Source organism: Lissotriton helveticus, chromosome 6, assembly GCF_964261635.1.
Source record: "Lissotriton helveticus chromosome 6, aLisHel1.1, whole genome shotgun sequence".
NCBI classification, from domain to species: Eukaryota; Metazoa; Chordata; class Amphibia; order Caudata; family Salamandridae; genus Lissotriton; species Lissotriton helveticus.
The window spans coordinates 812414322-812486410 of record NC_136067.1 but is presented as its reverse complement, the minus strand read 5'-3'; positions in this window follow the sequence as shown (position 1 = coordinate 812486410).

Genomic DNA, 72089 nt, shown 5'->3' with positions numbered 1-72089 from the left:
ATAACTGAAGATTTTTAAGTACTGTATTGTAGATTTTGTTTTATCATTTTTGGTCTTGTCTTAAGTAGATACAAATATTTGATATTTTTCTAAACTGGTGTGGTGTCCTTTTGTAGTGCTTACACTGTATTACTGTTGGCTATGTGCAAATGCTTTACACACTGCCTCTAAGATAAGCCTGACTGCTCGTGCCAAGCTATCAAGGGGCTGAGCAGGGGTTATTTTAGGAGTGTAACTCCCTTATCTTGACTAGAGTGGTGGTTTCTGCCTGGCTTTGGCACATGCCCTAGCCTATTAAAAATCCCATTTCTAACAATGTTGTTATAGTATTCTTAGGTTCATATGAAATTCTCTATTGCATTGATCTTAAATAATGCTCTTTGGTCTCTTACACTATCCACTCAACTCATGTACCTTAAATGAGATGTTATTGTGAATTACTATATTTGTGTTCTGCTTGAAATGGGGGTCTCTAGTTGGCAAAGGTAGGTACCTTTGTCCAAATAGGGACCCTTGCTTCTGGTCAGGCTACAGGGGATACACACTTTAGATTACCCCTGCTCACCCCCTTGGTAGCTTGGCACAAGCAGAGAGGCTTATCCCAAAGGCAATGTGTAAAGTATTTGTACCAACACTCACAGTAACACAGTGATAACGCCACAAATGGACACCACACCGGTTTCGAAAAATAAAGTATCTTTATCTAAACTTTAACAAGACCAAAACAACAAAAATCCAACATACAAGTATTAAGAAAAATGACTTTCAAAAGGTTTTAGCAACTGAGTCCATAGAAAACTATGGATGCCTGATTTCTTGCCAAGTACCTGTCGTTGTGACAAAATTCACCAAGCTAAACAGCTGCAGCGTTGGGAAGCATCAAAAAACAGAGTTGCATCAATTCCTGAGACCTTCGTGGATGCAAAGCAACAGTTCTGCTGGAAACAGGGGAGTGGTGCACGGGTCCGGTCTGTAGGGGAAAGCAATGTGTTGATACTGAGATGACTCCAATCTGCGGGTTATTCATCAGGGAAAACTTGCCGCACAGGGATGATGTGGAAATCTGGGATGCATCGGCAAACAATGCAGCGGCAGGGAGCGGCGCTGCATCGATTTCTTCAGCTGCAATCCCTCAATGCATTGATTCTTCTCGCACCACGGCGTTGCATCAGAAAAACGGTCGCAAGAAGAGCGATGCATCGATTTTCTTGTTGTTGCGTTGCTTTCCAGCTCCCAGTAGCAGAAACAACCTCCAGAGGCCACACACAGCCAGAGGCACTTCTGGCAGGTCAGAACTCCCAGCAAGCAAGTTCAGGGGAGCTGGGGGTGAAATCTTTGTGTTCCTGAGACTTAAAAATTGGAGGCAAGCTCTACTCAAGCCCATGGTGACTTTCCTCAAGCAGGGGACACAGCACATAGCAAAGTCCTTTTCCTTTCCTTGGCAGAAACAGCAACTGTAGGCCAACCCCAGACACACAGCAAGGGCAGTACTTCTCCCCACTTTCTCCAGCTCTTCGCCTAGGCAAAGGTTCCTCTTGATTCCAGAAGTAGTCTAAAGTTCAGGGGTTTTAGATCTAATACTTATACCCCAAAATGTCTTTGTTCTCTTTGCGCGAGTGTCTCTGAGCCCAGCCCAAACCAGTTCTGCCCTTTCTGGTGCAGCAGCCTGGCAGGAGGTGGAGGCAGCATTGAGTAAGGCAGACAGGCCCTATTCAGGTGCAAGGGTAATCTCCTCCTATCCCTCTAAATGCAGACCGGGCCTCTTCAGGTGCCAGTGAGAACTCCTCCCCCTACTCTGAATTCAGACCAGATCTATTCAGCCCAGCCCTGACTCATTCAGGAAAGGTAGAACACACATCAACAGCACCCCGGTGGCTGTCTGAGAGAATGCACCTCCTCAGTGGCAAAGTGCCCAAAGCATCTAAGCCAGCAAAAAAACGAAACCAGCGCAGCATCAAAAATACAGGAGGTAGAGGCAAAAAGTCTGGGGAAACCACACCAAAGATGCCAAGGCTAACATGTTCTTTGTGTGATGATTCTGAACATACTTGTGTTTGACCATTTCATATACTTTACAAAAAGAAAATAGATAAAAGCAAAGTAAATAGAAAAACTGAGTTTGTCATTATTCAATATTGCAAATAATAAGATATATATAGATGTATATAGTGTGGTTTGTTGAAATATATTCCCTTTGTTCTAGTTCCTCATGAGGGGAATACTCAGCTAGATTTTTTGTTAAATCCCTGTCAATTCTCTGATCTGTCGGAGGGCCTGATGTTGATGTGGGCCAAAAGTCAGTCTTATGTAACAGAGATTTATAGACTGATACATCGCGTGGTGTAAAATTACACACTCTACCTTAGTTAGCCAAAAACCCTCTTTCCGCTGTGCCACACGCTATCAGTTTTTGGTAGAAGGTTTACAATGGTTTAGTGTAGATTGATTATATTGGCAATTGATTAAGATGAGAATTATTGTTTGGTATTAATTTTTCGTACTTTTTTTAATATGTAGTGGTCGTACCAGTTTGACCTCAAAGGAATTTGCTAGCAGGTCCAAAGAGGCCTAAGATCCCCGGATAAGCTCAAGGGCTTGTCTAAGTGTGGCATACAATAAGTAGTACTGCTTTGTCTGCTGTTGATGCAAGTATTGAGCAATAGCCGTATTATCAATATTGCACAGGGAACTTTGAAGTTAGTATAGTAGAGATTTATTTGGGAACCTTTAGAACGTGCATCTAGAGAAGTCCTGAAAGTCTTCACTTGAATGTGAGTAGAATCACACTGATCGGAAATTTTGCTAGTAGCGAGAGAATTCTTGGAGAGTTAGTATCTATCTTCTTTTAGTGGAGCAGACAAGCAGGAATGTCTTTGTGTTATAACATTGTTTGTCTACAACGATTTTGTAATAGTTGCTGATACTTATTTGTAAAGGGAAGGTCAGTTGCAGGAGTTATATTGACCTCACAGAAAGCCACGTTGCAATTGAATAGCCAGTGAGAGTCATCACAAAGGACCGTGCTGCTATTGTTTAGTTAGTTAGTTGTTTAACTAGTGTGAGTTGTCATAAAGAGAAATACGCTGTTATTGGTTTGCTTGGTGTGAGTTGCGCTGGTATTAGACAACGAGAACCAATTGGATTTGTTAGAAGTATGGAAGAAAAAAAGAGTTTAGCCATCGATCAAAACAAAAATGAAGTTACTGTTGAATACCTTGTTTAGAAAGGATGAACCTATACCTATTAAATAGGGAATTTCTGTAGCTCCTGAGGTGATGCCTGCTTCTTTTATGTCACTAGAAAGGGGTTATCATATGTTTGAGCGGTTGGAAAATAGGGTATAGTATACAGAGAGAGATGGTAATATGGCATTTCCAGAGCATGGTACATTTAACCCTAGGATTTTAGAAAATATGAGATATCAGATGAATTAGTTGAGACCAAGTCCGAGACCTATGCAGTATGAAGCACTTAAAGAGTGGGAACATGAGGCATACAAAAGAGACAAGGATAGAACTGAGAATAGATACTGAATCACTGTGAGTAGATATTCAGAGGCAAAATGGGATGCACAGAGGAACAAATGGAGAAGAGATGTAGTGGCAATGGTCAAAGGAATGTATCCAGTTGTACTAGTGGAGAATAATGAAGGAGAATAATGCAAAAAAAAGAAAAAGAACTAATCAGATCCAAATGAGGTAGATGATGAGTTGTTGGATGAGTTATTAATGAATAGACCTCCACCGTATCAGGAAGAACATGAGAGACCTTCATCGAGTGCTCCACTGGTTCAAATAGATGATTCTCAAAGGGAAAATAATAGCGTAGTGAACCAGGTAAAAAGAGATTTAACCAAAAGAATAAATCAGTTGAATTTGAATGTAGATGCTTTATCAGTTCCAGTGACCATTGGTCCTGTAGTTCCAATATATAACAATAAACAGACCATTTACCAAGTGCATGCTGTAACAGTTCCTGCAGCTTTAGAGAAGACTTTATTTCCTGTAGCATATGACAGAACTAGTAGTGGAGCAAGTGAATCAGAATCATTGATTGATATTTCTGAAAGATCAGTAGAAACTCCAAAACATGGTGTACAGATTGATCCAAGGAGATTATATTAGAATACGAAGGGAATGTCAACTATACCCACATCAGGAGGGTCTTTAGGGCCTTCACCGGAGGAATTGGATGAGTGGATTAGAGGGATGATATCTAACAAAATGAGCATGGATGTGGGTAGATTAAAAGCAGATTTAGAAGAAATGATATTAGGTATGATTTGTCCAGAGAGATTGAGTATGTATCAGGAAGAAGAGTTGTTATTTTTGTGTAAAATTATCACAATGAGAGTGAGAAATCTTCATGAGAAATTTGATGAAGTTACATAGATATAGAAAAATCAAAGACTTTACAGAAAACATACAGATTCGATTTCAGTGACAAAGATCTGGAAGGTTTGAATACTTCAGGGAAGCGATCACATATTAAGGAGTTGATTAACAGATTGAGACTATGGTGTGAATTAGATCGTTGGTAAGGAAGATGGGCGAAAAAGAAGGACGAGACAGTTGTAAATACAGGTGCTTTACCAATGTTTCAAGTGAGAGTAAGAAGTACAGTAGCAGCAAAAATGATATCTCATATGAGAGAGGTACCTGGAGGTGGATATGTACATGGCCCGTGGTCAAGGCAGGATATATTATCTTTTACAAATGAATTTCCCAGATTTAGAGAAAAACCAGTAGAATGGGACGAAGAAGTAGAGAGGTTTCTGAAAGTTTCAAAGGTTTTGTGGAAAGACTTAGATGGTTTGTTTGACATTGTGGTTCCAGCTGATTTGTGGATTGAATGAGAGGCCAAAAGAAGAATATCCAAGACATGCAAAAATGGGTGCACCATCTGATGAAGTGATGAAAACATATAATCAGGTCATTACCTATTTGAAGGGAAAGACTTAGCCAAAAGAGACAGATTGGGTTAAAATAGACAGAACTACACAAGAAACAAAAAAGACAGTGCATGCGTACCACTAAAGGCTTCTCCAAGTGTTTAAACAGTATAGTGGCATAGAGAATATTACTGACAAGCACATGGGTTATTTTGTATATAGGTTTGTGTTTGGATTGAGACCAGAGATTAGCATGATGATCCAACAGCATTTAATCTGTTGGGAAAGCAAGTCTATTGACGAGATATTGCGTTATGCAAAATATTGTAGCGATGATATGGAAACGAGACATAAGAAGCTGAGAGAGAAATTAATGTGGGCTCAGATGAAATCAGCACGGAAAGGCGGATTTGTGGATTTTTCTCAATCCGGTTTTCAAGGAAAAGATTAGGTTATTCAAGATACTCAGAACACTACTGCTACAAAGGGTGGTGGTACGAGAAGTAAAAATAATAAAGAGGATATGAAGAAGAAATATCCGTGTCATGCTTGTGGTAAATTTGGACATTGGAAACGCGAGTGTGGGCGTCTGTTGACGAATACAGGTGGTAATACAGGTGCTAATGACATGAATCAGAACCAGTTAAATGCAAAATCAAATGCAAAATCAAATGCAAAATCAGATGCAAAATCAGGACTTGATATTAGATGGAAGAGGATGAGGTTTACAAATACCTCAAATACCTCAAGCCCCTATGCCAAATTAAAATATGAATGGTCAAATACAGAGGTACAGTGCAAATTTGGCTTTTCATACAAATGAATCAACAAAACAAAATGTACAAGTGGCTTCACAATATTGGTTGCAGTCCCAAGGGGATGATTCAGATACATCTCAATGACGCTGCCTGAGGGTGGAGGAGGAGTGCGTGCTTGGTGCATCTCTAGAGGTAGATCAATGTGGTCCTTTTGTGGATGGAGAAGTAGAAGGTAATGTGATTACTGTCCTTGCAGACACTGGTGCTACCCGTTCTACTGTGAGAACTGTGGAAATTTCTAACCTACCCCTCTCTGGAGAAAATATCCAAGTTGTAGGTGTTTTTAAATCAATTGATCAAAACTCGAATAACAAAACCAATGAGAGTGCAGATTGGAGACTTCAGAGACTTGCATTGTTTTGTGGTGTGTGATACAAGTCCAGTTAACCTTTTGGGTAGAGACTTGTTATGTAAGATGAATTGCACCATCTATTGTGCGCCAGATGGACTAGCATTTCATACAAAGGACGAGGATGTTGTTTTTAAGATGGCCAGGCAAGGGACAGAGGTGAATTATTTGTATCCTTTATTTACAATGAAGGATTTGCCTGTTGAATTGAGAGAAACGGTGTTGACTGTATGGGATTTCACAGGGATAGACATTGGATCGATGAAGGGAGATGATCATGTTCAAATTTCTGTCAAAGAGGGTGCCGAATTCCCCAAAACACCATCTTATAAAATAAAAATGAATCCTGAGACAGTTGCAGGAGTAGCGCCTGTGATTGAGATGATGATTAAACAAGGTATTTTAAAAGAAATACTAAGCAGTCCTTGTAATTCACCTATTATGGGAATTAAGAAACCAAGCAAAAATATAGGATTGTGCAAGATTTAAGGAAAATAAATTAGATAGTAGTACCTTGTTGTCCAATAGTGCCAAACCCAGCAGTAATTCTTCATCAAATTCCATGTGATGCAGAATGGTTCACAGTGATCATCTTGTGTCAAACATTTTTCTCGATACCCTTAAATCCGGATAGCTAATTTGCATTTGCGTTCCGGTTCGGGGACCGTGCCTTGGCATGGTGCCTGGTTCCTCAAGGGTATACCGAGAGCCCATCAATCTTCAATTAAATCTTGAAGAGGTGATTAGAATCATTGGTAATGCCAAATAACTCAGCGCTAGAGCAGTAAATCGATGATTTGCTTGTTGCATCAAAAACAATAGAAACTTGTGTGCCAGACACAATAGTGTCTGTCACACAAGTTTCTCTCATTGGCAGTAGGTGGGCATTAAGTGTCAGCAGCAAAATTTTAATTTTGTCAAAAGAGGTACTTTATTTGGGACACAACATTGAAAAAGGAGTCAGAAAGGTATCTCAAGATCGAATAAATGTGATCTTGCAAATGAAACCTCCCAAGATGCAGAGATATATTCAAATGTTTTTGGGTATGGTTGGATACTGCATACAGTGGATCAGTGGATTCTGAAAGCCAAGCCATTACAGAAACTGACTCATAAATATGTGTCAGATTCGATTCAATTGGATGAGGAAAGTTTGAGGGCATTTGTTGAGTTGAGAGACAGCCTTTGTTGTGCACCAGCCAGACTTCAATAAGGATTTTGCACTATTCTATTACGAGAGAGATGGTTGTGCACTTTCAGTTCTAATGCATATGCATGGAACAGCACGTCGTCCTGTGGCATATTTTTCAGCAACACATGATTGTGTAGCTGCAGCTTTATCAGGTTGTCTGAAAGCAGTTGCTGCTACTTGTGTGAGTTTGGAACAAAGTGAAGCAATTGTTATGGGACATCCATTAAAGGTGTATGTACCACATTCTGTTGAGATTTTGTTGACACAAACTCAAACATAGCATCTTAAGAGCAGTGAGTTGACAAAATATGAAAGAGTGATACTGAGAGCTGAGAATGTGACAGTGACAAGATGTACAAATCTTAATCCAGCTACTTTGCTGCCAAATCCAGAGTATGAAATGGTGGTGGATGAAGCAGATCATGATTGTCTGGATGTGACTGAATTGAGTACAAAACCAAGACCTGATATAAAAGATACTCCATTATCTGAATCAGATTGTGTGATGTTTGTGGATGGATCATGTGTGAGAGATGAAATGCGTACTTTGCGAGCTTCCTATGCAGTTTGTACAGTGGCTAATGTAATTGAAGCTTCATGCTTGAAAGGAATAATATTGGCCTAAATTGTGGAGCTAGTGACTTTCACGAAAGCATGCTATTTTGGAAAGAATTAGAGAATAACAATATTTACTGATCAGTATGGCTTTGGGGTTGTCCATGACTTTGTACAATTGTTGTCTCAACGTGGTTTTTTGACCTCATCAGGTTCACCAATTCAAAATGGAAAATATCTAAAAGAACTTTTGGTGGCACTACAGTTGCCCAAAGAAATTGGGGTTAGGAAATGTTCAGCACACAGATCTGGCAGTGATTATATCACAGTCGGAAATAAATACGCCAATGAAGTTGCTCATTTCTGTGTACTTAGGGGCTGATTAGGATCGCGGTTTCCCGCATCCTCCGGGCCGGCGGAAGCCACCACCGGCCCGGAGGATGCGGGAAAACCACTGGGGAGGCACAAAAGACCCACCGCCAAATTAGGATGGCGGTGGCTTGACACCCTGTGCTTCTTGGCCAACAAGAGAGAGACTTTTCCTGATTTTGAAACAAGAAACGGGCTGGACTCTTTAATTCTATGGTACAACTATTATTGATAGAATCCATGTTTTAGGTTTGAGAAGAGAACGCGGATAGGGAGACCGAAGAGACATTCTCGTGAGCTGTTTATATGAGATCTTTTAGCTTATGCTATCTCTAAGCTGACACCTTATCTTTGCTCCTCATACCTTGTGATGTTTACCCCTGCTTTCCTTTCCGGCCGGAGGGTTAGCCTTTCAGCAATTAGAATGCTGTGCTATAGTAGTGCTATAGTATTCTTAGGTTCCTAGGAAATTCTCTATTGCATTGATCTTATATAATGCTCTTTTGTCTCTTACACTATCCACTCAACTCATGTACCTTAAATGAGATGTTCTTGTGAATTACTGTATTTGTATTCTTTGTGTGATGATTCTGATTCAATACTGTACCTGTGTTTGACCATTTCATATATTTTACAAAATGAAAATAGATAAAAGCAAAGTAAATAGAAAAACTGAGTCTGTCATTATTCAATATTGTAAATAATGATATATATATATATATATAAAGATCAGACGTATTATATGTACCGAATGGCCGATTATACTAACGGATGTTATCCTTGGACCAGTGTTGTCAAGCACACCAACAATAACATTTAGAAGAGCGCCTTTCATGCGTGATGCATTGGATAGGCCGGCGCCTGAAAATCCACCCAAAAAAATCTTTGTTAACAAAACAGGGTTCTTCAAATGCACCTCTTGTCGTGCTTGTACCTTCGCCAAAAACAGCACCCACTATGTTACAGCATTTAGTGAGACGCCGATACCTATTCGTGAATATCTAACTTGCAGGTCCGAATTCGTTGTATACAAACTGAGATGCACTTGCAATCTCGAGTATATTGGGAGCACCAAGCTCCCGGTACATCAGCGCATTCTCCAGCATATTCGCGCAATCATTAACAGTGATAACAACTATCCTGTAGCGAGGCATTTTCGGGCGGTGCATGATAAGAAACTAAAAGACTTTGAATACACTGTCTTGTGTTCGGTACCTCAGCCCGGCCGGGGTGGGGACCGCATGAAGCTACTTAGACAGAAAGAATCACATTTCATACTGTCTTTAGATACTAAGGCTCCAAATGGCCTTAATTTGACAGAAGATCTAAGTAATTTTCTATGAACCTGTTTTTCAAATTTTATTTAGTCCTTAATCCTCCTGAGGGTATTTTGTCCTGCTGACATCTTCTTTATTTTTCATTTCTTAGCTTGCTGCTTTGGTACAATCATTTACATTTAGTCACCGGCTGTTTTCTATTGTAATTTTTGATTAATGTAGAAAGATTATTGGAATACACTGTTTTGTTTTGCCATTTCTACATTCTATTTGGATATATCTAGTATGGCTGTCATTATCGTGTTATCGAGTTTGCTGTGTGCTTTTTTTTAAATTTCCCAAAAAATATATATAATTTTTGTTTTGGGTCACAGCCTGAACAACTTTGGCCTTCTTTTCATATTATTTATCTTTGCACTCTTTTCTTGGTCACTGTTCGTTTTGACAGCACACTCTTTTATTTAACGCAAGCATACACAAATTTTGAAATTATTGATCCATTTGGTTACTTTCCAACTTATCTGATGTTGTTTATTTCAGTGATAGTCTATTTGATATGCAATGCACAGTCTATGAATTGGATTTCAATATATATTTGGCATTTTGTCTTTTGACGTGTGTTTTTCTATCTATGTACCATCCACTGAATACCTAGGCACTATGTCGTAACATTCTGAACATGTTTTTCAATCAATTTTCATGGAAATTCTTGAAGCTTTCTATTGTCTGACACTATGTCGTTACTTTTTGAAAGTCTCTGTTTTTCTACATGTTATTTATCTTACATGCATGTTGATGATTTAAGATCTAATTGGATTGTCACACTTGTTGATCAATTGCAAGCCTGTTTTGTAAATACCAGTCTGTTTGCGTGTTTATGCATCTATATAAGAGTTAGTCTGTCTATCATGTTTATCAGCAATGCAGAGAGGGCGTGCACTTTTTTGAATTGTCCCACTTTTATTTTTATTATAAATTGTCCCTGTGTTTTTGAGTGCGTTATATGAACAAGCTCCCGAGTGGAGTGAAACGCGTCGTCTTTTCAGTGAATAAATACGTCATCCTGCAACTCACTTGTGGAGTGATTTTTCTTTTCTCTGTGATTACTACTCGCTACATTTGAAGAGGACAGTTGGAGGTCCATACCTGTTTGGTTCCGCCGAACATTGACGGAACAGGAGTGTTTCTTCATATATATATATATATATAGATATATACATATATATTCACTGAAAAAAAACATAGGTTTCAGTCACGTTATAGTTAGGAATTAGCATTTAAAAAACCTTAGAAATCCACTGAAAAAACCATGGGTTTCACACATGTTAAAGTTAGCTGGACATTTAACTCATACAAAACCACTGAAATTCACCCGTTATAGTTAGTTCAGCTAACTATAACTCGCGCGCCCGCAATGCACTGCTGATGACGTCACATATTACATCAATTATGACATGGTCATTGACATCACTCATGACATCACTGATGACATCTCAAATGACATCACTGATGACATCACTGCCCCCTTTTCTTGTTTTTCGCGTTTCTTTTTCTGTTTTCTTGTGCCTCGGTTCTACCAAGGCACAAGATGGCTGCCAACACTTCCCGGTTTGGAGTGTTGACAGCCAATTAGCATAAAGCTCGTGCTCGGGAGGATATGCGTACGGTACTTCGTCTATAGATATATCTATGATTTTACTTTTGATTTTCTCAATAATTACTGCACGGATTTACACCATTTAACCAAAAGCGTAAACTGCGAACCAAACTCTACATTTTTGCCAAATTTGGTGTAATTCCGTTCAGCAGTTCGGGCTGTAGCCTCACTTAAAGGTCCCTATAGAAAATTGCATGGAAAAACATGTTTAGGGACCCCCCTTTTTTCTTGGCCCCACCTTCACAAATCACCCCAAAACTTTCAGGGACGGAGCGGAGCACAACGCCCTATCTTCTTTGAGAATCTCGCGAAGATTTGTCAACCAGCGCCAAAGTTATTCCAAATAGAATGTCGCAGATTTCCTATGGAAACTAGGTCCTAACTATAACTACCTACTGGCGAGCCGCTTGCTCTAGTGAGCAAGCGGCTACTGGCTGCGAAACGCATCTTGACATAAAGGCAATAAAAACATCCTAAACCACAAACTTACGGGTCTGTGTCCAGTTTGCAGCAAGCGGGCGCGAGGTATCCTGCTGGCGTGCGGCATAGTCTGGATTTTGTTCATATATGTCATTTGAGATGTCATCAGTGATGTCATCAGTGATGTCACTGACCATGTCATGAATTATGTAATATGTGACATGATCAGCAGTGGATTGCGGGTGCGCGATATATAGTTAGTGCAACTAACTATATATGGAATTTCAATGGTTTTGTGTGAGTAAAATAAGGTTTTGTAAATGCTAATTCCGAACTATATATGGTCTATAACCCATGGTTTTTTCAGTGAATTTTCAAGGTTTTGTAAATGCTAATTCCTAACTATATATGGTCTATAACCTATGGTTTTTTAGGTGAATTTCAATGGTTTTTTATTAGCAAATATCAAAAGCTTTAAAATGTCAAGTACGTGGTAGGTAAAAACATTTTCGTGTTTATGCACGCTGATGTGCTTTCAACGCTGCCCCCCCCTCTTTTCTTTTAGGAGTATTCTCTCTTTGCAGATAGTGAAGGGTAGGTAACGCAGGCCTTTGCCCCCGTTGTAATCCGTCGTGCCTGCTTCCCTCTCCATTTGATTGATTGTTATCCAAGCATTTACTGTTTTGGAATTGGTTCTCTTTGGTTCATTCTCTATTTACAAACAAGCACAGAGTCGCAATACTCTGTTTAGTCTTTGCAGATAGTGAAAAATCGTTAGAAAAAACAAAAGGAATCAAGCAAAATCAGTAGGCCACTAATGGGATCTCTTTTTGACCTCGCTAAAATAGAAACATTAGGAACAACCCCTCATGAGAAATATGAAACTAGTGAGAGGAACCGAGCTCGACGCCATGATGGCTGCAAGACAGCTCGGCTCCGCCGCCCACCCCGCCCAAAATAACGACAAACCCTATGCAAATATTAAAAATATATACAACACACCAGCAAAGTAACAGGGTAAAACGTTTTATTAAATAACTATTTACATGGCAGCCTGCTGCAACATCGATCCAAATGCATGCCGCCGTTCCCGGCCGCAACCACAGCGCCAACGATCGCTGCTGACGGAGGGGAGCCTTGCCGGTGAGACCACTGATCTGAAGAAACGCTGCCTGCGGTGCCTCCATGAGCCGCTTGACGGAGGCCCCCGAGGGGCGGTGTGGTGGCGCGGACTCGGAGGGGGCGCTTGGATCCTGCCCCCTCCCCAAGTCTTGTTGCCCTGGTGTGGCCTGAGATCACCCCCGACATAGGCGGCCGGCTCCCGGGGTCCGGGGGAACTTTTAGCCTTTTGGTAACTCTTCCATTCTGGACCTTGTCCCACAATCCGTTTGACCTGAAGACACGTCCTGCGGTGCCCTGGTCCGACCATCACATATACCTGCGCCAGGAGACGGCGTGGGGTGCACTGGAAGGGAGAGGTGGCGCGAACGAGCCTCCCCCACCTCCCCAGGTGGAGGTTTCTCAGCTGCACCCCAGCGCTTCACTCGGCAGCTGAGTTACGCCCACTCTTGCGGCACAGTGCCTCGCTCGGCCAGCTGAGTTGCGCCTGCTCTTGCTATTACAGCGTCTCACCCGCCATCCGGCTGAATTGCACCCACTCTTGCGGTACAGCGACAGGCGGCTGCCACGGAGCTCACGAAATGGCGGTCGGCTCCACAGACTTGGGCCTGGCCTGCAAGGATGGCTCTGGGCAACCCTGGAACTCGGACGCTTGACTGCTAGGGCATGGGCCCCATTCCCGAAAGCGTCCCCTCAGCCTTGAAGATTCTACAAGAGTCACCGGGGCCCCCGACTCCCGCAGGCTTCCGGTGGGGAGCGACTGCCATGATTGCTCACGGAATAGCCACGACGTAGCCACGGAATGGTGGTGCTCTCATGCTGACGCCAGCTTCAGTCTGAAACATCCAGAAACACTGTAGACTACCAATTCAATCAGTTCCCGTGGAGCCCCAACGTGACCCGGTAGGGAAGAACTTGCCCTCCCCTCTTTGACTGATGGTTCGTGTTGCCTGTCCCTTCTGTTGTCATTTAACGGAACTTTTTGGACTACTCAAAGGGGTTCTGGTCCGACCGCTGCTTGGTGGAGACATTTTGACTATATTCTAGCGTGTTAAAATTACCAGGACTACTGTGATTCCTCTAAACCTTTTTAACTTTAATCGTAATTTACGCTATCTGCTTTTCTCTCCCCCTTCTCTCTTCCTTTATCCCTACAGGCGGTTATCTAAATGTTGTAATGTAATCTGACAGGCAAATGCTTTTAAAATGTCAGTCCTGATGATGGTCCCATATAATTGAGCATAAGGGATCGAAACGTCGACGATGTATAGTGCCTTCGCAACCTAACTATTATGTTGTATCTTGTTGTGTCTGGCACTTTTTTGGCATAACTTTAATTTGACACTGATTGAAAAGTGGCCATTCATTTGCTCATTCTTTTTGCCTGCTCTCATTTTTCTGTAACTTTTCCTCAACCTTTTATTTGTTCTTCTCAATCTTGGTACAGGATTGTGCCTTGTTATAAATTCTAGCATTCAAAATTTACATTGCTGAAAATAAATGTCCTGTCCGGCTGGGCAGTGATGCATATAGTGTTCTATCATGGCCTATATTGTATTTTTTCATGAGATCTTGTAAAGCTAAGGACCTCTGTCTTTAATAGTGTACTGGTTGCTCAGCCTTGATATCACGAGATATGTATGCAGTTTTGGAGCACATGGCGGGCGGGGACGGGTACTGATTGAACATTTGGACATCCATATTGATATTAAGTTCTGATGTATTATTGATTACTGTACTATTAAAAATTCGAATTAACGTTACTCATGGTACTTGCCCGGAAATGTATATCTAGATAATTTCATTGTAACTGGTCCTGTCGTACTTTGATTATAAAATTAACGTCCACCGATTCCGCAACTGTTAGACACCTTAATTCCTGCAACCTAATGGCCCGCCCGTTACGTTTTTCTACAGTGTAAATGTCCCCTCATCATATACGATTCCAGTTTCCTCCGTGGCCCGCCCACGTGGTTGTAGGCCCGTATTTGTATACTGACATTTTTGCAATAAACAGTTTTCGAAGGAAGTATGGAATCAGCGTCATAACAATCGTCTAGGTTGGTTGGGTTTTTGAATAATGGCTGTTATTCCCAAACAATAGAAAACAGATAATGCAGACCCTTTGCCTGAATTTTGGATTGATTGAAATTTGTATCCGTCACACCTGCCCTTTTTCCAGAATTGTTAGAAAATGGTCGACCGTAGCTTAAGGTATCTGCCGAATGTAAGGTGTGGTATTTTGTCCCATAAAATACGACTAATTGAGAAACAAATACACGAAGAGGGAACTCGAATTTAGAGACAAACAAAATGAAAAAAATGTTTGCATCATAAGAAGGGGAGGATATGTTACACAGAAAAATAATGCGAAAGGGATAGCCAAGATCTGTTGTATCACACGTTCCTGCAGCTAGTCTGATACATGATAAGTAGAAGCTTTTTCGTGTTTGCGCGCGCTGACATGCTCTGAATGCTGTATCCCCTCCCCTTTCTTTTCTCCTCTGTAGGTTACATCGGAGTTCCGACTGAAGAATGGAGTGGACATGGACCGCACCGTGCTCCATGTAGGGAAAGACATAGACAAGCGCTGTGAGATATTGCATGGAGTGCAGACCATCACTGGGAGCGTGAAAGATTGTATGGTATGAATGTGCGCATGGGCCCTGATTTGTACGGTTTGAATGAGTATGTGTGGCGCACGACTGGGTCAATAAAAGAATGCTTTTTGTATGACTGAGGCGGTGATCGAACGGTTAATGGAATGAGAAAAATAAGCCCGAACATGGTATCCGCATGTGAAGGACGAAAAACAATATAGCACTTTCCTTACTTAGGAACGACTCTCTCTGGAGCTAGTGAATGGGAGAGTAGCCTACACCAGAAACTTGAAGGGTTATTTCAGTACGACGAACCCGACCCCAACCGATATCCCAAATGTACACCCAAAATAATGCGCACCAGTAAGTCAATTTATGTGCTGACTAAATAAGAGAAGTTAGCTCGGCTCCGCCGCCCACCCCGCCCAAAATAACGACAAACCCTATGCAAATATATTAAATATATACACAACACACCAGCAAAGTAACACGGTAAAACTTTTTATTAAATAACTATTTACATGGCAGCCTGCTGCAACATCGAACCAAATGCATGACGCTGTTCCTGTCGAGGTAGCATAGGTGGCGGCCTAGGGGTGGAGGACCGTTGTGCAAATAGCCCGGGGGCGACACCACGCGCAAAGGCCCGTCCCCGCGGTCAGCTGCAGCAGGGCGAGCCTTAGCGTTTCACTCCCCGGTCAGCTGCACCATGACTGCCATTGGCGTTCCACTCGGTTGGATGGCCGGGGACCCGCTCCGGTGGCCGGGGTGAAGAGCGGCTGTTGCTGCGGAACGCTCAAAATGGCGGCCGACTCCCCGGATTTGGGCCTGTCCACTAGAACGACTCTGGTCTACCCTGGAACTCGAATGGACTGTGGCAGAGCGTCCAAAATCCACAAAAAACACCACTGCCAACTCTTCAATAACTTCCATCACCCAGCACCGCATTTCCAAAGGAACAGCATAGCAAGCTTTCGTGGCCTTTAGAGTTTTCGGAAGCAGTTTCCCAAGACCATCACTGCAGCCATTGCAATCCAACAGAGGAACTTTTCCCAAGATCGGCATATTAACAGGGCTGCTGGTGTAATCGGGGCTCTTGCAGCCATTCAACTTATTTGAAGCTTTCACAATGACAAACCGCCCACTGAACTTCGTGCCATGACATTTACTTATAACATTCTGCTGGGTCTTCGCCGAACTGAAGTCTACAAATGCAAAGTATTTCATTCTGCTTGCCTGCTCGGACATGAGCCCCACTCTTGAAGACGTCCTCTCAGTTTTAAAGGTTCTACGAGAGTCGTTGGCCCTCGACTCCCGCGGGCTTCCGATGGGGGCAACCGCCACTGTTGCTCGACTATCCCCCATGGATATACCACTGCCACGGGTGTCCGCCGCCTTATCCACATCTGGTGCCGTGAGGGAGGCTGATTCAGTGCATCGGCGGAGGGATACGCCTGCTGTCCCGCTCTCCGGAAGTGACCACAACATTGTCACAGGATGGTAGTGCTCTCATGCTGACGCCAGTTTTTGTCCGAATTACTAAGAGACACTGTAGACTGCCAACTTGATCAGCTCCGGTGGGATCTCAGCGTGACCCGGTAGGGAAGATTTTGCCTCCCTCGCCTTTGAGTCATGGTTCATGCTGCCTGTTCTTTCTGTTGGCGCTAACGAACTTTTTGAACTGCCGAAAGGGATTCTGGTCCTGCCGCTACTTATTGGAGACATTGAACTATACTCTGGACCTGCCTGGCCTTGACCAAAATGGCGCCAGTATGGGAGCGACTTGCAACTCCTTATGACGTTCTAGTTACTTAGCCTTGACGTTATGGGGGATGTATGCGGTCTTTGTGCACATGGCGTGCGGGGAAGGGTACTGACTGGGCATACGGACAACCCTATTGATGTCGATTTTTCATTATTGATTATTGTATTATTAAAGCTTCGAAGTAATGTTACCCATGATACTCGCCCATGGTGTGCGTATAGACGATTTTATTGTAACTGATCCTGTTATACTTTCAATTATAAAATCAACCTTCACTGATCCTGCAACCGTTTGTCACGTTTAGTTTTTTCAATTAAATGGCTCGCTTGTTACATACTCCTATACCCCTGGCTTTTGACCCTTTCCTACCGCCCTCGAGCGATCTATGTAATGAACAGACTACCATTGCCGAGACACAAGGGAATGCATCTCAGAGAGATAAGTCAAGTACGTGGTAGATAAAAACATTTTCGTGTTTATGCACGCTGATGTGCTTTGAACACTGCCCCCCCCCCCTCATCATTTAGATTACCACCGCCCATTGCACAAAAGAGTACCGGGCGCTCCCCATGCAAAAAAAAACGATTTTTTTTTTTTTTTGCCCCGCGGGGCCCTTTTAAAGCCTCCACATCGAACCTAGAGGGTGAGGGAGGATCTACTATGCCCCCTTATGGTCATTTCCCCCTTTGTTTTGGCCTCCTCTTGTCTCTCGATCCTACCGAGAGACAAGATGGCGGCCGCTCCGGACTGTTTAGAATGTTGACAGACACCGGAGAGCCAATCAGCTTCGCTTCGCGAAGTTCCGTTACGCGTCAAGTACGCGAACCGGAGCGCTACCCGGAGCGCTGTTACAGAGATATATATTTTTTTGAACGTTAATTTATCAAAATCCACTGGAGCACATATATTGAGACCTAGCAAAGGCACATCGGGCTACCAGTCCCTACAATTTTGCCAAGTTTCGTGCAAATCCATTCAGCCGTTCGGGCTAAAAGTGAGGCCAACCGCCCTATGGAAAAATGAAAGGGAAAAACGTGTTTTGGGACCCCCCTTTTTTCTCAGCCCCCCCTTGACGAAACCCCCCCAAATTTTCAGGGGCTGCTCAGAAACAAAATGTTCCATTTTCCTGAAAATTTCAGCCAATTCCGTCCACAAACGCCAAAGTTATTAGACATAGAATTTTCAAAAATCCCATAGAGAAAAAATCCTAACTATATATACCTACTGGCGACCGCCAGTAGGTAATGTATGTTTCTATATATGTATATAGTGTGGTTTGTTAAAACATTCTCTTTGTTCTAGGTCGTCATGAGGGGAATATTCATCTAGGTATTTTGCCAAATCCCTGGCAATTCTCCGATCTGTCAGAGGACCTGATGTTGATATGGGCCAAAATCCAGTCTTATGTAATAGAGATGTATAGACTGATCCAGCGTGTGGTGTAAAATTACACACTCTGCCTTAGTTAGCCAAAACCCCTTTTTTTCCGCTGTGCCAAGCGCTATCATTGGTGTCACGATTCGGGTGCAAGTGTTTGTTTTTATATGACTGAGGTTTTACAGGGGCTCAGACTGAGGCTTAGAGCACCAAAATCTCTTATGCACCCGTTTTCTAACATTGATTGATAAAACATTGTTTTTCAGCTAATTTCCAAAAGAAACATTATACGGGAAATATACACAATATATTAGGCATGAGCTCAGTTATCTAGAACAGTGTGGATTTACCTAGAGATAAATGGGACAACACAACAAGCATTAGGTGCAATAAACATAATTTCTTTAATGTTAAACATATTTAAATTTTCAGGCACAGTGAGATGAAGGCATTCTTTAATAATCACTCTGTGGTCGGTCAAGTGAAGTGGCATCATGAAAATTGAGGGTCCACCCCTGCAGAGTTCGTTGAGGGGTATCCCATGCTTCAGACCCATTCAGGAGCCAGAGGGGGCCCACTGGTCAAGTGTCAAAGTAAAGATGAGAGCAATGGCTTGCAGGATTCAGGGATTGTAACATGGCCACTAGACCATGCCTCCTGACTTTGACAAAGTCTTCAGGAAAAGAATAACCATCTCCGAATAGGATAAATTGAATTGATTAAGATATTCCATAACTAAACGAAAACAAATTGGATTTCAACAAATTGTACAAAATAGTAACCCAAATCAATAGAGACGCCATGCCACGCCATGCCAGTGCCTCCTTTGGCTCCATGGAAGTATGGGTGAGTCTCAACTTCTGCTCCACCAGGCACATATGTTCAGTGCATGACTATCCCTTTCAACTTGATTCTAATTTTACAGATCCGGAAACAAATCAGACAAGATGGCTAATAATACCAATGAGAATCATGATATCAAACTAATATATCCGTATGAACTCTCAGAAATTGGCTGTAGGAAATTGGGTTACTGGTTCAGGGGTGATACCCTACTCAAGCAGCAATCACAGTACTTGTCAGGATGATGTCACAAGCAAACCAAAAATTAACCTGTGCTCCCCACACTTGTAGATTAGCACACGAACAGTCAGGCTTAATTTAGAGGCAATGTGCAAAGTATTTATGTAGCACTTGAAATAATAATAAAGTGAAAACAAAGCACAAGTAAAAATCCCACATCAATTTACAAAAACAGAGTAAAATTCCTTAAATCATATGAGACCAAAATAACAAAGATCCAATTAGCAGAACTGGAAATATGCAATTTAAAAGTAGTGCTTAAAAGCATTAAGGCACACTGTGGTTATCTGGTCACGCCACACCAGGGCAAAGTCACTAGTTCAGCCCGACCACAATGGAGCATGCCCAGGTATAGGGACCAGGTTAGGGCCCTTGATCAAAGTACCTCAAATCTTGATTGAGGAGCGTTGCGCCGCACAGTGGCGTTTCCATGCACGATGTGAAATCCTGTCTCAAGGATGCTTTGTACAACAGCAGCTTCAAGGGGCTGTAGGCTGCAATGTGAAGACCTGCATCAGAGATGGGTTGTGTAGTGACAGTTCCAATGGCCTCCTGGCTGTGCTGTGTAGTCCTGCTTCGGGGATGCATTGCTCAGTGACAGTTCTGATGCGGGTCTGTGAAGAGTTGTGTCGCACTGTGTTAGTTCTGGCAGAGACCACAGCTGGGGTTGCTAGGCACTTTTAGACCCATTCCCAGAGGTCCTGGACTGTGATGGCACCTCTTTGGGGGCAAGACTCAGAGCAGGGAGAGTCCAGTCAAGATGGATGGAGCCTTTTCTGTCCCTAAGGATTTGATAAGGAGTCCAGCCAATGAGCCCTTGGATACACTCTGGTGATCCTTGGTTGAAGATACAAGCCTAGAGCAGCAGAGTAGCAGTCCTTCTTGCAGTAGAGCAGCACAACAGTCCTTCTGAGTCTTCCACGGGATCAGAGGTGTACTGAAGAGTTGTATTTGAGGGTCCACTATTTATCTTTGGTGCCAGCTTTGAAGTAGGAAACGTTTCTAGAGGGTTTCACCCCAGAGTTGTTTTGAATTTTCTTCATTCCTACCCTGGACCCAGCTTGTCTGGGAGCACAACAGACCAGTGTGGAACTCTTTGTGAGTGTGCTGAGGCAGAGACTTTTTGATGTGCAATTGTGGTAAGTAACAGCTCCTCCCCCTCATCAAGTCAGAGATGGCCCATCCTGCCAACATCTATTTTTCCTTTGTTTCACTATCTTGGATCAATACACAAAGACCAACTGCCAGCTGCACCTAGCCACGTGACCTGCGGGTCAAGTCCAACAGGTCAAATACATGTTAAAAACAGAATATGTGTTTGGAGTTTGTTTACGTTTTGGTCACTTTGCATTGGGTTTGTTTTTTACATGTACCTGACTAGCACGGAGTATATCTTCAGTCACAGTATTACTAGAAATTCATTGTGACTCCCATTTTTATTGCACGTTTTCATATCAAGCATGAGTTTATTGACTTTGTTGATCACAGCATGGATTGGTGAAGGTTTGTGTGCGTTAGTATTTATATGTTGTATCTTATACATTTGGTATCATCACAATTAGGTGTCTAACTGTTTATTTACATTTGAAGAAATTTGGCTACCGGTGGATATTGATGAGACTTCTTCTTCATAATAGTTACCCCTGATGTGGGGTTTATGGCCAAATGCTTTGGGTATTTATCACCATAGTTAAGTCAAGTCAAGTCAGAGAACCTTATATAGCGCACATATCACTGGTAGGTCTCATGGCGCTTGCGGAGGTTCCAGAGACTGGAGGTCATATCCAACGTATGTTATTTCTGGTCAAACAGCCACGTTTTCAATTCTTTGCGGAAGCGCTGTTTATCCACAATAGAAAGAAGATGAAACAGCAGCTTGTTCCAGAGATGGGGGGCGAGAAAGGAAAAAGATCGACCCCATTACGTATGGTGCGGACGCGCAATGGGGTAAGAAGAGATTTTGAACTGGATCTTAATGTTCTTTCTGGTTGATATCTTTTAAGTTTTTTCGCTAAATATCCAGGCCTGGTGTCATAGATACTTTTATGAGTTAGGCATAGGATTTTAAAGTGACCTCTTTTCCTAACTGGAAGCCAGTGGAGGGATCTCAAACTTGGGACTGATGGAGATCTTGGAAGTAAATTTAAGATCAGTCTGGCCACAGTATTCTGCAGAATTTGTAGTTTAGAAAAGAGGTCTTCATTTAGGGAGGCTAGGAAGGCATTCCCATAGTCCATGCGGCTTTCAATTAAGCCCTGGACCAGAGACTTCCTGGCTTCGATAGGTAGACATTTAAAGATTTTGCGTAGCCTCCGCAAAATCCTGTTACAAGTACCTAGCACTTGATTGACATGGTTTTTCATGGATAGCTTGTTGTCAATCGTTATTCCAAGGTTACAAACTACTTGTTTAGGGGACGGGCATTGGCCCAATGCCTGAGGCCACCAGCTGCTAGACCAATGCTCGTCGGCCCTGCCGAACAGAATGAACTTGGTTTTACTGCCATTGAGCTGTAATTTGTTATTGTCCATCCAGTTGTTGATGTGGGGCAGACAGTTATTAAACCAGATCATTGTGTCTGTAGGGCCAGGACCAAAACTGATCAGCAGCTGGGTGTCATCAGCATATGACACGACCTCAAAACTGTAAGACCTGATTATCCTGGCCAAATGTGTTACATAAAGATTGAAAAGCATAGGGCTCAGGATTGACCCCTGGCGAACTCCAATGCTTACTGGTCTGCTGCATGAGGCAGGGTATCCATATGTACAGTAGTAGAGCGATCCTTAAGTTTTTTAATCAGTCCAGAGCTTTCCCTCGGACCCCCATCTCCCAGAGCTGTTGTTCTAAAATGTCATGGGAGATGGTGTTGAGGGTGGCAGACAGGTCCAAAAGAACCAGCGTAGCTGATTCTCTTTTATCCAAAGCCAGTCTGATGTTATCAACCATCACTACTACTGCCGTTTTGGTGCTATGCGCTGACCGGAATCCTGATTGCGATGGGTCAAGAAGTGCATGACTTTCCACCACCCTGGTCACCTAAGTTGAATTGTTGATTTCCTTATGTGGCTGAAATGGACCTGGATGGGAATTTTACATACATTTGAATATTGAAATCCCAATGCCTTTGAATGATTTTTGAGAACATTGAAAATGAAGAATAAAAAACTAACATCTAAGAACAAGATGGATTAGTTTGGGCTGATGCTGTTTGCTTGTATTCACGCTCGATGTTTGTGCGTCTTGGATCTGGTGCGTTCCTGTGTGCCAGTCAGTTATGAATATTTTGCATGCCTGGAACAGAGCACACACCACGTTCGCACACCTAAACCCTGTCCGTGAGCATCTATAATTAAGTTGACCATGTTACAATTGGTGTGCATTCTACCACTCATTCATAAAAAGACGCGTTTTTATCTCATGGCTCTGTTGTATCAACATGAATATACTCCCATGACTGCTTTACTTATTTCAGCCAGTGCCAACACCTATCACTATTAGTCAACTGTTGGCTCTCCAACAAGGCATCCTTTAACCCTGAGATCCCCCCACTGGCAGAAGACAAGTTTGCAACATTGTGCAAGGGAGACATTGAGCATGCTGCAGAGCTTGTTTGAGAACTGCTACACCCAGTGAAAAAGGAAGCAGTGAGCATTCCTCTTCTCTCTTTTGAGCAATCCTTAAGGTCAGTGGAAGGATCCATCAGCCTGATTCATGAAGCGAAATTGCGCCCGCAATGGCTGCGAAAATGCAATTGCGGGTGCAAAACACGGAATCGGCATTCAAGTACAAAATAGCGATTTCGCAAACACAGAATAGCGATTAAAATAGCGATTACGCTATAATAGTCGCAGAGTCCCGGTAGTCGCGCATTAGCGATACGGAAATAGCGACCAACCACGGAATCTGCGAAATGAATAGCGAAACGCAATTTATTCTCAATCGGCATTCATGAAAAATAAACAATAGCGGAAAACCCCAAAATCGCATTTTTGCGCGGCGCAAATTAAGGACAACTCAAAGCAGGTGGTAACCATAAAAGCCATGATTAAGTAAAATTTGAAAAACAGTTGGCCAATCACCAACAGGTCCAGGCCTGACCAATCACACATAAGGACATTCAGCTGCAGCATTAGGCGTTCCACAATGCCAGGAATGTACATGGTGGTGAGGCGGCGAAGGCTACAGTGAGCAGCACGGAGGAGACGCATGAGGCAGGAAAGGATTTACCGGCAGCGGGTCACCTTGCTGGGCCAAACCAGAGAACAGATTTATGCCAAATACAGGCTGAATGGGGAAATGATCACCTGGCTGATACAAGAACTTGACCCCCTCATGCAGCACCCAACAAGGCGAAACAATTCTGTGCCTACACATGTGCAGGTATTGTGCAGCCTGCACCTCCTGGCCTCCGGCAGTTTCCAGGGCATAGTAGCGGCTGCTGGGGGGATATCCCAGCCCACCATGTCACGCTGCCTCCACACTTTTGTTGACGCCATGCTCACCCAGCTCCACCGCCACATCACATTTCCCACGAGCCAACAGGAATTGGACCTGACAAAACTACAATTTTACAATGTAGCCCATTTTCCCCATGTCCTCGGCTGCATCGACTGTACCCACGTCGCCATCTGCCCACCAGCTGCCACGGAGTATATGTACCGCAACCGGAAGTCCTACCACTCCCTCAACATACAGATGGTCTGCAATGCCAAGACCATCATCACTGACATTGTCGCACAGTACCCAGGGAGTACCCATGATTCCTTTATCTTCAGGCACAGTGGGCTCCACACACGACTGCTCAGAGGAGAGTTTGGGGAAGGACACCTACTTGGTAAGTACACTTTGTCGACAATGTCACATTGCAATGAAGTCACTGCGCTGCACAGGCAATCAACATCTGCTCCTCTCATTCAGGTGACAGTGGCTACGCCCTACGGGAATACCTCCTGACCCCTTACCTCAACCCTGCCACACCTCAGCAACGGCGCTACAATGTTGCGCACATCCGGACAAGGAACAGTATAGAAAGGACATTTGGCCTGCTCAAGAGCAGGTTCCGTATACTGCACAAGACAGGTGGGGCCATGTATTACAGTCCTGCTGCGTGCTGCCGCATTGTGGCTGTCTGTGCAATGCTCCATAACATTGCAACCAAGCGCCGGATACCTGTTGACATCTCAGGCAGTGAATCTGAAGGGGACGACCGGCCACCAGCACATGTGCACCATGCACGCGGGGAGAACCCAGCTGAAGGCCACAGACGTCGCAACCACATCACAGTGAACAATTTCTAGCCCACCCTCTTCCCCCACCCCACATATCACAATTGCATGCAAAATGTAATGATTACACAAGGCTAATGTGTGCAGTAAAATAAATATATTTGTTTCATTCACAACAAAAAGGTAATCAGTCCAACTATTTACAAATACCAGTATTGCGTCATACTGCAGTGTGCATGTACTTGGCAGGCTTAGCGTCAGCCTGTGCCAGTGTTATGCAGACAGTGTCAATGGCGCCTCCTGCGCGTAATGCCCAAGCGCCTCTGAGGCTCTTCCTCTTCCTGGGCACCTGTACCAGGCGTTGCCCTGGTGCTGCGCCTAGGTGGCGGGACCAGTGTGGCCGATTGGCTGCTCACGCTGGAGGCACCCTCACTGGCATCGTCGCCCCCTACAGTGGCCGGTAGCGCAGGTGTGTGTAGTGCCGTTACCGCGGTGGTTAGGTGCTCCAGGACCCTGGTGATGTCCTCACAGCAATGCACTAGTTGGTGCTGCTGGGTGAGAGAGCGCCGCGACAACTGGGTGGTGGCATTTGCTGCCACATAATTCGACCTGCTATAGGCCGACAGCCGGCTCATCAGCTGGTGGTGGCGCCGGCTCGCTACACTGCGGTGCTTGAGCAGCGCAGCAGTGTTCTCCTCCATGGCTGCAGTCATGCGGCCCATGGCCGCCGTCATGCGGTCCATGCGCTCTCCAACTCCCGCCACATTGCGCCCAATTTTGTGCAGCTGGAGCTGGATGGCACCTTGCTGCTGTGACTGGCGCTGGTGGATACGGAGCATGCGTCTCTCAACGCTCATGCAGGCATAGCGATGTCCATTGCCCCTCCTGCTGATTGCCCGCGGTGTTGCCGCTGTCGCAGGCCCAGATCTATTGGCACCAGCTGCAGGTGGTGCTGCAACAGGCGTTGCTGGTGCGGCAGGGACTGGGGGCACATTAGTGGGGTGCCTGGCTCTGGCTGCGGGTGGGGCGGCAGATCCAGATGCAGCTACGGTGGGGGGCCTGGCCTTGGCTGCGGGTGGGGCGGCAGATCCAGATGCAGCTACGGTGGGGGGCCTGGCCTTGGCTGCGGGTGGGGCGGCAGATCCAGATGCAGCAACTGTGGGGGGTCTGGCCTTGGCTGCGGGTGGGATGCTAGATGCAGGGGCCACAACGGTGGGGGGCCGGGCTGCTGGTGTTGTTGCAGGGGCTGGTGCCTGGGTTTCTGGTTGTGATTCCTCCTCCTGGGCCTCCTCATCTATCAGCAGCCTCTCGCTGTCACTGCTGTCTGCGCCACCTGTGAGGGTAAGTGGATACTCATTAGTTGCATGTGACTGTCAGACGTGCAGATGTTACATGCATGCTGGGTGACATTCCCTGGATGGCTGTGGATTTGCGTACTTTGGGACCTGTCTGGCTGCATTGGGGTACTACTACATTGTGGACATACTACATCTCCCACAATGCTTCAGGGCATTCCCTGATGCGCAACAAAGGCATGACTAAGGGCCAATAAGTGAGCCTATTTGGTCAGGGACGGTCATAGGGGACAGGGTCGCAGTCGCATGCCACTTACCTTGGGTGTCTTGGGTGGGGCGGGAGGAGTCCAGAGGGGTCACGCCAACGCATGCCTCCCTCTCAAGGGTGTCCTCGACCTGGTCCTCCAAGGGTGTGTTGGGTGGGACTGTCGGTCCGCCACCTCCAGTGCCCGATGCCTCTCCAAGGCGCTCCGCCACCCTCTCCTTGGCACGACCTCGGAGGTCATACCAGCGCTTCTTTAGCTCCTCCAATGACCTATCGGCCACACCCACCGAGTTCACGCTGGCGGCTATACCCAGCCAGATCCTCCGCTTGTCTTGCTCTGGGACCTTTCTGGAGTTGGTCCCGAAGAGCCGGTCATGGTTGGCCACCACCCCTTCAATGAGGTTCTCGAGCTCCTGCTCTGAGAACTTGAGCTTTCGCTTTCGTCCTGCGCTGTTGCTGGGGCCAGGGCCAGGTTCCTCAGCCATGGCAGCAGATTAGTCGCTATTTCAGTCGGTAGAGAAGTCGCTATCGCTGGTTTGGCGTCTGCTTTCCGACTTGCTCCTTCGGAGGTTTGCCTCGCTGTGGTGTTTGGGGGTGGGAACTGCCTGCTTCCTGGTTGTGATGTCATCACTGTGCTCGGAAAGCGACTTCCCGTTTTCCCGATCGCGCGAGAATGCGAGTCGCATTCCCGATCGCACGGGATTGCGAGTCGCATTCCCGATCGCACGGGATTGCGAGTCGCATTCCCGATCGCACGGGATTGCGAGTCGCTATCCCGACGCAGGTAGCCGGGAATAGCGATTTTTCTGCGTTTTTTGTTGGTCGCTAACGGATTTAGCGCCCGCGTGCGAGTCGCTATTTTTTCCACGAAAAGTACATGAATGCCGTTTTGCGTTTCCTCAATAGCGAGTCGCTATTACTCGCTATTAGGGACACGCAAAACGGCCCGTACATGAATCAGGCTGCATGTGTTTTATTTTGCATCTATATTCCATATGTGGTGAAGTGTGTCATCAATGTATTTGATCAATATCAAGAGACGTGTGTGCAGGAAACTACCATGGACATCTGAGTTAATGACTCGAAGGACCTTTGGAGGAATATACTCAAATGCTATACAAATATCATAATCAAGGAAGTATCAAATGTACTTACGTACCCCCAGCAACAAACTCATGCAAATAGACCATGAAGTAGATGAGAAGTGCTGGAGATGATGTACAGAGGTCGGAAAACCCCCTGGTGGGATCAAATCTACATGCAAACTATATTGTGGGACTGGATGGCGCCTTTTCTGTTGCAGACCCGGGTATGACCTTAATGAATTTGGGCGCTAGGCTGTTGGAGCATAGGAGTACATTTTCGAGAGTTGTTTTGATCCATCTGCTAGGGGCAGCTTGGTAATTTATTGCAACCTTCTGGAAAGGATCATACATACCATCACTGACAATCGATAAATAAACTATGGTAGATCCTGGCCCTCGAGAAAATCACACACAGTCTGCACAGCAAAGTAAGCAGTTTGTCAATATATGACAATCCATGCTCTTACATTTGGGAATACAGGTCCCACACACTGGCTTCCCAAAAAAAGCAGTGCTTAATTTGTGCCGGTGTTTGGCGATGCTTGGCACCAGCACTTACTTTGTAACACCGGTACATATTTATGGCAGTCTGCTACATGGTGGCGTTGTCAGTCTATTTTTTAATTAAAGCACATGAGCAAAGTGTTTAACGACTAAATATATGATTAGAAATAATAATACCAGGGTGCTGAGTTTATTCATATGACTTTGAGTCACCCAGTACATCATAAATCGTAACATTTATAGGACTAATGGTAAGTAGGTGTTGTTGGTACTGGTATTTGGCAGTGCTGGCAAACATGAGGTGGCACAAGCAGCACTGGCCTTCTGAGAAATATCTTGGGCACTGGCCAAAAAGAGTGAGAGCAAACCCGTTATCTGATCTGCAAGAAATGGGAATTGGTGTTTCAGTGACAAAGGGATGAAAGAGGTAAGAGTTATTGTAACTAATATGATGCAAATAGTGTATTTTGGGAATTAGAGGGAAACTTTTTTAAACTGTTAAACTGTTTACTGACATTACACCTTGGCCATAAGTGTGGGGGACACTTTCTTGTCACATAGGACTGGTCGATGGCATGGAGGAGAAGTCCTTACCCCTCATGGGACATGCAGCATTAATGTCTAGGGAATTCCAATAAATCGTCACCATAAAAATGTCCATGTGTACATTCTTCATCAGGTTGATGAAAACAGTACCTTGATTGAAAAAGACATTCGGCCAGATTCATGAACCGAAAATCGGCTCGCAAAGGGCCAGATTCTGAGAATCTGGCCCTTTGCGAGCGCAATTATTGCATTTGGGATTCATCATCCCAAATGCAATAATCACTATTATAGAATTCGCTATTGTGCGAGGAATTGCATTTAAGGAATCTCTATTAGAGATTCCTTAAATGCAATTCATCAACCAATTTTAAATTGCAAATTCGCTATATTTGGCCGCTATTTACCACGAAGTCTGACTTCGTGGTAAATAGCGAAAAAATAGATTAAAGCACTTTAGTGCATTTTTTTCTTTTGCATGTTACACACACACATGTCCTTTGGACATGTGTGTGCGCAACACCTGTGTAATGTTGCATTTCAGGGGTGCTACAGGGTGTCCTTTAGACACCCCTGCACCCTTGAAATCGCATCCTTATTTGCGATTAGCTAATTGCTAATCGCAAATAAGGAATAACTCCCCATTCATTCCTATGGGCCTGTAGGGCCATAGGAATGCATGGGGAGTTATTCCTTATTTGCGATTAGCAATTTGCTAATCGCAAATAAGGAACATGTAGGAATCGCAATATTTTTTGCAATTCCTACATGAATCCCGTTTTGCAAGTCCTTATTAGCGATTCCTTATGAATCGCTATTAAAGAATCACAAAATGGGTCTTTGATGAATCTGGCAGATTATGTGTTGCTAATGTAGTACATGCGCACAGACTGCTTAGTTTTTTTAAGCAAGACAAAAGGATAAGAATGGGCAAGTGGAATTCCTTATATCACCTCCCGGCTTGGCGCCACTCTGCCACCCACCTTATTACAAGATAGCATTATATCCTATGGCACTTCTAATAAGATGTACAGCATATCCATAGCTTTTTTGACAGAGCTCTCATCAGCTGAACTCTCAATCAGGTTGTTTTAGTACTCATCGCAGCCTTTTGCATCATGACGCTGCATGATGCGCACTCGCTGCAATAAGGCTTTAGATGAGATGTAATGCTCTCTCCTTACCCCTCTGGAAAGAAAGACTTTTTCAGTGTGCTGGTCACATCACAGTTTCTTCTCTTTAAAACTGGCTTTTGTCAGAAATAGGCTCTTTAGTTGGCAGTGGTTTGCACCCTGTCCAAGTAGGGACCCTCACTTTAGTCAGGGTAAGGGAGTCACACAGCGAAGATAACCCTTGCACACCCGCTTGGGAGCTTGGCATGAGCAGTCAGGCTTATCTCAGAGGCAATGTGTAAAGCATTTGTACATACATACACAGTAACACAGTGAAAACACTACAAAGGACACCATGCCAGTTTAGAAAAATGGCCAATATTTATCTGAATAAAACAAAACCAAAACGACAAAATCCAACCAACATACATAAATCAAGATATCACTTTTAGAAAGATTACTGTAATAATATAGCTTCTAGAAAACAATATATTCAACAAAGGCTATCTCGACGTTGTGGCAGGTACTAATCCACAGTTTGACGCCGCCTGCTAGAAGCATGGGCTGGGTACAGAGTCACACGGACCCTCAGTAACATTACCTTGAAACCGATGAAAACAAAGAAGTTGCACGGCATCTGGGAGGTGAGGCATCACTGGTGATAGTGCGACTTCTGCGCAAGGGAGGTGGTGCGGCGTTGGTGTGGAGGCATGCGTTCCTTACGACTGTGCGGTATTGATGAGTTCGGTAGGTCACCCACATTGGTTATCGACTCTGCACTGATGCGATTGATGTGCTGGCATCAAAAGGTTTCACGGCTGCGTTGTAAGTTGGGCGGTGTGTCATGCTCTTCACGAGTGGTGCCCTCAGCTCTGGTGCAAGCAGCAGCACGGCATTGGTGCAAAGCGCTGTAGGCGGAAAGGTCCAGCTGTGGTGCAAGTCGGGACGGTGCACTCTGCACTTCACAAGCAGTGCCCCCTGGCTACAGTGCAGGCAGCGGCATCGCTGTCAGTGTGGATGTTGCTTTTCTGGATTTGCAGCACCAGACACATGATTACAAGGGCCCAGGAACTGGAGTTGGCACCACGTGGCAATTAGGACTCCCAGTAAAGAAGTCCGGTTGCTGTTAGCAAGATGCAGGTTAAGTCTTTAATGGGCCTGAGACATCTTAACAGGAGGCAAGCATGAGCAGGCCGTTGGAGAACCTTGGAAGCAGTTTACAGATAGAAAAGTACACTCATTTCCCTCCCAGGACAGGAGCATCAAGTAGCAGGCCAGTCCAACAAAGCAACAGGCAGAGTGGCAGTCCCTCCTATGGCATCCAGCTCTTCTTCCTGGCAGAACTTCCTTAGTCTAAAAGTGTTCTGATTTTGGGGTGTCAGAGGTCCAATACTTATACTCCTTTTTGACTTTAAAGTAGGCACACTTCAAAGGAAATTCTTTGTAGTGCACAAGGCCCTGACTTTGCCTGACCTAGCTCAAGACACATTACTGGGGGCGGAGACAGCTTTGTATGAGGACAGCCACAGCCCTATTCAGGAATCAGTGACAACTCCTCCCACCACTCTAGCTCAAGAAGGCGCATCAGCCTGGTGACCGCCCATCTGGATATACAAGGCACACCTCAGCTCCCTTTGTGTGACTGTCTAGAGTGAATGCACTAGAGCCCAACGGTCAGCCAACCCAGTCGGGGATTCCACAGACAGGCAGAGGCACACAATGGTTAAGCAAGAAAATTTCCATTTTCTAAAAGTGGCATTTTTCAACATACTATTTAGAGTCAATCATTTTTATTATGTGGAAAGTAATATGGTACACAGCCCAGCTGCCTACATCAACTTGCCGGCAGGGTGTAAACACAATGCATCAACACAGCGTCTGGGCCTACATCCCGGAGGTCGGCCCTGCGAAATGCTATGAACCGAAGTAACCGCCCCGCCTGTGCTGTGGCTACCGCTGTTTCAGGAAATGAACAACTGGAAAAGTAAACACCCTCCCACCTGACCCCCACACATACACACACACCGGCCCCCCTCCCTGTCCCACCCCACTCTGCATCAGCTTTAACTATACAATTACTACAAAAATCTAGCAATTCTCCAAGGGAAGGTTCAACTCACTGGGTTAGCCCTGTCTGAGTCTAAGGGAATGAGTTGTAGGATCTGCAGGTATTTTGGGCAAGTTACCTCTCGTAGGTCTTTGGACAGGAGATGCAGGAACGGGCCCCACAATTTAGCATATCCGAGCCTTTCCCATCCATCCCCATTGAGAGCCTTTCCATTGCTAAAATATGCCAGAGCCTTTGGAACCAGTCTTGGGGATCAGGTACTGTTGGGGAACCCCAATTCACCAGCAGCACCTGCCTCACAGCCAACAACGCCAGCGCGATCTTTCTACCTTTCAGCGAGCGCAGAGGGAAGAACTTAGAATGGGGAAGCTCCAGCAGAGTATGCTCCGGAAGCCGGGGGAATGTAATCTGAAACGCCTCATCCAGCTCGTCCAAGATCCTGGGCCAGTACCTCCCCAGCTTTGGGCAATGCCATAACAAGTGCGCCAATGTTCCTGTTAGCCCACACCCCCTCCAACAGAGACCTGATTTAGTGACATCCCAAGCTCTAACACGCGCTGGGTTGTAGTACCAGTAGGCCGCCACCTTAAACGCTGATTCGGCAACTGCAGAATTGGAGGCCATGTGCTGCGCGCGGTAAAACACATGCTCCCACTCTTTTTTCGACAGAGGGCGTCCCAGTTCCGTCTCCCATCGGACCTGCGCAGGGGAGCGTTGTCTCTTGGGGTGACTTAGAATCATAGCATACAACTCCGAGATGAGCCTCCGGTCATCTTTCTTACAGACCAGCCACTTTTCAAACGTCGTCAGCGGCCGAGACATGTCAGCTACATTAGCGGGTTGGGTAACCCAAAGCGCCACTTGCGAGTAAGAAAAGGCATCCGCCAGCGACAACGGGGAAACGGAACCAAACCGTCCAAGTCGAAGAGGGAACCCACCTTCTTACAACCTTTCTCTCGCCAGCAATGGAAGACCGGGGACACGCGGCCCGGTGGGCAGTCCGGATTGTCAACAATAGGGGTCATCGGTGAGGGGAACGAAGTCCACCCCTTTTGTTGCGCCAACTGGTCCCACGCCTTAAGAGTCGGCGCCGTCACCGGGGAAGAGTAGAGGCCCCAGGCCCTATGCCTGCAGGGCAACCACAGCTCTCGCCAAATATTGCAACCCGCCACCGTCTGGTCCATAAAGTTCCAGTGTTTAATGGACATGGGTCTGTTCCATTCAACTGTGTATCACAGGGTGGACGCTTGGAAGTAGGCAGACAGTAGGGGAAAACCCAGTCCCCCAGCCTCCCTCGGAGCAATCACCCTGGCCAGTGCCTGTTGCGGGCGCTTGTTTAACAGAGGAATCTATTAAGGAGCCCCTGCAGTTTCTGCAGGATGCCCTGCGGCGGGGTCAGCGGCAGCATTTGAAACAAGTACAGTATGCGGGGGATAACAGTCATTTTTAGAGCTGCCAGTCTCCCATACCAGGCCAGCTTGAGCCGGGACCAGTCCGAGAGAGCCTTGGTGACCTGCTCAACCAACATCTTATAGTTCAGGGACACTGTTTAGGAATCGAAGGTGCCAGGCGGACACCCAGATACTGAAAATCGGATTGGGCCCACTGGAACTCAAAGTCCTGCTTCAGATCCAGGACGTCCGCCTCAGGTATGGACAGGTTAAGGATATGCGATTTGGTGAAATTGACCTTGAAATCTGCCACTTTCTGGAACTCTGCCAGTTCTTTCGAAAGGTTCCGCAAGGAGGAGTGAGGGTGCGTAAGTGAGAGGATGACATCGTCCGCATACAGACTAATCTTGTGCGTATCCGCCCCAAACTTGATCCCGGAGATGTCCACATTGGACCGAACACCCTGAGCCAAGGGCTCCATATAGAGCGCAAAGAGCAACGGGGACAGGGGTTACCCCTGTCACGTTCCTCTTGCAATAGGGAATAGAGCAGACCTGCAGTCATTGACCTGTACCACCGCCTTGGGGGCTGCGTAAAGACACCGGATCCATTGTATGTAATTATCCCCAACCCAAACGCTTTTAACACGGCAAACAAGTAGTCCCAGTCCATACGGTCAAAGGCTTTCTCCGCATCTATGGCGAGCAGGAAAGCCTGTGTCTGAGAACGATGGACTAAGTCCATGAGGTGGAGCAATCTTTTAGTGTTGTCTCCTCCCTGCCGTGTAGGAATGAATCCCGCTTGATCGGGCTCGATGAGTCCATCCATCAAGGGGCTAAGCCTGGCTACTAGCACCCCGCAAACAGCTTCGCATCAATGTTGAGCAGCAAGATCGGCCTATACGATCCGCACTCTTTGGGATCCTTCCCGGGTTTGGGAATGACAGTGATGACCGCATCCGCCATGGACGGCGCTACGACTCTTGTGTCCAGAAAAGAGTTAAAAAGGCGGCTCAGAAGTAGGGCCATCTCCCTGCAGAAAGTTTTATAAAAAGTTGCAGAAAAGCCATCTGGCCCCAGTGATTTTGCCACCTCCAGTTTTGCAATGGCCGAGACGACTTCCTCTATGCGGATTGGCGTGTCTAGGGCCTCCGAGGAGCCCCGTAGGAGGGGCGTAACATTACATGACTCCAAATAGTCTGCTATTCCGGTGGGCGTGGCACCCTCTTTGTGATACAGGGCCTGATAGAACTGCCTAAAGGTGTCTACAATGGCGGCGGCCGTGGTATGCTCTTTCGCACACCGATCCCGAAAGGAGTGGATAGTGGTCAACTGGGAACGCACCCGCAGCCTGTGAGCCAACATCCGCCCTGCCTTATCTCCGCAGAGATAGAACTTGTGCCGCAGGCGCAGTAAGGTATGCATAGCTCTATCCATATCTAAGTGTTTCAACATGCGCCTCTTCATCTCCAATTCCCACCAAATCCTTGGCGCCCCAGTCCTCTTATGGATCGCCTCTAGGCCACCAATTTCCCCCTCTAACTCCGCTCTTTTCTCCTTGCGCAAGCGGGAGTACGTCGCTGCAAGCGCAATAAATTCGCCCGCGTCACTAATTTCAGGGCCTCCCAGACTGCCACCAGGGGTGTGTCTCCCACCTCGTACTCGGCCAGGTAATGGACTATCGTCTCTCGAATATTCGTCAATACCGACTCGGAGTGGAGTAGGGAGTCACGAAGGCGCCATCCCGCCGACGGCGGCCTAGCACCACTAGAATTGAAGGTTACTGAGATAAATGCGTGGTCCGACAGGGAACGCGGCGTAATGTCCGCCACTGACAAGTGAGACAAAAGGGAGGTCGTGGCCAAAAAGTAGTCTAAGCGCACATAGGTCTTATGAGCTGCCAAATAGTAGGTATAATCGCGCTGCTGGGGATGTTGAACACGCCACACATCATGCAACCCTCCCTCCAACAACCACTGTTTCCCTCCCCGTGATAATGCCCCCGTCTGGTACACCCGCTGCCCCGACCTGTCAACCTCTGCCTCCATCACCATGTTCAAATCACCACCCACCAGGATCTGGGCATCCGGGGAAGATAAAACCTGTGATAGCGCCGACTTCAAGAAGGACTCTTGATTAGTGTTCGGCGCATAAATGGACCCCACAGTGAACTGCGTGTCCCCCCACTGCACTCTCACCGCTAAAAATCTTCCTTTAATATCTACAACGTGGGAGATATTTTTGCACTGCGCACGCGCGCTAAAGAGAATCGCCACCCCGTTCTTTTTAGTAGGCCCGAGGATCAAAGCTGTAGCGTGAAGCGTCCATCTGCCATGTGCCGTGTATCTTTGGAGAGGAGGTGGGTCTCCTGTAGCAGGCACACAGTACCCTCCAAACTCTATAGCAAGGATAAAATGAACGCCCGCTTTATCGGGCTATTGAGGCCTCGGACATTCAGGCTCACTATCTTCAGCTCCCTACTCTGCATACCTATAAGCAGGGTAGACCTGCTGTACACCTCCCGGTGCTGTAACTCCTAAAGGGCCACCCTGCCCCAACCACCCCCCGGACCCCTGCCCATTTCTCCCCCCCAGCTGATGCGGAGTCCCCAAATCACCCCCACGCCCCCCAACTCCCATCTCCCACCCCCACCCCCCACACACACAAGCCCCAACAAGACAAAAGTGAACAGTGAAGAAAAAAGAGAAGCAAACGACAGAGTGTCAGACAGGCCCCAAGAGCTGGGGAACATGGCACCAACAGTCCACATAACCAGTTCCTAATACAGGACTCTTCTCCCTTCAAGGACATAAGGAAATCAACAGTCAGCTACCATTAGGCGGCCTCCTCCAGCGCCAGCCACTGGCTCATTCAGTGCCACGCGTATGTCTCCCTCCTCAGGTGCCCCCATCTGTCACCAGGGCCCCCAAAGCGACCGCTGCTCGTCTCTCAAGCCGGCTTGTTGACAAGTCAGGTTTTGCGGTAGGTGCTGGTTTACCAACCCGTTGCCATTCCGCCGATCACCTGCGTCGTCTGGTGACAGACTTTACTTCTCCCGGTGAGGGAATGGTCCGTTCTTGGCCCAAGAGGTCGAGGGCCGACGTCAGGGAGCGAACCTGGATCAGCTTTCCATTAAGCTTGAAGATTAGCCTGAACGGGTGCCCCCACGAGTAGGGGATACCTTGCTCCCTCAGATAGTTAGTGACAGGCTTGAACTCCCTACTTTTGACCAACGTTGGTGCCGCAAGATCCTGAAAAAGCATCGGGTGGTGCTCACAGAATTGGAGGGGGTTGAGGTCTCGAGCTTTCCGTAGAATCCGCTCCTTAATCTGAAAGTCATGCACGCACACCAAGATGTCAGGAGGGGGAGCCTTGGGTCCCCTCTGCAGGCCCACCTGGTGTACTCTGTCCAGTTGGATATCCTGTAGGTCCTCCTCATCCAAAATCTGACAGAAAAGGGCTCCCACATATTCACGAAGATCAGTCCCCTCACCTTTCCAAGGAACAGCCCGAATCCGGATGTTGTTTCGGCAAGATCTGTTCTCCAAGTCCTCAGCCTGTGCCTGGAGGTCCAAGTTCAATCAATCAATCAATCAAGGCATTTGTAGAGCGCGCTACTCACCCGGGAGGGTTTCAAGGCGCTGGGGGAGAGGGGTACGTCACTGTTTGAACAGCCACGTCTTGAGCTGCTTCCTGAAGGAGAGGTGGTCCTGGGTCAGCCGAAAGTGGATGGGGAGGGAGTTCCAAGTCTTGGCTGCCAGGTAGGAGAAGGATCTTCCTCCGGCGGTGGCTCGGCGGAATCGTGGTACGGAGGCGAGGGCGTGGCTGGTCAATCGTAGCTGGCGGGTGGGCGTGTAGAAGGTCAGGCGGTTGTTGAGGTACTTTGGGCCCAGGTCGTGGAGAGCCTTGTGTGCATGGGTGAGGAGCCTGAACACGATTCTCTTGCTGATGGGGAGCCAGTGCAGGTCTTTCAGGTGGCCGGAGATGTGGTTGTGTCGTGGGATGTCCAGGATGAGTCGTGCGGAGGCGTTCTGGATGCATTGGAGTCTTTTTTTAAGTTTGGCTGTGGTTCCGGCATAGAGGGTGTTCCCGTAGTCCAGTCGGCTGGTGACGAGTGCCTGGGTGACGGTCTTCCTGGTTTCAGTGGGGATCCATCGGAAGATCTTGCGGAGCATGCGCAGGGTGTTGAAGCATGATGAGGAGACGGCGTTGACTTGTCTGGTCATCGAGAGGGAGGAGTCCAGGATGAAGCCAAGGTTGCGTGCATGGTCCGTTGGTTTGGGAGCGGTGCCCAGGGCAGGGGGCCACCAGGAGTCGTCCCAGGTGGAGGGCGATGATCCTAGGATGAGGACTTCCGTCTTGTCTGAGTTCAGTTTCAGGCGGCTGTTCTTCATCCACTCGGCGATGTCTTTCATCCCCTCGTGTAGACTGGCTCTGGCGGTGGCGGGGTCGTTGGTGAGGGAGAGGATCAGCTGGGTGTCGTCGGCGTAGGAGATGATGTTGAGGTTGTGTTGGCGTGCGATGGCAGCGAGGGGGCTCATGCAGACGTTGAAGAGGGTTGGGCTGAGTGATGATCCTTGTGGTACGCCGCAGATGACTTCGGTGGCTTCGGATCTGAACGGGGGGAGGCGGACTCTCTGGGTTCTTCCGGCAAGGAACGAGATGATCCACTCCAGTGCCTTCCCTTGGATTCTGATGTTGCTGAGGCGCTGCACTAGGGTGCGGTGGCAGACGGTGTCGAACGCTGCGGAGAGGTCCAGGAGGATGAGGGCCGCTGTTTCCCCGTTGTCGAGCAGGGATCTGATGTCGTCGGTGGCTGCAATCAGGGCGGTCTCGGTGCTGTGGTTGGCTCGGAAGCCGGACTGTTAGGGGTCCAGGGATCCGTTCGTCTCGAGGAAGGCGGCGAGCTGTCTGTTGACGGTCTTCTCGATGACTTTGGCAGGAAAAGGGAGGAGCGAGATGGGGCGGAAGTTCTTGAGGTCGGTGGGGTCTGCTGTTGGTTTCTTCAGGAGGGCGCTGAGCTCGGCGTGCTTCCAGCTCTCCGGGAAGGTGGCGGATTGGAAGGAGGCGTTGATGATGTCCCGGAGGTGGGGTGCGATGATGGCGTCGGCCTTGTTGAAGACGTGGTGGGGGCAGGGGTTGGTAGGGGATCCGGAGTGGATGGTGTTCATCGTGCGGGTGGTGTCTTCGGTGCTGACCGGTGTCCAGTTGCAGAGGGTGGTGGTGGCGGGCGTTGGTTCGGTGGTTGGGTGCGTGGTCTGAGCGTTGAAGCTGTTGTGTATGTCGACGATCTTGCGGTGGAAGAAAGAGGCGAGTGAGTCGCAGAGGTCTTGCCAGGGGGTGATGCCGTTGTTTCCGGCGCTGGTGTTGGAGAACTCTTTGACGGTGGTGAAGAGTTCCTTGCTGTTGCTGTCAAGTTCTGCTCAGTCAGCCAAATCACAGCCTGCTGAAGTTGATGTACGTCGTCCGCCATCCCAAAGTCATGCTCCTCAAGCGTCGCCACCCTCTCCCCTACCACATCTACATCACACCGCACTTCCCATAGGTCAGAGGCCAACTGTAGGAGAGTAGGGTCTGCAATCCTATGATCACCCAGATTTTTGCTTTTTGCTTCACTGGTTTACGACTTTCCCTGGCTGTGGGCCTGCTAATCAGACCCACAGCCTAGCTGTTCTCTCTAATCCAAATTGTACCCAGGTACTGAATTGGCACTGGGCCCTCTCAAGTCCCTGTACCCAGGGCTGAGGTGCACCCAGGAGTCTCCCAGGGGCTGCAGCATGTATTATGCCACCCCTGGGCTGACTAACTAAATCAGACACAACTGGCTGCTTGACAGCTGGGGCAGAGTGGTGTACTCACCCTCTGCTGTAGGTATAGTATTCCTATATCTAAACCTAAATGGACACACAGATATCCTATCAGTCACTCCTATGGCAGGCCTTAACAATCCTGAAGGCAGAGTGCTTGGAATCGTGTGAGATGGTGCTCTGGCATGAGCTGAGCCTGTCTACGGCTTTCGGGATCCATCCCTTAGCCGTTTCCATGATATCGCATACCATATACTCTTAAGTGCATTATAATCCTCGCGGTTATATGCCAACTCTGGTATCGCTTTATCAAAACATGTCGAGTAAGGTGTCATACGAATTGGAATACTAACCCCTCGCCAATTCTGGCGACGGGGTTAGCATTCCACCCTTCTAGAGGGACACGACATGGAGGTAACCTGTAACCCCGGTTAAAGTCAAACAGAGCCTTAGCTCCACAAAATGGATGCTGCCACCGAGACACAAGTCTGCCCTCCTGCTGCTGGGAGTCCTCCCAGAGCAGGAGGCAAGAACAAAGGGTTTCCTGCCAGGGGCGGTGCTAGCACCGTCCCAGACAGGATTTTGTGTATCCTAGGTAGGCAGGGCTTCAGAGGAAGGTGACTGCAAGTGGCACCCCGGTGCTCACTGTGCATAGGCCGGCTGAAACCAGTTCCAGGGGCACTCCAGCCCCTGGCCTGGGGAAAGCCCGCCAAAGGAGAGGGGTGTAACCACCCCCCTCCTAGTCCCACCCATAGGGCAGGACTTAGTCGCGTGCCAGCCCCTTTTTGCAGGATAAAGGTAGGAACTGGCCCCCTTCCAAATCAGATCATCTTTGAATCCTGAAACTACTTTCTTCAAGAAGGAACTCAAGACTCTTCCTAAGATTTCTCCCTTGTGACTAAGGAGTAGTCACCCTGCAGCAGCAGGCACCAACCAAGCATCGCGGTTTGTTGCCAGTCTCTCCTTCGGATCAAGACTGCTCCAGCACGACGAGAACCGGCTTCCCTGGCACCTCTGACCTCAACCTACATCATCAGCCCAGCTGTGATCCGTGGGTGTGACGAGACCTCGAGGGACCGGCCATCTTCAGAACTGCACGACGCTTGTCCAGCACGACGCCTGAGTGACCCTCGACTGAGTGCCTTGGGGTAAGAGAAGCCCCGACCCTGAGCAGCTCCAGCACCGAAGTTCAGCCCCCCTGCATCCACGAGATCTGCGTGGGGCCCTTCTGCTCTTTGCTGCTCACCGCGTTGTCCAGGTCGCTTGCCCGTTGGCTAGTGGCCCCTTCACGACGCTCCACGACGACAAACACTGCTGGTCTGGTTGCTCCAGACTGGCCCTTGCTTCCCTCCATCAGAGGAGCACCCTGGACCCTCCTGGTCCACTCAAGACGCCATTTTAGGTCCACCGCGTGGGCCTTGCATTTGCCAAGACTTGTTGCCCAATCCTGGGTCCAGCGACGTTGACAGCAAGAACCTTCGTGGGACAGCTCGCACCTCCATCCTGGTCACCGACAACGCCTCCTGGTCCGAGAGACTGCAGAGCCCAGCAGCGCCCACTCACCTGACTGCGGTGACTTCGCCCGGTGCCATCCTGGTGCCCACTTAATCACTGGCTAGTGATTCAGAACTTGGTCCCCTCTGCTTTCAGGTCTTCTTCTTCCCTGATCCAGGCTTGGATCCTCACGAACTTCTTCACTGGTCGCCTGCCAGCAACTCCTTTCTTCAGGCTCCTGGTTCATCAACGAAGAAACCCGACGACACTTGAACCCTATGCAGCCGCAGCCCCTGGGCTAGGTAAACCGAGTACTCCGGTGCTCCAGCGTAGGCCCACTCTCTAAGTGTCTAGATCCACTTTCGTTTTTGACCTACCTAGTCGGGTTCGCCCGAAAACACTAACTTTGCATTTACTAGGATCCATAGACTTTGTTCCGCATTACGCGTGAGAGTTCCCACTCTGCACACGACGTCCCTAGGTCTCCTGCTAGTAATCTAAAGGTTCAGTAGTCCAGTCCTAGCGATCCCAAAGCCTATGAGAGTAGTACTTACCTGCTAGTAATTTCGCATTCCACTTTTGTAGTATATGGTTTTTCGTGCCCCTCGGGCATTTGTGTAAATTGTGCGACTTAAAGTATTTTTATAAGAGTTTTGTTGTGTGCTTAGCTCCCTGACTCATAAAGAGTTCAGGGTAGTCTTGTTATAAATAAATACCTGTTTATTTTCATAACAACTTGTGTGGTGTCCTTTCACTGGGTGTTCAAGGGGTTGTCGTGTATTTCTATAGGTTCTGATTCGATCCCCCTATTCCTGACCCTATTCTGGTTAAACTTACTAGCTAGTTAACTAACAGTCAGCCCATGAGGCAAGAAATTCCCCATGATGCAGATACCGTTATCTGACGCAGTCACACTACGGCACAGGAACGTGTTATCTGATTAGGTCATAACGCTTGAGATCTAATTAGACAAGCGATATTCCTCCAGCCCCTGATAAGGCATACGACGTTCTCATAACAAATCAAACCTATGACAACCTGGATAATCCGTGCGGCCATTGTTTTGATTTCACAGAGAACTTTAGTAAAGAATGTGCTAACGAGCAAGTCGTATGACATCTTTATTGACGTACCTATGTCCATCCTTACGTCAATCCCGGCACCTTTAAGGTATAAATATTGCCGACCTTGCCCTATGCAAACACACGCGTGGTGACAAGACGGAGCAGCCATACTTGCCGAAGCCGAGAGCAGAAGCAGACCCCGCAGGCAGCAGCCCCGCCTTCCTGACGCGCTGAGAGACGCGCTGCTATCTCAAGCCGAGAGACCCAGCACCGGCGCTTCTGGGCAGCCCTCGCAGGCAGCCTGGAATATCGAGAGCAGAGAAAGAGATACCATTCCTCATTCATCCTAAATTCCAGGTACAGAACTGAATAACCCCTCCTAGAGAATTCTTTAGTTATTCACTTGGCAAAAACAAACTTAAACTAAACTGTAACTTTCTATTCCCGCCCACGCATTAGACTTAGGTCAGGTACACGGGGTAGGCGTATTTAGAAACACCAGTTGAGTACGTTTAGTCAAATGTATATATGTATGTAAATATATTTTATTCATTTTAAACATCATATGGCTCAGAAACCATATCAATGTTTTTACAGTATTATTTTATACTATTGCTTCTAATGTATGCACTTTACTTAACTATAAGTATTGCAATAATATCGATCCATTTCTCTTGTACGAGAAAAGAGACTGATCAATAAATAACATCTTTATTGAACACGCCCGTCTCTTCCTTTTCTCTACATTCTGATGAGACTAAGAATGCACGTACTGACTGAGTAAAATAATTGCCTTGTGCTCACACGACTCTCGAGATTGACTCTTGATTAGGGGAGAGCAAAGTTGTCATGTTCTATGGTTGTCAGAAACTAAATCCCTTCTTGTCTAATCAGGGGAGTTAATCCTTCCTTGAACATTCGAGAAAGTTTCTAGCGAACTCTGAGCTTAGCTGGCAAACCCAAAAATTAAGTCTAGTATCGACAGTAGTAGACCTAGTTAACGTCTGGCCTAGGCCTTTACTGCTGTAGGCACTATTCCAATGCGCAGAGCCTATTGGGAAAATAGGAGCTACACTACATGGCGCCCAACGCGTTTGGAAAGGGCGATAAAACTAACGTAAGACATTTAGAGTAACTCAGTCGTGCTTTCTCACTCAGACCCCTTTTTCCTAAATACTCCAAAGACGTCTGGAGTGGGTGAAAGGTTATTATATCCTCCAAAACCTCGCAGGAGGGAACTCCTATGTATGGTTCTTGGTCTAGTCAACGTTGAAGGATAAAACAGTTCCAAAATATTGTGCACCTACTCTTTGTTCCATAAAGAAACCTGATCTGCAAACAAAAGACATAAGCTTCCTGTCGGTAAAATGACAGAGAGTGATGAAGAAAGAGAGGCAATTAGATTAGCTACTGAAATAGCAGCAGCTGATACTACAGCACTCGATGCAGACCCGGATATAATACTCATCCAGGTCGCCAAAAGGAGAGCTATAACTCTAAAACTTATAGAAAATGGACTGACACCTAGAGGTGGCACAGTCATATTCGTAATCGAGGCACACGAATATCGGCAGACAGAGGTATACTATACATGGATAAATTTTCCAGCAGCAAATGCTGTAACAAAGTACTTCCACTATTACAAAGTAGAGGAACCTCCTAATGAGTACACTCCTTTCGAGGAGGTGGAAGTAACACTCAAATTCCAAGAGCATTTGCTCTTATTTGATGGCGCCCTAATACATAACAATCACATTACAAGGCTCGGTCCTTTAGGAAGACCAGGAGCAACGTGGCCGGTCCTAGCCGGATACACACCACATCCAGACATCGAAAGAATACCTGCAGCAGAGCTGTTAATACAGCTAAAACAACTACTAAAAATTCACAGACAATTAGTTCAGTATGTAATGCGGACTTCAACAATTCAGCCAGCGATTAAACTTCCACAGCTGACCCCTCACCAGGGGAACACAAATAAAATCACACCACAGAACATCCAATCCTGCCTAGGTAAAGTTCCAGCTAAACGGGAACAAATACCATTCTGGTTGGCACAGAAAATCACCCAAATAGAGGCGGTGTTTCCTGACACCACCCCATTAGAAAAACACAGGATTCTGACTATATGTCTCCCAATGGGAATCGCACCACACATTGAGGACTGTGACACTTGGGGTACAGTCTTTGCTTCCATCTACACAAAAACGCACGGTGTCCCATCCATTTCGGTGATACCAGATGTGCTAAAACAAATTCAAGATGAATACGGTCCAGAACCTGCTTTAACTCTTGGTATGAAATTACTGAAAGACTTCAAGCAGGTCTCGGCTATATTATTAGCCAACATAAAAGGTGAGGCAGCAAACGTGGCGATCCGCCAGAGGTTAAAAGAGACAGATATAGCAGACCAACCAGCTGAAATTGCCAGAATCATAGAAAAATCCTATGAAGAACTAGGCAGAGATAGTCTAGGTGGAATACCAGTAAAACCGCAACTGACTACAAGTCCAGAAAAAATGTTTTTTAATAATAATAATAATTCACCAAAAAAGAACTGGGATGGGAACAAACAATCCAATCCTAAAGAAAAGAAATTCCAGTCCAGAGGAAGGTCTCCTAGGCGAAGAGAGAAATCTCCAAACCCGAGACAAAGGTCACCTCAGAGTGAACCCTCTGGGAATAGATATAACCTTAGAAATAGGGATAATATTAAAAAACCTGATAGATATCAAGACATTGATACACGTCCCTCTCAATCTTTTCAGAATTCCTCGCAGAAATCGGAAAGAAGAGGACGATCAGAAGAGCACGCCAAGTCCAAAGACAAGGAACCTGCTCAACTGAAAAAGAAATCACAATTTCCAAAAAAGAAGGTAGCCAGTATCAAGGTAGTTAACAATGCCGAGAATACTGAGGACACAACTGAAAAACGGAGAATGGGCTCAGACAATGCTAGACAGCGCAGCAGAGGTGAGCATAGCTCGCAAAGTCCTTATGAATCATCTGGAGACAGTGGACACGAATGAATACCTTCAAGTGGAAACTGCAGATACCAGAGTTAGCAAGCCCCACAAAATATATGAAATAACATTACGTATAGAGGGAGATAAGACTAGGAAAATAAGGGGACTATTTTGGGATAACCTATCCAAGGGCTATGACATCCTTCTAGCTGAAAAAGACTGGCCACCAGAGTTTGTCAGGGAATGCCCTCATGGCGAAGAAGTAATTATGCCTGCCTTCTCGAATCAAATACCGATTCATAAAAAATATACACTTGCTAGAAAGTGGGCAGTGGCCTTAGCACCTGCTTTATATAAAAATCATGTAGGATGGGATGAGGATTCTCCTCCTCACAAAGTCCAGTTAAAATCACAACCTACTGCACAAAGGCAGTACCCAATTAAGCAAGAAGCTAAAAAACAAGTAAATGAAATACTAGATCAGCTAGAATACCAAGGGGTGATTGAAACTTGCACCTCACAAATGAACAATCCTTTATTTCCGGTCTCCAAACCAGACAATTCGTACCGTCTAGTTTTGGATTACCGACACCTTAACACATGTTGCAAAACTTTTGCAGTGCAAAACTCACACAGTGCTGCACTAATGAATAACATAGTGCGCAAAAAATACAAAACAACCTTGGACATCTCCAACGGATTCTTTTGTCAAAACATAGCACCAGAGAGCAGATATTTAACTGCATTCTCAGTAAATGGCACTCAAAAACAATTCTGTCGGTTAGCCCAGGGGTACAAGAACAGCCCGGGGGTATTCTCAGCGAGAGTAACAGAATTACTACAACTATATGATGATGAAGCATTATCTTATGTCGATGACATTTACTTAATAGATGATGACCTGGAAACTCACTTGAAAAGAGTGAACACCATAATACTTGGTTTCGCTGCAGAGGGTTACAAATTCAACTTCAAAAAGTCCAGAATTGCCCATCTGAAAATCCAGTACGGAGGATATGAATTATCAAGTATTGCCTGGTTAACAGTCTTTTAAGAACTAGAAGAATTAAAAAATCTAAAATATGAAAAAACGTATCCTCTGCCAATCGACATTCTGCCTCTACGACATTACGCCTGTGTAATCTATACAGACGGACATGCTCAACCCTCCGTTTGGGGAGAACATGCATACAATCCCACATGTGAGATTACAAAAGAAGTGTGGCACGGAGGTAAACTAAGACCTCTATTAACAAAATCACACTCAGAAGAAACTAATTCAGAACTACAAACTGAAATATTAGCTTTGAAAATGGCGCTAGATAATGCGGATCGCGAATTCCCGACACTTATAGTGTCAGATTCATATTTCTGCGTCAAAGCATATAACAAGGATTTGCAGAACTGGATTCAGAACGATTACAAAGATGACACGGATGCACCAATAAAGCAGAGACTGCTCTGGGAACAGGTAGCTCTTTTGAAAAAAGAACTACCAAAGACTCACGTGACACACTCACTGAGTCATCAGCGTGATGGCGTTCACGTTGCAGGGAATTCATTGGCTGAAACAGCCGCAGCGGCAGCCAGTAAACCGGCTCCCGTAGATCGAAAAAAGCGTACATTAAAATACATTGACGGCGAAACATTGCTGGCAGTAAAAACGTCATCAAAAGGCGACTGCTCGGCGTTACCGATCAACTATCCACTCAATTACACATACATCATAGATGCAAACTCCATTCCTTTTGCTCGAATCCCTGGAGTGGGGGATAGAGTGATTCCAAACATGGACAGGAGAAACTTGTTAATCACAGACGCACACATGGGCGAGGGTCTCAGACACCTTAAATTAAAAGATTCTCTGGAAGAATTACAATCACGGTACTGGTGGCCAGGCATGAGCCTGCACTACACCATGTTTGTAAAAAACTGCCCAAACTGCAACAGAGATCGCAGTGGGGAGAGAAGCAGTTTAATACCTCGTCGTATCAAGGCAGATAACATCACCACTAAAAAGAATGGCTTGCGATTAACATATACAGGCTAGTTCCCACTTATAATGTAGATCCACAGCACTCGGCTGACGTCCGGACTGTTATACAAGATTTGCGAGTCTAAATGGCATATACGCTAAGAGCATGCTACGTTCGACCATTTTTTTCTTTTTCTCAGGCAATCCAGCCTGGGGGGGGGAAAGAATGGCCAAATGAGCACAGCCCAGCGGGAATCTTCTCACTTCCTTCCTGAGGGTATGGGATGGTGTAAAGAAAAAACCAAGACAGAAAGCAATCTATAATAGAAAGGATATTAGGTTCGGGAGCTGGGTGGGTCAAACATCTAATAAGTGTCCAACGTAGTCTTAATAACTTGCCAAGAAATTCTCTGAAGGGATTCAGTCCGTACGAATTATTATTCGGAACTAGGATGTTGATCTCTGACCTTGATAGTCAGACTTCAGTGGTAACAGAAAAAAGCTTTGATGTCAAAGACCGTTTGGCTATTTTGCAGGACTTAAACAAAACAAGAAAAGACCTGAGCAACATACAGTTGAAAGAACAGCCAACGACCACTGAAGAATCACCACCTGTCCCAGCAAGACCTGTCTGGATTCCAAAAGTCGGGGATCTAGTCAGGGAGAAGATCGCGGTAAAGAAGGAATTTGGGCCTTCTTACAGAAAAGCAGTTCCTGTATTGTCTGTCAACGGGACAAGATCAGTTGTACTACCGCCACTTGCTGGAAAAAAGGAGAACCGAGTTGTATCCATCGACCTGGTAAAACCACAACATGTGGCCGATAACAAACAGTAGGCCAAGTGGACTCCCAATAAGTAGCAGAACACCAAGGTTTGCTACCAGTACAGAGGTCCTATCAAAGAGGCTCATCACATTCGAAACGCCTACGGAAGAACAACAAGGACTATGCAACAATGCAATAGAACTTAGACCTCTGAAAACCCAAATAAAGACATTTAGCAGAGACACACCAATCTATACAGAAGTACCAAGTGAAAATGCAAGAAACAAAAATCCTGAACCAATTGGAACAATTGACAGAACTGCATCCGGTTACTTCATCAACTTCGATGATTCCTCTGAAGGCTTCAGCGAACAAAAGACACAGCCATCATCAAAATCCTTTAAAGACAAAGCGAAGGAACTTTTAAAACAACTGAAAGAAACATATCTAGTTTCTCCATGGATTGAATTTTGGGTGGGTTTTGGTGCATTTATCCTCATACTTTGGCTCATCATGGTATTTACTTTGGGACGCTTCATTGAGGGAAAATATGCTAAAATGGACACAGCAAGTCAGAACATCAACTTGGTCCTCAAACCACACACATCTTCACACGTCAAGAAACGAGAACTTTCTTCAGAACTTTCTTCAGCCAACTTCACAGCAATTCCAATACCTGGTGGGGTAGCCTGGGACAACACTGACTATGAAATTTATGGTCCGGTCGAGATCCTGAAATATCCACACCAAATCAAGATCTCCTTGAGTGACTTTGCTAAACCAAACTCATTTGCTGATGATTGGGACTTTGAAAGTATAAACAATATGATGTCTGACTTAGTAATGTCTGCTAAATTTACAAAACATGATTATTTGCAGGGTTCTACAAATTATGACAGCATGTACTGCTATAACCATTATGGTAACCATTTCTTGCATAAATCTGCACAACCTAGAAATGTTTTAAATTTTAATCAATGGGAACATTGTGCTACACCTCCAAAAGGGAGCTCTAGAACCGTATATGGCAAATATTCATATTTTTCAGGTTTTAACATAACTAATGCTGAAACATTTTATTACAAATTGTCAAACAAGACAGGGATGAAAACCATGATAACCAACACAAAATTGATATATTCAGATTCTTTCTTTGAAAAAATGAATACTTTTGGATTTGATTATTGGGACAAAAATGTTGATTTGAAAAGTGTTTGGGGTACAAAAGAATGGCAAGTACAGGGTTTAGAAGCTTTGTTTAGAGCCTGCATGATCCCAGAACAAATGATATTTTTAAATGACACCGTTCAACAAACCACCTGTCTTGGCTTAGCCAAAATCAAAGATTTAAATAACCTGTCTATTCCAAAGCCAACAATGTTTAGCAATAACTCTGAAACAGATGAAGAAATAGACATAAACCATATACTTAACCAAAACAGAACACATCCTGATTGGAAACAATGGTTGATCTGGCCCACAGATACAAATAACTGTCAAGATAGATTCCTGAATAAAACACAGGGTTTCAAAATGACCAGGCCAGACCCTAGATATCCCCAAAGACATCACCCAGGGATAATAACAACCTACAGTGTGGGCAAATTATGCCTTCAATGGCTACAAACTACCACACTGCCTGAAATTAAGCAACACCTAACTTTACTTACTGATGGTGCTGACTTGCGTGATTTCATACTGGGACCACGCAAACAGCGTCATAAGCGTTTCATAGCAGCCTCTGTATATGCAGCATACAATGAGTCCTGGAAGGTTACTCAAATTGAGACAGCAGAAAGAATACGGGAAATTGACCGTATTAATTTGGAAAAATCACTTTCTGTAGTGGACAATGGGTTAATGACTCTGTCCTCCAGAATTTTTTCATTGGACAGCATTGTGTCGTCAGCAATCGATATATTATCGCAAGACTTACTGTTATTACAACATGGTCAGTCACAATTGCGTTCTATTGTACAGCTTGGCTGGACGTTACAAAATCTGCGTTCAGGCTATGTGCCTTGGCGTTTAATCAACACAACGTCACTATTCCAAATCTTTAACCTTACTGATAGACAAATCGGTATGGGTCAGAAGGGTGCTGATTATACAATCTTGAGCATTGAAAAACTAGAAAGATTACCGTTGACAATGTCAGAACGACCTGTCAGTGAATGGATAATCCACGGAATCATAAATATTCCAATCTCAACCTTCAGGTTTCAATACTGCCAAAAATATATACAGGCTGGCATGTACGAGAAATTGGGAAAGGGGTACCTTAAAACAACATGGAACCTGCCCTATTCACATGCATGTGTCAGTAACAAAGGACAGAAAGTGTTTCTTAGTGGCAACAATTGTGCTATGTCACTAAGCGGCACGCTTCTGTGTAACGGTATTAGTTTGCACGGAGCCTGTGAAGGGAATTCATACAACCTTTCATGTCACCAGCAAGGCGCACCTGCAACTGAAATAGAACCATTCTTTCAAAGACTCTATAATGGGAGTTACATTCTTATTGTAGACCGCAGATGCTGTAGTCTTATGCCCGGTACTCCTTATCTCGTCACTACGACGGCGAAGGTCAAGTGCTGTGGACGTTCTTTGTTTCCCAGCTCCTTTCCAGACAAGGAGGCAAGGGTATGGCCCGGATTGAAGATTACTTCTATTCGAATAGACACTTTAAGCAGAATGAAAACAGTGCTTCTTCAGACGCCTACAAGGCTCACGTCATCTAAAGAAACGTATGATCTACAAGTCGCAAGGACGACTGCAGAGATACATACATTATTATCAACTAATTCCCCCGTACATTTCGCGGAAATCCTGAGCGAAATCTTAAATATTTCTGATACCACAGGGGTCTCAAAGGTATTTAAGACAGTATTTTCGATGGCATTAACACCATTCAAAGCCATACTGGGTATTTTTCCAGACTTCGTCCATTCGATTTTTGGCGGACTTCCCCTGATCCTAGGACTAATTGCAGGAATCCTATTCCTAGTCCTTATTTTTCGTTATGGCAACCCATGTCACAGAACAAAATCTCACGACAATGGAAGATACGATCCTAGCCATTGGATACCGGGACCGGATATCAAAAATCCTGGGACTATCCCGGCTTAGAGACCTAAACATGACTTGGTTTCTATCATTTCGACCAATGTGGCAAAGGTGTGTTTTACCTGTACTAAGGTGTCTGCTATGCGGAGAAGAATGCGTGTTAGACACCTGTCTGACGCTACAATCGGATGCGCCGGTGGATGCAGATACACTGTTGGTTCCTACCAAGGTTCACGCACTGTGCTGCCCTCAAAGGCTGCCAATTCTGATGACGGCATTCCTGGAATCTTCACCACTGCGATTGAAGAGTAGTGAAGTTCAAGATGAAAGCAGCATCGAACAGGTACGACCTTCTGTCAGCAATGCAAATCAGAATGTCAATGGAGACAATCATGCGCATGAATGCATGGTTACCCCTATTTCCGACTTAGAGGAACTTTCCCATGAAGCTGTTGACAGTTTTTTCGAAAGCCTGAATGATATGATGTTCTCTCCGGAACAGAAATAGAGACTTTTGAGTAAACTCGCACACGGCGTTCCCTGAATTCGGCCTTCAACTTTAAAAATAAAGTCACATGAACAATTACAATCCAGTTCACGGACAGCAACTTTTTTCAGCAAGCCCCTAAAATATTTTTCTATATATTTTTTCCCGGGACACTGATTTTCTGCTTAAAGTAAGAGACTATTCCTAGAGAACTAAGATTTCTATTTTAGATACTTTATAGACTTTATAGACTTTAGCTGCCCGCTGGTATGTTCGCAATAGATTTTATGTGATGAAATGGTTTCGACTTTTTTCTGTATAGCCATATTAAGAGCCATTTCATGTGTATTTCTCATATACCAACAAGCAATAATGCATAACAATGCGTGTTTACTTTTGCATTTAATTCATAGCTTAAGTGCATACAATATATATGACTGCAATTTTTCAGTATATTTGAAAATTTCGAAATGCATTTTGTGTATTTTGGGGTGGTAAGGTATACACTATACTCTATAGTATGTTGTACTATGTTATACTATGCATAGATTAGTAGATATGACCATAGTTAGCGTGGAGTGGGTGTCGTGTATTTCTATAGGTTCTGATTCGATCCCCCTATTCCTGACCCTATTCTGGTTAAACTTACTAGCTAGTTAACTAACAGTCAGCCCATGAGGCAAGAAATTCCCCATGATGCAGATACCGTTATCTGACGCAGTCACACTACGGCACAGGAACGTGTTATCTGATTAGGTCATAACGCTTGAGATCTAATTAGACAAGCGATATTCCTCCAGCCCCTGATAAGGCATACGACGTTCTCATAACAAATCAAACCTATGACAACCTGGATAATCCGTGCGGCCATTGTTTTGATTTCACAGAGAACTTTAGTAAAGAATGTGCTAACGAGCAAGTCGTATGACATCTTTATTGACGTACCTATGTCCATCCTTACGTCAATCCCGGCACCTTTAAGGTATAAATATTGCCGACCTTGCCCTATGCAAACACACGCGTGGTGACAAGACGGAGCAGCCATACTTGCCGAAGCCGAGAGCAGAAGCAGACCCCGCAGGCAGCAGCCCCGCCTTCCTGACGCGCTGAGAGACGCGCTGCTATCTCAAGCCGAGAGACCCAGCACCGGCGCTTCTGGGCAGCCCTCGCAGGCAGCCTGGAATATCGAGAGCAGAGAAAGAGATACCATTCCTCATTCATCCTAAATTCCAGGTACAGAACTGAATAACCCCTCCTAGAGAATTCTTTAGTTATTCACTTGGCAAAAACAAACTTAAACTAAACTGTAACTTTCTATTCCCGCCCACGCATTAGACTTAGGTCAGGTACACGGGGTAGGCGTATTTAGAAACACCAGTTGAGTACGTTTAGTCAAATGTATATATGTATGTAAATATATTTTATTCATTTTAAACATCATATGGCTCAGAAACCATATCAATGTTTTTACAGTATTATTTTATACTATTGCTTCTAATGTATGCACTTTACTTAACTATAAGTATTGCAATAATATCGATCCATTTCTCTTGTACGAGAAAAGAGACTGATCAATAAATAACATCTTTATTGAACACGCCCGTCTCTTCCTTTTCTCTACATTCTGATGAGACTAAGAATGCACGTACTGACTGAGTAAAATAATTGCCTTGTGCTCACACGACTCTCGAGATTGACTCTTGATTAGGGGAGAGCAAAGTTGTCATGTTCTATGGTTGTCAGAAACTAAATCCCTTCTTGTCTAATCAGGGGAGTTAATCCTTCCTTGAACATTCGAGAAAGTTTCTAGCGAACTCTGAGCTTAGCTGGCAAACCCAAAAATTAAGTCTAGTATCGACAGTAGTAGACCTAGTTAACGTCTGGCCTAGGCCTTTACTGCTGTAGGCACTATTCCAATGCGCAGAGCCTATTGGGAAAATAGGAGCTACACTACAGGGTAATGTGATGGTAAAACAGCTGGCTTAACACGCCCTCTAGAGTCTTAGCCTTAGACTGCTCGTATCCATGCTACTAGGATAGCTGGTCTATAAGGTTGACTTACAACCAATCATCAATAAGGGTTGTTTGGACTGATACAAAGTGCTCACTAGAATAGTGAACATTATATATCAGGCCAACTTCTCACACCAACTGAGAGCGCAGCTCCGAAATGTCTTCTCTGATGGGCGAAAACAGCTCCACAATGAAGGCCTTGGTGGCTGTCGCGTCGTCATCCTCAGGCCGTGGAGACTTATCAGCAGCCTGCTGGGCGGATGACCTGCTAGCTTCGAAGGCGTGTCTTTCGGGGGCTTATCCTATTCCTGGCCACCGCCATCTGGTCCCGGCCGAGGTCGATGCTTATACAGGCAGGCCAGCGCTGTCACTGAGCCTGGGCCAGGTCGGTTACACTGCCCACCTTCCCACCACACTGCTCGGCACGAGCGGACTGCGCAGAAAAAGTCTTATACCCCTAGAGGCAGAGATGGAGCATAAGTGTGAGGGATCTGGTGTCAGATTCGGGCCCCTCAAACCCGACCGGTCAGTCCAGCAACCACATGTTGCAAAAGCACAGGAATGGGCTCCTCGATAGGGGCCAGCTGAGCCGGGCCCGACGGCCAAGGCCAGGGTCTTCTCTGCTGTGGGGCCTGGAGATCACTGCTCCCGATGGGGCCTCTCCACAGCTTGTCAGCGCTGCCAGGTGATCGCCCGTAGCCCGGTCCCCTCACCGAAATGTGGGCCGAATGGGGCAAATCAACAACTCTCAGTGGGGGGGAGCAGGGAAACACACCCCCCAATCAGCTCTGCTCACTGCCCAGACTCCTGCAGCCACCCAGCCCCGAGGCAGAGTCGCGCAGCTTCTCTAGACCCGACCCCAGGCCCCGAAGGCTCCTACTCCCGCTGCCAGGCCACACCGTCCACCGTATCGGGGTCCGCCCCCGCTCTCCTCACCTCTGTCACCGCTACCTGCTACCCGCTCCGCTGCACCGCTTGGGAGCACTCACCCGCGATGCAGGGATCTCTACCACCGCAGCTGCACCGGGCTTTCAGATTGCCGCTTACACTGCTCCCGGCCCAGGCTCTGCCGCGCCGCCCACCTTCACTGTACCCGGTCCAGGTCTTGCCTCAGTGCTGGTGGCTCTTGCGGGCCGAACTGCTCCAGGCGCTGGGAGTCTTCAACTCCGCCGTCTGCCTCCACTCCCCACCGACAGGGGAGGGCCCGCCGTTCTCTGGCTTGCCTCGTGGCTCGCCCAGCTCCGCTTCGGGAAGGCCGTGCCGGGCCGCAGCGCTCTCGAGCCACCTCGTTCACAAAAGAGCCACTCAGCTACTCTAGTGCAGGCAGGGAGCACCCCCGCTTGCTTGGATGGGCACTTTCATGGAGGATTTACAAGACTAAAGTTAGGCCGGCGGCGGAGGGACCGTAAAGCACGTCCTTGCAATAGGGAAAACGAAATTAGTAGTATTTCACTGTTAGGACATGTAAAAGACTCCGGTACATGCCCAACCTTTTAAATACACTGCACCCTGCCCATGGGGCTGCCTTCGGCTTACCTTAGGGGTGACTTACATATAGTAAAAGGGAAGGTTTGGGCCTGGCAAATGGGTGAAATTGCCAGGTCAAAATGACATTTTAAAACTGCACTCACAGAAACTGCAGAGGCAGGTCTGAAGCATGTTTGCAGGGCTACTCATGTGGGTGGCACAATCAGTTCTGCAGGCCCACTAGTAGCATTTGATTTAGAGGTCCTGAGCACACCTGATGCACTTTACTAGGCACTTACCAGTAAATCAAATATGCCAATCATGGTTAAACCAATCACCAATACAATTTACTCAAGGAGCACTTGCACTTTAACACTGGTCAGCAGTGGTAAAGTGCCCAGAGTCTTAAAACTAGCAAAAACTAAATGCAGCACACAGTAAAAAAAACAGGAGGTCAGAATAAAAAAGACAGGGTATATCACACCAAAGATGCCGGGTTTAACAGGTTTGTTGAGGTGTTGGCTTATTGTTGATGCCTGCTGCTGGATTGTTGCCTGACTGTAGATATAACCATAGGCATGCTCAACAAATTTTGGCTAAGGAAATCACTGAAAATTAAGAATACAAATGGGACTGCTAGCTATCCATATCCTGGCTGTCTCAAGTCATCAACAGTCAGACCATGATAGGCTTCTATGTGGGGCCCACATAGACCTCCTGGTTAAACCTGCTGGGTCAGCAACAGGTGCTGTATCCTGTCTGATGTCTCTTTAAGCATCCTTGGGATAAACCTTCAGACTCAATTAGTGTTTCTTGATTCTCTGTAAGGGTGGCGTATTTTGGTCAGTGTTCCCACTATGATTTTGCAGCAGATGAATCACACAAAGGATTCAGGTTGCTAGTCGGTTTCTTCCATTGGCAAAACTTTTCCTGCCCGTCCAGATGTTGTAGATCCCAAATGGGCCTTCACTCGAGGGAATGAGCTTGGAGAATTCAAATTTGCACAAAGTTGTTAGAGTTGAATCTAATCTGGTAATGTTACCGCCCTTTCCTACAATGTATGATATGTATCTAAATGTGCATGTTTTGAAGATGATATTGGGTAGGTATTATTGGTGCTAGATAATTGTCCACCTCAGTGTACTAGAAAATGTGGCTAATCAGAGCATAATCTAAGGTTCCTCAGATAGGAAGAACCATTCTCAAGACTGTTTAGGTCATCTCACCCATGCTCCATTGTATGGCAGTGTGGCTTTGCTGTCATGTTTGTGGCTTTTATCTTCTTTAGAAAAGTTATACTTTCTAGGATAATTGATTCAAGGATCAGACTCAGGGCATTCATTCATACAGGGTGCACATAAATTCCGTTCTCAAAATTGAACTAGGCGGCATTTTTCATAAAGGCCAACATGTGGTTCTAATTGTTTAGGTTACACACTAGCTCTCACTACATTTCAAAGGGTAGACTTTTCACAGTTTTCTTCCCCAAACATTCAGTACTGTCATTTTCTGCTATTGTTTTTTGGAATAGCTTCTACCTTTATGATTCTGTCTGAAATGTGGCTGTTTTCAGAATCTTCATTTTTTAGGTGTGTTTTTTTAATCTAAACTCCCTCCACAATTGGACCAGCTTGCAGGTTGATTGTGCTTCAGGTTTGATATGTTCTTGGTTGGTAGTTTCATTCAGTTGGCTGTCTATGCTCCTTTATTCCTTTGTGTGTTTAACAATTCTTAATTTGTGCCAATGGCTGCTGGTGGGGGCCACTGGAACTCATCTTTGGGGACTATCACTTATTTTTCTGCATCAGACATTTACTGAGAGCAAGAAAGAGAAAAACACACAATGCTGAAAGACGGAGAATGAAAAGATGGAAAACCTATCCTAAAGGCAGACAGCAAAAACCTGTAAGAATGATATAAAGGAGCAGGGAGTGCATGGTAGAGAATTAAAGAGCCTTGAGGGGGATTTAAAACTGTACATCATTGGTATTTGGCAAGACGGCATTTAGTTTCACGGGCTCCAGGCTTCTAAGCAGAGCTTTAGGCACCACCCTCATTCATTTATAAATTAAGAACTGGAGTTTAAGTAAGTTATTTTCAGTTCCTCTGAGATCCATTGGATCCCAATTGATCTTTGAGTTTTCTCTATTTAGCTCAGAAGTGTTTGGCAGACTGTTATGTTATTTTAATTCATATCGCACATGGATCACCCCAAAAGCGGTATCTCGGCTCAAAGCATAAAACTCAGGGAAGCAGGAACTGTTAAAATAGGAACAGCACTGCCTTAGGTTGTTTCCTGAATTTAAGATAGTTGGTACACAGTCACAGATGAAAAGGTAGCTGGTTCCAGTAAAGAGGAGCTAGGTAAGAGAAAGGCCTGCCTCCAGTGTGCACTTTTTGACCCGCCGAACAGTATGCAAAGCTTTGTCAGTAGATCTTAAAGTTCTAGCTGGGCAATGTAGGTGAGTTTTGAAGATAGACAGCTAGGGCCTTTCTCTATCAAAGAGTTAGGAGTAAACAAGCAAGTTGTTAAGGTGATCCTTTTACATACTGGTATCCAATGGAGTGAGCATAGGAGAGGAGGCTTCCCCAGATTGAAGATTGCTGATGAGATAGGTAATGGTGTTCTGCACCACTTGTAGTTTAGATAACAGCGTCTCATTTGCAGAGGCAACAATGAATTTCCATAGTTTAGTAGACGAATAACCAGCACCTGCACCATTGTTTTCCTCAGTGAAAGTGGAAGAAAAGGGATAACTCTCCTCAGTACGGGCAGTGTGGAGAAGCAGGTCCCGAAGATAGATACAACCTGCTCTTTCATTACGAGGACCTGGTCTACATGTACACCAAGGTTGTTTTACCATTTTTTGGGGGGGTTGGAGCCAAGCCAAGTTCTGAGGGCCACCAATCAAAAACCCAAAGCTGTTGGGTCTTGCTAAATAGCATAATATCAGGTGAAACAGGTGAAAAATTATTTATTGTATAGTTAATTAACACCATTACAACATTCCAGAGCATAAAATGTATTTCCTTCACGTACTATGATAGAGATAAACAATTAATACCCTATTAAAATTTGAATTCAGTTTACATAATATGTATCTTTTAAAAACTATCATGTATTGCTAGATTATTATTATGACCTATATCATTCTTTCAATAAATTCTCAAAATAGGTTAAAAATTTAATTAAATGACAAATTAATTGTGGGTCCTCTAAGTCCAGAGTTTTTAATATTGCTGATCGGCAGGTGTGGATGCCTCTTTCATTGAACTTCCTCCTAAGTAAATTCCGGCGACGGCACTCTAACACCGGGCAAATGCACATCAGGTGTATAAAGTCCTGAACTGCTGCTCCACAGAGGTTACAATCCTTTGGGCCAGGGGTCCTCCAATTAGGTTGATCAGCATTGGAGGGCAATTTCCCCATGCGCAGCTCCAAATACTTCGTTTTTAGGTGGGGTGGGGAAAGCGAGGCCTAGATATGCCACTGGCTCAAGCCTTGTATAGGATTGTAAAACCATCCATGCGTCAATTAGAGAGTGCGAGTTTGCCGCTTTTTTCACAATCAGCTGGAATGATGTCAATGGTAATTTCCTTTGCCAGATATCTGCCATCTTTGTTATTTTCAAAGAGGCATTTAGGTACTTCGCGTAATGGGATTTTGGATCATTTTGCAGGGCTTCCCAGAGTGCCAAGTTGATTTCTAGGTCACGATTGGGCCATATTTTATACCAGAATTTGATTGTCTCGCACCTTTTATGGAGTATTTGGTGGTGTAATCCGAACTCTAGACGTACCTGAGCTGGTGAGGCATCACATGGCAAACGAAATACTCTTTTGTACACTCGCATTTGAATTTTATCTAGAGTTGGTGCACTGTTTCCATAGTGGACCACGCTTCCATAGGCAATAGTTGGAAGTAGTTTTGCTTTGATGACTGCCAGGAGTGGGGTGAACGATGTGCCTTTTAGCTGTTTTGATATCCTGCAGAATGCAAACAGTAGAGCGGTTCCCTTTTTTTAATTATTTCATAATGCATGGCGAATGAGAACCTTCGGTCCAAGTGTATCCCCAAGTGTTTGTAGCCATCGACTACTTCCAACTCAGTATTGTTGATTGTGAATTTCGGCTGTTTGGGGCGACAATGTGTAATGATCATGACCTTTGTTTTTTTAATATTTATTTCCATCAGGTTTATTTTAGCGAAATCAGCTAGCTCGTGAATCAATCGTTGCAGTCCGATTCTCGTCTGACTTAGAAGGACCACATCATCTGCATAGGACAAATGTGTTAGTGGCAGCGTGCCCAGCGGTTGCAGGTGTGAATTGACCCCGTCCAGCCTTGGTGTTAGATTGGCCATGAATAGATTAATCAAGTGCGGGGCCAAGACACAGCTTTGTTTTAACCCTTTTTTGGTAGGGATCTTCCTTGTAAGCCTTTGGCCATTGGCGATTTTAACCTGCATCCAAGTGTTTCATATAAAGATCCATGATTGGGTTTAAAATTGTGTCTGGTAGACCCTGGAGTTTCAGCTTAGCCCATAGTGTGTGTCGGCTAACACAGGCAAAGGCCGCCTTGAAATCCACGAAGCATAGGTGGAGTCCCAGTCCCTGTCGTAGACTTTTCTCGGCGATTAGGCCTATTGCTATTACGTTTGCAATTGTGCCTGTGCCACGCCGGAAGCCTGACTCATTTATAATGATTTTTTTATTATCATCACACCAATTTACTACATCAGTTAGGATCAGCGATGCATAATATTTGGCCTCCGCATCTATCAACGCGATCAGGCGATAGTTTGCTGGATCTGTGTGCTCCCCGGCCTTATATAGCGGATTAATAATCGCGCCTCTCCAGCTTTCTGGGATGCGACTGGTGGTTCCGGTCATCTGGAACAAACTACAGATCTTGCTTGCCCAGTAATGGGGATCTTGTTTATAGATTGCCTGTGGCACACCATTCGGTCCTGGTGCGCTGTCAAGCTGACTTTTCCTTATGATTTGCAAAATTTCTACTTCAGAATGGATGGGAGAAGCTTGAGGGGTAACTTCTTTTTGCTTTTCGTGTGTAGGAATTCCAACAGATGGCAGCTGTTCCAAATTGTTTTTGGAGAATGTGGAAATTAGGTGCTGACCCATGCATGCTCAGCAACGTAGGTCGTGTTTATGATTTTGGAGGTTCTGTTCATAAAATTCGCCTGCCCCAGAAAGCTCTGGGGTCAGATTTTTTTACATTGTGAAGCAATTTTGTCCAGAAGTTGTTTTCTTCATTTTTTTATCAATCCAAATTAGTTTCTTGTATTTAATCTTTAAAGAACGTACCTCCTCCCATACTTTCGACCGCGGGCTATGATGTTGAGCATACCTTAGTGTCTTTCTCAGGAGCTTTCTTAAGCTTTGTGACGCTTGACTAAGTTGTTATCTGCGTGGTTTTTATTTGTCTTTTTGGCTGACGCTCCTGCGTCGGCTAGCTTTGCCAAAAAAGTGGTCCATGTTTCTATGGTCATTTTGTTTTCTGACTAGAGGATTGTCATTAGATTTTTAGCTTTTAAAGCTATATGGGGTAATGTGGTACATGTCCACCTCAGACGCTTCAAATTGATTGTTGATGTTTCCCCCTCTATTACTGGAGCTTCTTGATATTTAAATGATGTTATTTTTAATTCGATATGCAGAGCCGAATGATCGCTGTCGGGTGAGCATTTGATTTGGAAACTCTTTATTTGCCCTAAAAGAGGGAGGGTTACTATTGTGTAGTCCAGGATTGAACTTGATCTGGGGCCAATATACGTGCAGTTGGCAGGTTTATCCTGTTTTATTCTCCCGTTTAATACACGCATACCTAGATTTTCGAGGTCCCTTATAATTTGCTGGCCTACTTTGTCATTGCGCTTTTGAACGGGAAACAGCTGTGTTTCTACCGCCCAGATTTTGTTTGCTGCTATGATGTTGTCTTCCTCTTCTTGAGTGTGTAGTAGATTTGCATTGAAATCTCCTGTGAGGATTATTTCCCACATTGGCTGTTCGAAGCGCAATTCTGTAATGACGTCAGTAGCTTTCTTAAAAAGATCTTTTTTTATCTTAAATTTAGGGTGTGCATAGATATTGATAAGTATAATGGTGCTTACCCCTGAAAGTGTGTCCAAGTCCATTTTTATTATTTGCATGGCTGGAGTTGTTGATATCAGCTGTGTTGACTTGATTTTTAATGCTGTAGAGATGTAAACAGCAAGGCCCCCCCTTAGCTCTTCCGTATTGCTGAGTTCGGGTTGCATTCACGTGATGGCCTATCCTATCCGGAACCTCAACTGGGGCTGTCAGCCAAGTTTCTTGGAGCACAATTAGTTCATGTCTATCCCAGGACTCTGTTTTTCCACTGTCTTGTAGGATTCCTTTTGCTCCTGCGATGTTCCAGGATAGAATTTTAATGGGGTAGAGCTCAGTCTTGCTGAATTTACTATAGCTTCATTCTCCCGTCCACCCAGTGGTGGGCAGTCCTAAATTTATTTTTCTCTGTAGCTCTGTGTTTGTGCCATCTGCACCTTTGGCACCTCGCTGTACCGAGGGGACTATATTTTTTGTTGTGGTTTGTACTTGGAGAATGCTTAACGTTAGAAATGGAGACGGATAACGTTCTATTACTGGGCTGGTGACTGATATTCCCCAGTCCTCAGATTTGATGGTTTCTTCCAGGATAGCTGTTACTCTTTCTTTATTCCTCCATGTTGCTAGGGTGCCTTAATTTCCTATATTGCTTCCAGGATTAACAAATTATATTGCTATTAAATCTGCAGACATTAGGTGTTGTAATGTTGGGATTTCTGCCATGAGGGGTAAGATGTTCCCTCTGTTCAGATTATCTTGCGGACTTTGTGACTGATAATGTGGCGTAAATAGGATCCTATTTGTTATATTTGATATGTTCTCTTTTTTTTCTTGTGGGAAGGTAGTGCCTGATATCGTCTTAACTCTTCATTGTCCTTGCCGTTTGTATCATTACAGTGCCTTTTTGTGTTAATCAGACGGTGGTCTTTGTTGCTGTTTTCTAGAGACTGATCTATCTTCAAATTGGCTTTTCTGTCGCCTCTCTTGATGCTTCTCATAATACTGTTTCGGCCCTGCTGATGAGTTGTTATCGATTGACACGGCCTTGAGTATTTTTCCTTTACGGTTGTTCTATTGCTATTTGCGTTGTCACACTATGTTTTTATATTGATCAATAGCAGATCTTCCTTCATGTTTCTTGAGCTCTGATCTTCCTTCACTATGACTTGCCTATCTTGTTTCATGTCACTATTACAGACTTATAAATTGGCGCTGGGATTCCTGTATGAAGGGTCATTTTCTTGTGAGTGGAAGGGCTGTTTCTGATTGAGGCTTATTGTTCCTCAGGGAATATTGAATGTGTTTATCATTTCCCTTGGAGATCCTTGTTTGCACGCCCCTGATTTTGGATCTTTTTTTATATTTCTGTCTACAAGATCGCCATTTACTTGTGCGATCAGGGTAAGTCTCTGTTTGAACTTTGATGACTTGGCAGGATGTTTTGTTTTATGTCCAGTGCCCTTTGATTGTCCCATTGTGCTCCCCTTCGGTTTATTTATTGTGGGTGAATCAAGGTCACTACTCTTGTGGCTCCAATTTATGCTGCTCCCCTTGAGTGTGTGTATTGTAGTGTTGAATCCTGGGTACTGCACTCGAGGTTCCGGTTTATCACCACGGAACTATTTGCTATTGGCAAAGCTTCCTGTAATCGGAACGACGCTTCAGTTGATACTGACTGGTCTAGTAGGTTTTCTTCCTCTTCCTCGATTTGTTTTTGATGCTTCCCTGATGGTAATGATGATCTCCGTTTGCCATCGGGGAGATAAAAAATTGGGTAGTTATCCAGTGCATTTTTATTTAATGTTTTACTGGTGTGCAGACTTTGTCCGCTTTGTTCGCTCACCGCCGCCGCCGTCAATGCCAAGAGGAGAGCGGGGGACAGCACTGCAGCCTGTGCGGCGTCTCTGTCTCTGCTGTGGCTTATGTGGATCACTCTGTAGTCCTCTGTCAGTTTTTTTAATCTAAACTCCCTCCACAATTGGACCAGCTTGCAGGTTGATTGTGCTTCAGGTTTGATATGTTCTTGGTTGGTAGTTTCATTCAGTTGGCTGTCTATGCTCCTTTATTCCTTTGTGTGTTTAACAATTCTTAATTTGTGCCAATGGCTGCTGGTGGGGGCCACTGGAACTCATCTTTGGGGACTATCACTTATTTTTCTGCATCAGACATTTACTGAGAGCAAGAAAGAGAAAAACACACAATGCTGAAAGACGGAGAATGAAAAGATGGAAAACCTATCCTAAAGGCAGACAGCAAAAACCTGTAAGAATGATATAAAGGAGCAGGGAGTGCATGGTAGAGAATTAAAGAGCCTTGAGGGGGATTTAAAACTGTACATCATTGGTATTTGGCAAGACGGCATTTAGTTTCACGGGCTCCAGGCTTCTAAGCAGAGCTTTAGGCACCACCCTCATTCATTTATAAATTAAGAACTGGAGTTTAAGTAAGTTATTTTCAGTTCCTCTGAGATCCATTGGATCCCAATTGATCTTTGAGTTTTCTCTATTTAGCTCAGAAGTGTTTGGCAGACTGTTATGTTATTTTAATTCATATCGCACATGGATCACCCCAAAAGCGGTATCTCGGCTCAAAGCATAAAACTCAGGGAAGCAGGAACTGTTAAAATAGGAACAGCACTGCCTTAGGTTGTTTCCTGAATTTAAGATAGTTGGTACACAGTCACAGATGAAAAGGTAGCTGGTTCCAGTAAAGAGGAGCTAGGTAAGAGAAAGGCCTGCCTCCAGTGTGCACTTTTTGACCCGCCGAACAGTATGCAAAGCTTTGTCAGTAGATCTTAAAGTTCTAGCTGGGCAATGTAGGTGAGTTTTGAAGATAGACAGCTAGGGCCTTTCTCTATCAAAGAGTTAGGAGTAAACAAGCAAGTTGTTAAGGTGATCCTTTTACATACTGGTATCCAATGGAGTGAGCATAGGAGAGGAGGCTTCCCCAGATTGAAGATTGCTGATGAGATAGGTAATGGTGTTCTGCACCACTTGTAGTTTAGATAACAGCGTCTCATTTGCAGAGGCAACAATGAATTTCCATAGTTTAGTAGACGAATAACCAGCACCTGCACCATTGTTTTCCTCAGTGAAAGTGGAAGAAAAGGGATAACTCTCCTCAGTACGGGCAGTGTGGAGAAGCAGGTCCCGAAGATCCTCCTGGACCTCTCCGCGGCTTTCGACACTGTCTGCCACCGCACCCTAGTACAGCGCCTCAGCAACATCGGAATCCAGGAGAAGGCACTGGAATGGATCACCTCCTTCCTCGACGGAAGAACACAAAGAGTCCGCCTACCACCGTACAAGTCAGAGGCCACCAAAGTCATCTGCGGCGTCCCTCAAGGATCCTCACTGAGCCCCACCCTCTTCAACGTCTACATGAGCCCCCTCGCGACCATCGCACGCCAACACAACCTCAACATCATCTCCTACGCTGACGACACCCAGCTGATCCTCTCCCTGACCAACGACCCCGCCACCGCCAGAGCCAACCTGCACGAAGGGATGAGAGACGTAGCCGAATGGATGACGACCAGCCGCCTGAAACTGAACTCAGACAAGACGGAGGTCCTCATCCTGGGCTCCACGCCCTCCGCCTGGGACGACTCCTGGTGGCCCCCCGCCCTGGGCACCGCACCCAAACCGACGGACCACGCACGCAACCTGGGCTTCATCCTGGACTCCTCCCTCTCCATGACCAGACAAGTCAACGCCGTCTCCTCGTCATGCTTCAACATCCTGCGCATGCTACGTAAGATCTTCCGGTGGATCCCCACCGAGACGAGGAAGACGGTCACCCAAGCCCTCGTCACCAGCCGACTGGACTACGGCAACGCCCTCTACGCCGGAACCACTGCCAAACTCCAGAAGAGACTCCAGCGGATCCAGAACGCCTCGGCGAGACTCATCCTCGACATCCCCCGACGCAGCCACATCTCCAGACACCTGAGAGATCTGCACTGGCTCCCGGTCAACAAGAGAATCACCTTCCGGCTCCTCACCCACGCGCACAAAGCCCTACACGACCAAGGCCCGAGCTACCTCAACAACCGGATCAACTTCTACACTCCCAAGCGCCTCCTCAGATCAACCAACCACGCCCTCGCCGCCGTCCCCCGCATCCGAAGAGCGACAACAGGAGGAAGATCCTTCTCCTACCTGGCCGCCAAGACCTGGAACTCACTTCCGACCAATCTGCGCCTGACCCAAGACCACCTCTCCTTCAGGAAGAAGCTCAAGACCTGGCTGTTCGAGCAGTAGCGGCACCCCCCCCCCCTCCCAGCGCCTTGAGACCCTACGGGTGAGTAGTGCGCTCTACAAATCACTTGATTGATTGATTGATTGATTGATACAACCTGCTCTTTCATTACGAGGACCTGGTCTACATGTACACCAAGGTTGTTTTACCATTTTTTGGGGGGGTTGGAGCCAAGCCAAGTTCTGAGGGCCACCAATCAAAAACCCAAAGCTGTTGGGTCTTGCTAAATAGCATAATATCAGGTGAAACAGGTGAAAAATTATTTATTGTATAGTTAATTAACACCATTACAACATTCCAGAGCATAAAATGTATTTCCTTCACGTACTATGATAGAGATAAACAATTAATACCCTATTAAAATTTGAATTCAGTTTACATAATATGTATCTTTTAAAAACTATCATGTATTGCTAGATTATTATTATGACCTATATCATTCTTTCAATAAATTCTCAAAATAGGTTAAAAATTTAATTAAATGACAAATTAATTGTGGGTCCTCTAAGTCCAGAGTTTTTAATATTGCTGATCGGCAGGTGTGGATGCCTCTTTCATTGAACTTCCTCCTAAGTAAATTCCGGCGACGGCACTCTAACACCGGGCAAATGCACATCAGGTGTATAAAGTCCTGAACTGCTGCTCCACAGAGGTTACAATCCTTTGGGCCAGGGGTCCTCCAATTAGGTTGATCAGCATTGGAGGGCAATTTCCCCATGCGCAGCTCCAAATACTTCGTTTTTAGGTGGGGTGGGGAAAGCGAGGCCTAGATATGCCACTGGCTCAAGCCTTGTATAGGATTGTAAAACCATCCATGCGTCAATTAGAGAGTGCGAGTTTGCCGCTTTTTTCACAATCAGCTGGAATGATGTCAATGGTAATTTCCTTTGCCAGATATCTGCCATCTTTGTTATTTTCAAAGAGGCATTTAGGTACTTCGCGTAATGGGATTTTGGATCATTTTGCAGGGCTTCCCAGAGTGCCAAGTTGATTTCTAGGTCACGATTGGGCCATATTTTATACCAGAATTTGATTGTCTCGCACCTTTTATGGAGTATTTGGTGGTGTAATCCGAACTCTAGACGTACCTGAGCTGGTGAGGCATCACATGGCAAACGAAATACTCTTTTGTACACTCGCATTTGAATTTTATCTAGAGTTGGTGCACTGTTTCCATAGTGGACCACGCTTCCATAGGCAATAGTTGGAAGTAGTTTTGCTTTGATGACTGCCAGGAGTGGGGTGAACGATGTGCCTTTTAGCTGTTTTGATATCCTGCAGAATGCAAACAGTAGAGCGGTTCCCTTTTTTTAATTATTTCATAATGCATGGCGAATGAGAACCTTCGGTCCAAGTGTATCCCCAAGTGTTTGTAGCCATCGACTACTTCCAACTCAGTATTGTTGATTGTGAATTTCGGCTGTTTGGGGCGACAATGTGTAATGATCATGACCTTTGTTTTTTTAATATTTATTTCCATCAGGTTTATTTTAGCGAAATCAGGTAGCTCGTGAATCAATCGTTGCAGTCCGATTCTCGTCTGACTTAGAAGGACCACATCATCTGCATAGGACAAATGTGTTAGTGGCAGCGTGCCCAGTGGTTGCAGGTGTGAATTGACCCCGTCCAGCCTTGGTGTTAGATTGGCCATGAATAGATTAATCAAGTGCGGGGCCAAGACACAGCTTTGTTTTAACCCTTTTTTGGTAGGGATCTTCCTTGTAAGCCTTTGGCCATTGGCGATTTTAACCTGCATCCAAGTGTTTCATATAAAGATCCATGATTGGGTTTAAAATTGTGTCTGGTAGACCCTGGAGTTTCAGCTTAGCCCATAGTGTGTGTCGGCTAACACAGGCAAAGGCCGCCTTGAAATCCACGAAGCATAGGTGGAGTCCCAGTCCCTGTCGTAGACTTTTCTCGGCGATTAGGCCTATTGCTATTACGTTTGCAATTGTGCCTGTGCCACGCCGGAAGCCTGACTCATTTATAATGATTTTTTTATTATCATCACACCAATTTACTACATCAGTTAGGATCAGCGATGCATAATATTTGGCCTCCGCATCTATCAACGCGATCAGGCGATAGTTTGCTGGATCTGTGTGCTCCCCGGCCTTATATAGCGGATTAATAATCGCGCCTCTCCAGCTTTCTGGGATGCGACTGGTGGTTCCGGTCATCTGGAACAAACTACAGATCTTGCTTGCCCAGTAATGGGGATCTTGTTTATAGATTGCCTGTGGCACACCATTCGGTCCTGGTGCGCTGTCAAGCTGACTTTTCCTTATGATTTGCAAAATTTCTACTTCAGAATGGATGGGAGAAGCTTGAGGGGTAACTTCTTTTTGCTTTTCGTGTGTAGGAATTCCAACAGATGGCAGCTGTTCCAAATTGTTTTTGGAGAATGTGGAAATTAGGTGCTGACCCATGCATGCTCAGCAACGTAGGTCGTGTTTATGATTTTGGAGGTTCTGTTCATAAAATTCGCCTGCCCCAGAAAGCTCTGGGGTCAGATTTTTTTACATTGTGAAGCAATTTTGTCCAGAAGTTGTTTTCTTCATTTTTTTATCAATCCAAATTAGTTTCTTGTATTTAATCTTTAAAGAACGTACCTCCTCCCATACTTTCGACCGCGGGCTATGATGTTGAGCATACCTTAGTGTCTTTCTCAGGAGCTTTCTTAAGCTTTGTGACGCTTGACTAAGTTGTTATCTGCGTGGTTTTTATTTGTCTTTTTGGCTGACGCTCCTGCGTCGGCTAGCTTTGCCAAAAAAGTGGTCCATGTTTCTATGGTCATTTTGTTTTCTGACTAGAGGATTGTCATTAGATTTTTAGCTTTTAAAGCTATATGGGGTAATGTGGTACATGTCCACCTCAGACGCTTCAAATTGATTGTTGATGTTTCCCCCTCTATTACTGGAGCTTCTTGATATTTAAATGATGTTATTTTTAATTCGATATGCAGAGCCGAATGATCGCTGTCGGGTGAGCATTTGATTTGGAAACTCTTTATTTGCCCTAAAAGAGGGAGGGTTACTATTGTGTAGTCCAGGATTGAACTTGATCTGGGGCCAATATACGTGCAGTTGGCAGGTTTATCCTGTTTTATTCTCCCGTTTAATACACGCATACCTAGATTTTCGAGGTCCCTTATAATTTGCTGGCCTACTTTGTCATTGCGCTTTTGAACGGGAAACAGCTGTGTTTCTACCGCCCAGATTTTGTTTGCTGCTATGATGTTGTCTTCCTCTTCTTGAGTGTGTAGTAGATTTGCATTGAAATCTCCTGTGAGGATTATTTCCCACATTGGCTGTTCGAAGCGCAATTCTGTAATGACGTCAGTAGCTTTCTTAAAAAGATCTTTTTTTATCTTAAATTTAGGGTGTGCATAGATATTGATAAGTATAATGGTGCTTACCCCTGAAAGTGTGTCCAAGTCCATTTTTATTATTTGCATGGCTGGAGTTGTTGATATCAGCTGTGTTGACTTGATTTTTAATGCTGTAGAGATGTAAACAGCAAGGCCCCCCCTTAGCTCTTCAGTATTGCTGAGTTCGGGTTGCATTCACGTGATGGCCTATCCTATCCGGAACCTCAACTGGGGCTGTCAGCCAAGTTTCTTGGAGCACAATTAGTTCATGTCTATCCCAGGACTCTGTTTTTCCACTGTCTTGTAGGATTCCTTTTGCTCCTGCGATGTTCCAGGATAGAATTTTAATGGGGTAGAGCTCAGTCTTGCTGAATTTACTATAGCTTCATTCTCCCGTCCACCCAGTGGTGGGCAGTCCTAAATTTATTTTTCTCTGTAGCTCTGTGTTTGTGCCATCTGCACCTTTGGCACCTCGCTGTACCGAGGGGACTATATTTTTTGTTGTGGTTTGTACTTGGAGAATGCTTAACGTTAGAAATGGAGACGGATAACGTTCTATTACTGGGCTGGTGACTGATATTCCCCAGTCCTCAGATTTGATGGTTTCTTCCAGGATAGCTGTTACTCTTTCTTTATTCCTCCATGTTGCTAGGGTGCCTTAATTTCCTATATTGCTTCCAGGATTAACAAATTATATTGCTATTAAATCTGCAGACATTAGGTGTTGTAATGTTGGGATTTCTGCCATGAGGGGTAAGATGTTCCCTCTGTTCAGATTATCTTGCGGACTTTGTGACTGATAATGTGGCGTAAATAGGATCCTATTTGTTATATTTGATATGTTCTCTTTTTTTTCTTGTGGGAAGGTAGTGCCTGATATCGTCTTAACTCTTCATTGTCCTTGCCGTTTGTATCATTACAGTGCCTTTTTGTGTTAATCAGACGGTGGTCTTTGTTGCTGTTTTCTAGAGACTGATCTATCTTCAAATTGGCTTTTCTGTCGCCTCTCTTGATGCTTCTCATAATACTGTTTCGGCCCTGCTGATGAGTTGTTATCGATTGACACGGCCTTGAGTATTTTTCCTTTACGGTTGTTCTATTGCTATTTGCGTTGTCACACTATGTTTTTATATTGATCAATAGCAGATCTTCCTTCATGTTTCTTGAGCTCTGATCTTCCTTCACTATGACTTGCCTATCTTGTTTCATGTCACTATTACAGACTTATAAATTGGCGCTGGGATTCCTGTATGAAGGGTCATTTTCTTGTGAGTGGAAGGGCTGTTTCTGATTGAGGCTTATTGTTCCTCAGGGAATATTGAATGTGTTTATCATTTCCCTTGGAGATCCTTGTTTGCACGCCCCTGATTTTGGATCTTTTTTTATATTTCTGTCTACAAGATCGCCATTTACTTGTGCGATCAGGGTAAGTCTCTGTTTGAACTTTGATGACTTGGCAGGATGTTTTGTTTTATGTCCAGTGCCCTTTGATTGTCCCATTGTGCTCCCCTTCGGTTTATTTATTGTGGGTGAATCAAGGTCACTACTCTTGTGGCTCCAATTTATGCTGCTCCCCTTGAGTGTGTGTATTGTAGTGTTGAATCCTGGGTACTGCACTCGAGGTTCCGGTTTATCACCACGGAACTATTTGCTATTGGCAAAGCTTCCTGTAATCGGAACGACGCTTCAGTTGATACTGACTGGTCTAGTAGGTTTTCTTCCTCTTCCTCGATTTGTTTTTGATGCTTCCCTGATGGTAATGATGATCTCCGTTTGCCATCGGGGAGATAAAAAATTGGGTAGTTATCCAGTGCATTTTTATTTAATGTTTTACTGGTGTGCAGACGATTTCTAGCTTTCCTAGCTCGTTTTGTTTGTCGTTTTGTTACGGCGGGTGGAGGATTGTTTGTTGTGTTCGTCTGCTTATACGTTTGTTGGTTTGCTTCGATAGAAGGAACCTGTCTACATTTGATTGTTTCTAACGTTGGGTGGTCTGCTATAATTACGTCCTCAGTTGGGTCCCCTGCTTTTGTTTTTTTTTCGATTTGTTGGGGGTTGTTCTGTTTTATTCTACTTGGAGCAGCGTTTTAAGAACTTTTTTCGCTCAACTTTTTCACTTTGTCATTTTCTGCATTGTTTATGTCATTATTGGGGCAGTGTTTTTTTCTTCAATTCTACAATTTTTACCATTTGATACCTTGTTTTCGAATGAGAAATTCGCACGTTTGCATTCAAGTAAGATACTTTTTTGTATGGTTGGTAGATCCCTTAGTTTTTCCAATATGGGGCTACAAGGGCAGTTGAAAGATTGTGCCCGCATTCCATTTCCATCCTGGGCGTTTACAAATAAATTTGTCATGATATCAAGTTTGTTGATTATGTCTGAGATGTATTCAGCGATAATGTTCATTAGATTTATTTGGATGTCGAGTTTGTCTGACTGCATATTCAAGGTTTTAATTGACGTTTCTAATGTTTTAACTAGAGCAGCATGTAAATTTGTAAGGGATTCCAGATTGTAATTTGAATCCTGTTTTCCCTTTGTTGGATATGGAGTGACGCTGTTATCTGCCTGGTTGCCCCACTCCGTATTATAATTATGCAAGTTAACTGTACTTTTTTTATTTTCCACCATATTGTCCATGTCCGTATGGGCCCTCTGTTCCGGGTTTGGTTCCTTTTTATTGGGTATTTTGTTAAAAGATTCAGTTTGTTCTTGCTCTGCCTGTTCTGACAAACTTGATATCTCAATTGTTGTTTGCTGTCTGCATTTTAATGCCAACGTCAATTGTTTACTTTGCCTTTCCCAGGGGATCGTTTGCTAGTATTATGATATTGTTGGTTGATTTGGTTTGCTGAGATTGTATTTCTCCTTTCAAGTTTGTTACTTCATTACCAATTGCATTAATGTTTATTTGTTTAACCAAACTGCTTGCTAAGTTTCTTCCGCTTGGTGTTACCTGCGCTGAGGTGCAAAATAAATCTGCGGTTGTTTTTTGTGTACCTAATTGTTGCTTCAATGTTGGTGTGTTCATTTAATGTTTAATGGGTTTGGATGTTGTACTTATCGCTTGTAATATCTCTTTGTTATTCAATATTGATTGAGGCTCCACCCATGAGTCACAGAAATCATCTGTATTACAGAATTCTTCATCTTCCTTGAGTTCCTTTAACAGTAGTCTCGATGTGGAGTGATTTTTGGGCTTTTGTTTACAAGCGACGACCATATTACTGTAAGCGTTTGTATCTGTGTCACTTGTAAAATCCTGGTCATTAGGAGAATGATGAGTTGCTGCCCCTAGTTTGTCCATGTTAGTCTCACCAATTGATGCTGATGGTAATGTAGATATTAATATTACTCTAGCTTGACTTGTGTTTGTGGTTGTATTCTCCAGGATGTTATCAGGGATTCTGTCCGAGATACTGTCTGGACTCTTACACTGTAATCGTTCATCTTCATGACCATTATCTCACAGTTTTATGTGTTCTTGTGCTTGTATTTGAATTGTTTGCTTATTGCCCCAACAGAGCGACTTTTCGTCCTCTTGTGGTGTTGAATTGCTCATACCTGGCCCTTCTTTTCCAGTATTATATATGGTGTACCATTCGCGGATTGCGGCGGTGTTATGAGTGACATGTTGGCTGTTTTGTCATCCATCTGAGAGGGGTTTACTTTATACGGCGTCAATGGTTTTTAGAGTCCCGTTACCTTTTCGGGAATTGAATAAATTGCTGCGGCTGGATCTTTTAGGAATGTAAATTTGCCAGTTGAGTTCATTGAAGTGAAAATTTAATATATAGGTAGAATTTGTGCATTTCCTTGGTTTCGTGGAGGTTTGGTTGTGCTACTCTGGGGGAGGCTGTCCCTTTGATATCCATTTTAGCCTTACTGTTCCGTTTCGTGGGATGTGGTGGATTTTTTCTTGTCCTGCCAGACCTCATTACACTGCTGGATGTTATCCTCGTCTATGTTGATAGCAGTAATGTGTAGTGAGGTACTTGTAGTACTGGGAGTATGATTATTACCGATGCCACCTGTGGGGTGGCTCCTGTTAGTTATACGTTGAAACTTGGCACAGAAACTCCCTGTGCTCCCTGCACCTAATGGACTAACCACTATGTACTCTCACACCTCATCCAGATTGCACCAATTGTGCCGATTCGTCTCCAAAGTGGCCCTGTAGCTTGTGAACATAGGCGCTGATTGAAGACACATAATCACAAGAGTGAGGCACAGTGGGAGTGAGGTCGCAGATGCCGGACTGCACAGGAGCGGGAGCTGGGGC